Source organism: Mucor mucedo (assembly GCF_025094135.1).
Source record: "Mucor mucedo strain NRRL 3635 chromosome Unknown EV154scaffold_94, whole genome shotgun sequence".
NCBI lineage: Eukaryota > Fungi > Mucoromycota > Mucoromycetes > Mucorales > Mucoraceae > Mucor > Mucor mucedo.
In genome coordinates this window covers 48,731-110,203 of record NW_026252378.1, presented here as the reverse complement: position 1 = coordinate 110,203, position 61,473 = coordinate 48,731, and the positions used below count along the sequence as shown (strand labels likewise).

The following is a 61,473-nucleotide window of genomic DNA, read 5'->3' as shown; positions in this document are numbered from 1 at the left end:
GCTTATTTGTCTGAAGAATCCTCCTGATGATATTGAAATTATGTACTGATTTTTTAATTCAAGCGACCGAACAAGACAATAAGGTTGATTTACATATGGCTCATACTTTGACGCAGTTGTAAATATACATAAACGCCAACATGGTGTAATGAGTTACTAATATCATATATTTATTTAGACCACCTGCGTTTGTTGCTGGTTCTCATGATAGTTCGATCGAAGACTCTTATGCGTGCCATTATTTAGCACCCATACTTTAGTTAATTTATAGTACGGATAAAAAATTCACTGTTTAATGGTAAGTTGGCAGTTTTTGTGGAAATAGAAGACTAATCTACATGCATTTGATACATTTTCATAGGGCCAATGACGCCTCATATGAAGATCCAACATTTGAACCTGACTTTCAGGGCTTTAACCTTATCATTAATATTAGATGTATCGTTATTGTGGCAGAATTCAAACTCAAGTCTCGTAGAATCTGACTTGATCAAATTAGGAAAACAGATCTACAGTCCGCGGGCTTTTATGTCAAGGTAAAAAATTTAAACACACATGTATTGGATATGCCATCTCCTTACACATATCGAATGTAGAAACATTGAAGAATTACATTTGTCACCTGCCTTCATTTATAAGCTTATTCAAGTTAAAGTAAGTACATAGTGTTTGATTAAAACGTTTATATCTTGCTGACCTTAATTTCTTTTGTAAATAATACAAACAGAATATCACTCTTGAAAATGTAAAAAAGCAGAAGAGTGCATTATAACAGCAAACAGTTCAATGTATCGTCAACTATGCAGTTCTCCGGAATTGTGGCTTTCCTATAGTTCATGTTAATTATTAAGATCAAGCAAAAAGAGATAACCCAGTGACTAACCAACAGAATTTTTTAATCAATTATCAAATCAACTACAATAAACTGTAACTCGTTTTCATTATGATTAATGAATTATACGCTAATCATCAACTATTATCGTTATTGCAATATATATTTAAACTTCTTACATTGCCATATTAAGCATAATCGTCAATAGTCATTCCACATAAAAAAAAAACCAGCAAACTTGAATTTTTTTGTTTTATTTATATAATCAATCACATCCCAAGATCTTAAATAAAAAAAATCTGTTATTTTTCTATATATGTGTAAAAGTGCATGCGTATTTATTTAAAATAAAGACTTTGTAAAAATTGATGGCCTTGAAGTAGATGTGATGCATCGTACTAGCCATTCTACTGCATAATTCAAACATAATGTTCTGTATCACTGTAACAATCTCATACTTATTGATAGCTTTACTCTCTCAGTCGTTCCAAAAATAAGAAATATATTTGCTTAATCTTCTTTTATTTAAAAATAAAATGTTCTTGATGATATTTAATCTTCTTAGAACGAAGAAAAGGGAAAAAGGAGGGAGATGTCATTTGTATTATTTTTTATTCTCATGTCTAAATAACCAAAAATCCGCCCTTTGGCATTAGAACAACTGTACGCTTGATTGAATTTATTTTAGTTAACAATTACATTGATTTAATTAACTGGTTTTCAACTACCACTTTATTTTCTCTTTACGAGTTGACTAATTTGAGAATGATTTGTTTCCACAAAGACAGAGAAAATGTATCTTAGCATCTTTAATAGTTTCAACAACCCATCATTAAGGTACTTGTCATCGATAAGAAGTACTGCGTCCTTTCCAACTTTACTGAATCCTAGCTCCTTGACCTTGGAGTGTAAAAAGAATGTCTCCTCTGGAGCCCATATTTTTTTCTGGTCTCTTCTCTATAACTTCTAAGCTTCTACTTTGGTTTTTGAAAAGTGTCACTGCTACGCTAGTCTTCTTACCTAGTCGTGCTTGAATATGAATGTTTGTAAAAATTCAGTATATAAAACGCCATATGCCATGTGTAACAAATTTGGGTTGAATTTGTATAATAAAAAGGAACTTTAAAGAACTCGTTTTTTTTTCTTTTTTATTTTTTCAGTGTAAAAATCTACGTTTTTACCACAGGCACTTCGCCAATCTCTTTGTAGCTTCTCCACCAACGTTGAGCAGTTCGTTTTTTGACACCTAGTTCTCTCCCGACCACAGCGGCATACCTCTGTCCCATAGGTAATTCGATCATACGATCGATGAATGTTGTCCTCTGATTAATGCTATAGTCCACATTATTCCTCTTTGAGGCAAATTTCACTGGCTTTGAAGTAGTTGACTTTTTGTTTTCAGTCGGTTGTTTTTCCAATGGCTTATTCTTCATATAAGAAGAATGATTAACCAAAGTTTCAAGAACAATATTGGGATCGTCGATAGTTGACATGACATCCTCCATAGAAACATACCTTAATTGACCGTTTTCATTATAAATATTGTTTTGTCCATCTTCATAAAAAAAAAAGAGTTCTTCATCTCGTAAGGCTACAATAGAAATTATAAGAAAAAGGTATCAAAAGCTTTCTTAGAAAAACTAAGCGACATTTTATTCCTGTGGCAGCGAAAACTTATTTCTGATTGGACGACATTTTGTTCTTGTAGGAGCGAAATTTAATTCCGGTTGGGCCGACATTTTACTTCTAATTAAGCGACATTTTATTTCTGACTGGGCGACATTTTGTTCGGCCTGGACGACATAATTTATTGGATTAACTGTATTTTACATGATAAGAATTAAAAAAAGACATGCTTTTGCATTGAAGGGGAGGTTTGTCAGAAAACAGATTTTAACAAGTTGGACTCCTTGATTTTTTCTCACCCTTGCTTTTTGTTTTTGTTTTATTATGTAATTTTTATGTTACGATGAATGACGTGACTTTTAACAGCTTATGAATGTCCGATATGATAAAGAAAATTGCGTCGTGCCTGGCATAATAAGAACAAAAGGTTCTCCTTGCAACAAGAGCAAGAAAAAATAAAATTGACATTGATTGTTGTACAAGACAAAAAAGAGGGGGGGCAAAGCTCAAACTTTAGGGACACGAGGTGACTTTCTTTCACTGACCTGTATTACTTGCCAGAATAAGAGAGCACCCACAGACCTAAATATATGATAAAAAAAGAGTGTGTTATGGGATCTACCCAATCATGCTTTCATTGTGGAACCCAAGTGCTACAGCATAATGTGACTTTTTTAATATAAACTCCATTTGAAGATAACAGCTTACTTGAGGTTCCACCAAGTTTATGGTCTTTGTTTGCGTTGTACGTTTTGGGGAAGGGAGAGAGAGGGAAGAAACAAGGTGAAAAGGGGGAGGTGCTAAATTTAGATATGCAAGTCACAAAAAGACGTCACACAGAGTCGATTTCATTTAACATGTTTTGAGCTTAAGGAAAAGAGCATATTCCATAGAAAGGTACATTTTTTCCATGAGTGCTATATGTGTGTGGGGAATACTTTGGCTGGGTAAAAGAAATAGCTAAAACATTAAAAAAAAAAAAGCATTTTTAGTGTTTAGTGTTATTATTATTATTGGGACACGTGGGATAAATATTAACCACTGACGCTAAAATAGCTTATAAATTCCTTCTGAATAAAAAGAAGTCCAGGTTGCATGAAAAAAAAACCAGAGTGGGAATAGTGGGCTGATTTTTGGTTACTCTCTTTTTTTTTTTATGCTTTATGAAATTGATGAGAATAGAAAATAGAAGGCGTAGGGCGAAGGGCGAAGGGTGATTGGAACTGTGTTGAAAAATAGAGAATCCCTGCTTTATTAGAAAAACCGGTGTTATTGGTCAAAATAGTAAAAAATAAAAAGAGATTGGTACTCCCCCAAATAAGATGGCATTATAAACCTAAAAAAAAATTGGTATTTAATTCTCCCTTTTTTTCAGCTTTATTCTTTTCCTTCTTTTCCACTTTTTTTATACATTCAAAAAAAAACAATAAAAAAACAAAAAAAATCTCCCAAACATGAGTCCTGTAGTCCATAACAACAACAATAATTCCATTACATATTATAACAATATGCCTCATTATCATCACCAAGGTAAATAATGATATACATAACATGTAAAAAAATTCCCTAATAACTGACTCGTGTTTTTTTGTTTTGTAGTTGCATCACCTACTTCTGCTCCCTCCATCACAACGGCAGCAAGACTAGGTCAAATCCGGGCGCAGCTGGAACTTGCTCGAAATTTCTATGATGATTTTGAATTTTGTCCGGTGCAATGTTCTACGGAGGTGATGGAACATCGTGATCGTGTCCAACAAAGACTATCGCCCCAATCATCTCCAAATACCTCTCCCTCCATGTCCTATGCTAGCCGTAGTAGCACCAGTAGCATGAGTAGCATCAGTAGTCATAGCAATAGTAGCAGTAACAATAGCAGTGGTCATAACACACCCAAATCAAGACGGGCTATTCCCATCATCGATCCTTCGAATATGGCTCCTGTTTCTGTACCTACGCACCACTACATGATGAAATCTTCCGGTTCTCCTACTTTTACTCAACAACAACATCATCATCAACATCATCATCAACAACAACAGCAATTTTATAACTATAACGTCCTTGTTCAATAATTTCCCTCCATTTTTTGTTTTGTTATCTCTATTTGTTAAATACTACCACATATACCTTATATTGTTTGTTTTTCCCTTTTTTTCGCCCTATTTTTCCCTTTCCTGTTTCATTTAATTATTTCTCATACATATATATAAAAAGTGTACAGCAATAAAATAAAAAAATAAAATTCCTTTTTGTTTATCCAATACTTGTTTTCGTCGCACTAATGTCAATAAGGTTACGCCCTAAATAAAAAAAAAAGATCCTTTTTTGTGTCCATGGGCCTGTTGGGGAATTTGCCAAAAAATCGATTTATGTAGCACGATTGTTTGGGGGGTGAACACTCTCTTTGTCGGTCATTTAAAAAAAGGTAGTTGTTTCTCTGTTAATGATAAAACACTCTTTTTTATTAAAGGATGTTTAACCGTGCTATAGGTAAATAGTATTTTCTGATAACAATTCGGTCCTCTGTCCGAGTTTGTATCATTGTTTTTTTTATTATTATTATTTTTCGATTAATTAAACCATCCTGAACTCCCCCCGCAAGCTGTTTCTTGTTTATCACTTTGGATCGTATAAATAAAAAGACAGAACTTTCTCACCATGCTTTTGCCTTTTTCTCTCTTTTTTTTTTACACCATACAAAGCGTGTTTTCTTCTTTATACTAAACTCTTTTGTATGGGCACAGGATTCTCATCTACAGACTCCTCAGGACGATTGCCCAAATCGATGGCAAAAAGTAAGTCAACATTTGCATTATGTCACTTTTATCTATAGTATTTTGCATAGACCGAACCTCGGTTAAATGAAATGTATCGGTTGTGTATTTGATAATTTCGTCAAACACCTAAAGGTTCACGGATTGCTTCAATAAAAGAGCTTAAAAAAGGTATTTTCATTGTGGATCACACTAAAGTCTCGCACAGACACGGACGAACAATTGTCGGAGGAGAACAAGGTTAGATTAGGACGCTGGTCCCCCCCCCTCCCCTCAGAGTGTACAATCATGAATAACAACAACACGGACGATTAGCATCATTGTCAACGGGATTATTGTGGTCAAGAAAAAAATCAGCGGTTGCTATGTGGATTATCAACACCCCTGGAAACAGAGCCAAGACGGAGGACAGCCAGCAGTGAAATGGAGCATCTTGGCAAAGATGCAAAGACTTTGAGTTGAAAAAGCACGTAGTTATAGCCCCCACTTGAATATCTATAATAAAATACTGTACATCCATGGGTATTTGGGGGGAGGGTCCCCTCCAGACACTTGTCAGTGCAGCCTCCCTCGTATGCCATGCCGTCCATGTGACATCCTTATAAACACAGAATGCCAAATGGCGGAGTTTACGCCATTTTTGGCGGTTTGGTGATATCCAATCAGCTTGCTACATATACAAAATAACGTTTTTGTTTATTTTGTCCTACCTTCCTTTTGAAAAATGGGGGTAAGGTTTAGGTCATGCTCTCTCCTTTTTTTTTGACTAGACTTTATTTGGAAGGTTAGTCAAACATTTGGGATATTTTTTATTAAACGTTATCCGTTTTTGTTTCAATGATTTTGATATCACGTTTTAAATAAAAAGGCCTTTTTAGATCTATCGATCGTAAAAAAAGATAGTTTGTATAGGAGTGAAGAGTATTTTCCTCCTTTTAAAAAAAATAGTCTATTTTGAAGGGGGAGAGTATTAAGGAAACACTGAAAAATAGACATCGTACTCATTTTTAGGATACTATCAACATCAAATGGCCCAGAAAGCATTCATGTACACATTTTCATTACGGTTTTTAATGTATACATGTTTCCAAAAAAGAAAGTTGCCTGAATAGATAAATGTGGGAACATTTGCTTTTGTCGTATAAGAAATAGCATCCCTTTTTTTATTATATATAAAAAAAAGAACATGACATTCATATGCGAGTTTAGCCCCAGAATAAGTAGCATATAATGCATCCGTAGGTCTTCACCCTTAGGTCTAAACAACACTTGATAGCCCCCCTCGAACAATTAAAAGGAGCCGTGACATGTCAACTATGGAAGACTATTATTTATTTTTCTGTTTTAGTTTCGATGAAGCCCCATGATAACTATAATTATAACTTTTTTTTGTATTTTTTTATAAAAAATGTTCTCTTTTCTATAGTCACTCCTGACAAGTGTGTCAATAGTATCCGAGTTAAAGTTAAATCGTACTTGAATAATAGTTTCATATAATAATATTTAAAAAAAAGAAGCATACTCTTTATTTTGCTGGCTAACTGGAAATGTAATTTATCACAAGAGAAGCCCATAAACGGCGGGGGGGATCTTATCGACTTCAGTAAGACAAACATACATTGTGTTTTATATGCACTTGATTGAAAGTAGCCAAATATACACTACATGTAAACAAATACGTCGAAGATATAATTTATTGTTGATGTAGAAGTGGGGGTCCTTATTTGATAAAGTAAAAAAAGAAGAAACGCGCTGTTTTGGGATGCCGGGGCACTGTGTAATAGAAAAGTCGCCTTATAAGGTAATGTTGTTGCGTAACAAGAGTATAGAGCAATTTCATTTAGAAAATGTACTCAAATTACAGAAATTTGAGAATAATGGGTACAGACCCGTCTGTTAATTAAACATTGTATTATTACCTATAAATATAAGATATAAAAAAGAAAAAGGAAAATAAATCTTGTAACGTTTCGTTCTTTCTTTTGTTATTACCAAATGAAAAGTGTTTATCTATTATTGTTATGTTTTGGACTACCGTTTGTCCTAGCGAGTAGCTACTGTACTGGCAGTTTTAAACCCACAACATCGATCTGTAAAAAGTTCCAGTTTAATAAGCTCAAGAGTGCTGGTCACTGCACAGACAGTAAAAAGAAGACATCGGGTGCCTTTAAGGGTCTCAAACTTTCGAATTGTACAACGTAAGGTGAAAATATAAACAAACAAATAGAACTTCTCTAGACAATGACTCCATTTCTAGGTTTTATGATATCAGTAAACTTCCAAATCAAAGCATGGACGCTCATTCTACAAAAATGGCGGAATTGATCACGAATGTGTAAGTTGAAACAAACCCCAGTATTTTTTTTTGCAGCAGCAGCAGCATAAATTAAAATTCATTGAGAATAAGAAGGAGTTTATTTACTTTCTAAAACGCTTCTAGTTTCGAAAATGGCAATACGAAAATGGGTTATGCCGTAAGTGGTGAAAAAACATCTAATTGCATCCCCCACATGATTTACCCACATACCTTTTTTTTTTTAGGCCATTGAGAAATTGGGAGACTGTCGAGGCTACACCGGGTAACGCAAATAAATATTTAATCATTATATAAAAAAAAAGGCTAATTTCATCTGCCCTATTTTTTTATTAAAAAGTGGTTATATCGGGTTTACCACAGGTACAAATGACGCCTATGCTGTCGTGAAAGAATACGTAAAAAGAAGCCCTAAATCCAATCTCAAGAAATTCTTGCCGGAATTAAAACGACTCACGACTTTTTTATTTGGGGACCCAAAAAGGGACGACGTATCCCGTTTGGCCGGATTTCCCAAGGCCTGGAAATCGGCTACATGTAACGATCCTGTATTTATCCAAACTCAGCTGGATGTGGGTGAGGCAATGTACATGAAACCAGCATTGAAGTATGCTGCCAGTGTAGGGGTGAAATCAAATCTCGGAAAAGCCATCTTTTATGGTATGGTTTTACTATCAAAGTACTTTTATAATATTTATTTACGGGTTTTTCCTTTTCTTTAGATACCATTGTTCAACATGGCTGGCAGGTAATGCAAATCATTAAACATATTTACACACATCATTTCAGAAAAATAATAACTCTTTTTTTTTAAAAAAAAGTATGTAGAACCTAGTATCAACCTCCCCAGAATTCTTTTGCTGACAGGAAAGAGAAAGACAAATGAAAGCGAGAAATCTTATCTGACACGATTCCTGACAACCCGTCGACAACTGATGTGCTGTTATCCTGGCGATGTTTGGAATTCGTCAGCTGATCGTGTAGCCGATTTACAGTCACTTGTCAATCAATGGTCCAAGAACCAAAAATTGTCAAAGCCTGTCCAATTAAAGATTTACGGTGCCACCGTCACCGGCAAAGAAAACCTGCTTGTCGACAAACAAACATGTAAAAATGTCACCAGCAAGAAGGCTAAATCGATACCTTTACCTATTCCTAACACTTGTCCTAAAAAATAAATCTTCCTTTCCCCATCCTAAATTTACTCTGTATCAAAAAAGATATGCAATGTCAGATTGCATGACGAGAGACTGAGTTTGTGTATGGGTATTTTTTTTTATTGGGACTCAGGGTAGAAGCAGTGTTCCAAATCATAAGACAAGCCTTGTTTTATCTTTCATATCGATTTACTTTGGTAAATAAAACACACGCCAACATCTTTTTCGATGCTTCTTTTCAATAACGCAAAATTTAGTTTCTGAAAAAAAAAGACGCGCAAACTATATTTCATATGCGGTGCGATATGACAATGTTACCCTTTACAGAATAAGGCACGCTCGCTTAGCGTAAGCACCTATTATGTTCCACCAAAGTCGACTGTATCTGTTTTTAATAGGGTAGACACTCAACAAATACCATGACGTTTAGAGTAAATACTATCCTGCTTCCCCTTGTTTAGGGCGTCTTTCTTTCCCCCTTGCAAAGTGATGCCTCTGCTGTCCACAAGGATTCTTCTTTATAATATGAACAGATTCAATTTACAAGTCAGGGATGAAATATCACCATAATTGCTAATATCAATGTGAAGGGAAACCCATTAGGTAATAGGAAATACACAAAAAGATGATAAATGTAACATCACGTCCGTCTGCTTCATACAGCACGCTTGGGGTTAAAGGTAGGCAAAAAAATAGGGTTAGCAACCTTACATTGATCAGCCTACTTGTTTTTCAGATGAATGTACTAGAAGTATGCCTTTTATACTTTGATCGTATGAGAGAAATACACATGCCCAAGTAATTCAAACACATACATTCCCAAGGAAACAAAATGAGCCTTTTATCCGCAGTGTGTACTGGATACACTTGCCTGTCATTCTATCCAAAGCAACACGCTATCCTCCTGTCAAACAAAAAGGAGAGTTTTAGACTACCTAACAGCTACAAAGGGAAAAAGAATCAGTCTGTGAGCGACTGGAGAAACCAACTTTTCTCGGAATTCCTCACTTGTCATTCAAGACACAAGGGTAAACATAATGCCATGTATAAAGCGTTACTGGATACACAAAAAAAAAAGTTTGAATTTTGTTCTTTTTTTTTTTGTTCATTCAAATATACATTTATAAAATGGAGACCATGGAATATCGATATCTTGGAAATTCTGGCTTAAAAGTGAGTGTACTCTCTTTAGGCTCTTGGATTACTTTTGGTAAGCCCTTTGATAAGGAGGAGCATAATCTTTATATCCAGTCATTCTAAATTTCAACATGTTTTTTTCGAAATGTAGGTGGACAAATTTCCCCTGGTAATAATATAATCCATGCTACATTAAAACACACGTTCGACTCATGCCTCATCTTCTTTTTTCTCCTACCCTTCAGAACAAACCTCGGAAATCGTTAAAACAGCTCTTGATTTAGGGGTTAATCATTTCGACGTAGCCGAGAGTCATGCCGGTAAATATAGCATTTAGCTTATTTCCTTTTTTTTTTTAGCTTGGAACCTGACACCTCTTTTTTTTTTTGTAAACCTAAAAGGCGGACAAGCAGAGATCGACCTAGGTTTAGCCCTTAGAAACCAAAAGGGTCTAAGACGATCCGATTTTGTTATTTCCACCAAAGTCTTTTGGGGCGGTAAAGGACCTAACGACCGAGGATTATCTCGAAAGCACGTATTTGAAGGCACGGTGGCGTGCTTACAGCGACTTCAGTTGGATTATGTCGATATTCTATACGCACAAAGACCTGGTAAAAAAAAAAAAAACCTATATAGATCGAATACCTGAAGAACCCCGATACTGAACATCTCTCTTTTTTTTAAAAAAAGACCCGGATACACCAATGGAAGAGATTGTGAGAGCATTTAATTGGTGTATTGATAAGGGTATGGCGTTATATTGGGGAACCAGTGAATGGCCATCCTTTTTAATCACAGAGGCCATGAACGTGGCTAGCCGGTTACAGCTGATTGCACCCATCACCGAATCACCTCAATACAACATGTTGAATCGCGAACGCGTGGAGAAAGAGTATTTACCAATGTATCAAAAATATAATCTAGGCACATGTATATGGTCTCCTTTAGCATCGGGTTTATTAAGTGGAAAATACAACGAGGGTAATATCCCTCCTTTTACGCGTTTAGCGATCCAGGATCACCCCGTGATCAATCGATTAAGATCAGGCTTCTTTAGTGAGGAAGGCAGAAGAAAGTTGGAAAAGATCAAAATGATGTGTGTAAGGCCCAGAATCAAAAAAAAAAAAAAGTGTGCATTGTGTATGTAACCCCGCCTCTCTTGTATATATATAAATTTTTCAGGGAATTGCAGCACGTATTGGTTGCACGCCATCCCAACTCGGTATTGCTTGGTGTCTGAAAAACCCACATGTTACATCGGTCATTATCGGTGCATCCACACCTTCACAAGCAAAAGAAAATATCCAGTCACTTGGAATTAGAAAACTATTGACAGAGGACATTATGAATGATTTAGATAGGGTAAATTTACATCTTTTGATTTTATTAGCACATTGTTTTGTTTACTTGTCTATCTTAGGTACTTGTGAATAAGCCAGAGGTGGTCTTTGATTTCAGGAAATCATAATATTTTCTTTTTTTTTAAAAAAACACACTTGTATCATTTTAATCTGTTGTACCCCCCAATCATAATTACATGTTTGGTCATCCCCCCCGCGCGTTATTATTATTATTATAGTATAATTAACCTTGTGTGTCAATACACATGTAAATCAATGATTTTTTTTTTAATTTATTTATACTACAATATGTCTTTTTTTTTTGTGTGAGTGAGTGAGTGAGTGTAAGTGAGTATGTATGTGGGTTCATATGTATGTGAAGGGAGAGTTTTTGTTTTTTGTTGTTTTTTTGTTAAAGAGGAATGAGGTTAATTATAATGATGCATCATATTGGGTGGAGTAGTTTGGGACTGCTGACTATTTGAAGGATATCCATACATCGGCATTTGAGGTTGTACTGGTATCATGGATGGGACAGGAGGAGCCGACGGTAACTGATAATTATTGGGTGCATATGCCAAACTATCATTACTACTATTGTTTGGACATAATGTAGAAAAGCTGTTTGTTTGCATATAATTTTCATTGGTGTTATTAGACAAGATATTCACATGGCTGTCATTGGTAGTCGATGAATTAGAAGGAGAGGCCCGCACCTGCTGTTGCTGTGGTTGCTGTTGTTGTGTGCCAAATGCGTCTTGTGACTGGAGATAAATTGGGTGATTGGGAATGTAGTAATTATGAGACGTCAATTGATTAGAGTAGAAATACATGGCAGGATCATCCACAAACAAGGGATGTAAATGGTCTGCTATATTAAACTGGATAGCTAATGCTTTGGCTCTTGCAAATGTGACCCTAAATAAAAGAAGCAGTTTTTTTCTACAGGTTAGCTAAAAAACGAATGTTTCAATTTATAAATAATCACTTTACCATACGCCTTTTAAATGCATGGCGCCGACTTTTACAACAACACGTCCCTTTTCGTTCTTGAGAATACCATCACGTTTACCACGAGACATACCAGTAACATTTAAAAGTTTCGTGCCATTCACCATGTCATTATCTACACATGAAAAAAAGAAGGCCAAGTTAGAATCATAACAATTAAAAAAAAAATGCCTATTACTATTTCTTTTTTTACCTTGGCGTCGTGCCACACATATACCACGCACATCTACTTGATAGCAAACAGTGCCTTCGTCATCCCATAGAGAAGTGGTAATACGTAGTCTTTGTGTTCCTGAGGGGGAGTTGCTGGAGGAGGGAATAGGAGGAACAGACGGTAGTGATTGAAGAGATGAACGCTGAGATGGAGTGGAACTTGTGATATTGTTATTTGGAATAGGAGAGGAAAATGGAGAACTATAATGATCGTAGGATGATGAATGATCTACCACGGGTTGTGATTGATTTCTGATATCAGGATAAAAGGTTGGGTTATGCAGTTGTTGTTGTTGTTGTTGATGATGATGCTGTTGTTGTTGCTGTTGCTGAGAAGGAGTGGGATCCTGCCAACGCTGTGGCTGTGCTTGTCGTGGTTGTGATGAAGGAGTAGACATGTCGTATGAGGAAGACATTGGTTGTTGATAGTAAAGCATATCGTTATAAGGATATAAAGGTCCGTTGCTTGATGGATATGAGTTTGGATCTAACGTGGATTGACGTGGATGTTGATGATGTTGTAAGTCTTCAAACTTTAATTCCTTTGTTGGACTATTGGTAGTCTGAAAAACAGAGTCGGTATAAGAAAACATGTAAAAAGTGTGTAAAATTTTTTTTTTTTTTTTTTTGTTGAAATATATAAAAAAAAAAAAAAGTTAGGTACAAAGAAAAAGAGGCGGAGGTGATATGTGTAGGACGATCAAAAGATTAAAAAGATGTCGATATAAAAGTAATTTTTTAATTTTAGAAAGAAAAAAAAAAAATTGAGAAAAAAAAAAGAGTATTTCAACAGAGGAAAAAGAGGATGCTTTAAATAACCCTAAATATTTATATCAAACAAGAGTCACCCGAAAAAAAAAGACCCCAGAAGACAGTAACATGGTAGGATCTCAAATTACAAAAGGGTTCAGCAGCAGATAGGATAGCGGATAAAAAGAAATTTATTTTGATCTCCTCTTGTAATAAAATTTTAAAGATCGTTTTTTTTTCTTGTGCGAATAAAAAAAAAGATATTTTTAATTTGAAGTCAAACAGCATAATAAACCAATCCCTGAGAGATTTCCTGTATTAAACTCTGACCTGTTTCATTTCGTCCCATCATTGCTAGGGAATTTCTTCAGAAAAGAGCTGCTATTCATGCCGTACTTTTCAAACTACAAGTGTAACCACAAAGCACAAAAAATTTCTACTGAATTTAACCAACTTTTATGGAAAAAAAAAAAAGGGGGGGGGGGTTACATTTTTTACTGATCCTCAAGGTTTTAGATCAGTTCCAACTCAGAAACATTGTGCCCCTTCAGCAAAGTGTCCAATGATATTTTTAAAAACTATTGGAAATACAACTGAATTCAACATATTTCACTTTCAAACACATGTCTAATCATTTACGTAGCCTTAACCTATGAATCCAGAATTACTCCAATAACAAACCTTTAAGATCTTTCCCCCTTTGATTAAGATTCTCTTGGCCATTTTTTTTTGGGGAGCTTTTTTTTTTTTTTTTTTTTTTTTTTTTTGCGGATAGACACGTTAATATTTTCTACTTTTACCAATGGCAATTTCAAAAGCAGGAAGAAATACTGTATATAGTAAATTTTTTTTTGATATAGTTAAAAATAACAAGATTTAGTTCACAGGCCTTTTGGGTAATTCGCATAAAATTCCCTATTCTCGACTTTAAATGAATCCATTCTGCCACGGGTAAATGCGAGCCTTCTTTTAGTATTCCGACTTGTCAGAAATATTTTTTTAATTAATACATTCCTTTTTTTCAATAGGAGGGAAGACCCCAAATCACGTCAAAAAATCAAAAAAGGGGGATGTGTCACTCCCCTTCCCAACGAATAAAAAAAAAGAATGTCATATCCCGCATCATATCTACACTTAGTTTAAACCAATGATAACCTGTCCCCCAATAAAGTTGATACGATAACGCTTGTCAAAGAACTTGTCCACTTGAAAGGGTCACGAAGGAACGTGTAGATGCTGGTTATCATTGTCTGTGTTTCACATATTAGCATTTCAATCATTTTTAATTTCATTTTATTAAATATGGACACAGCAACAAATTTGTTATATTAAATAACAGTAATTGATCATACATGAGTGCTACATTGGTTTTTCTATATGACTTTTTTATTAATACAGAAACTATATACATACAAAAGAGAATTATGCTTTGTAAAATAGCAGAATGGATCCGGATCTTAGCATAAAACACGCTGGTTACATGGAAAAAAGATTGTTGTACAAAAACTGGTTGAGAAAGGAGTGTGCACCGTTGAAGAAATTGGACATTAGTCTTCTTAAAGATAGGTTTAAAAAAAGAATTCGTTTGGCTATTGGGCAAATTATCAGAAGAATGGAATTCTTATACGACAAAAAAGGGTATTAACGTTTTTTTTCTTTTTTTAAATGTTCTTTGAGTATATTTGGAAAATAAGCTGTTGCTATGATCCCATTTTCAATGATCGAACCGAATAAACGTTAAAAACGGGAAATAGCGTGCTTATTTTTTTTTTTAAAAAAAAATTAAATAAAAAATAAGCTACACATGCAAAAAAAAACTTTATTCGCCCAATACGTTACTCATTTTAATTTACGTTACATGATTCTATATTCTTTTTATTTATTCCCTGGAACTTTCTCTTGCTTACAATCCATCACGTGTGTGTTTAAGCTTGCTTGTTTTAAATACACGATTATTAAGCAATGAAACTTCATCATTTTCAGCCCGCACTCTTTTTATTTTCTTCCAGAAAATTTGATCAACTTATAGAGGCTGTCTTCTTAATCGCAAAATCGGGAACAATCTATTTTAAAAGAATTGAGGTACATTAGCTGTAAGTCATACGTTCATTGGGTGGGAGGGAAATATTTTATATATAGTTAAACTCTCCTTTGTTTGAATACAAAAAAATATACACATCATTTATATTTATAAACGCTTATCAATATGTTTGTATAAATTATCAACAACTATGAAATTTGTTTTCACAAACGATTGGCCAAGTGTCGTATTACAAGTGTGAAAAAAAAGTCAGCTAATGCACCTTCGAAACCAAACGGACTTTTGTAAAAAAATAGCAAGTACGTGATCCTCTCAGGTCCCCCCGTCCTCTCCAGCGTCATCAGCATCATCATCAGCATCTATTTTTTAAAATAGTTTGAACGAACGCTCATTAAGGCATGCATAGTCTTTTTCTCTTGGAAAATTAAAATAATAAATAATTCATTCACCTTTCTCTTTTTGTTTCCTTTTCTCTTAAACAGTTAAAGAACACCTATCTAGAAGTAAAATCGTTTGTATTTAATACCGTAATATAGACACATGACGGAATAACAACCGGCGAGCTGGGACCAGTGGTCTGGAAGTTTATAATAGCCAACCGAACCTTTTAATTTTATAAACACGGTAACCCCTTTAAAGTTTGATCATCGTAGAAGCAACTATAACAATACATCCTCTTTTAAAAACTTAGAGAGCAACTTTAACAATGTATTTCAACTTCAAAAGTCGTAGTCAATACTACGTTTATCCTAGGCAACGGTAACTAGGTAGCGGTAACTAGTCAACCTTTTTATTTATTTATTTTTTTTTTAAAAAAAAAACAAAAACAAAATAAAAAAGGAGAAAGGAATTAGATATTACAACTTCTCTACTATGTGATTAAATAAAAAGAAAAGGTAAGCTTTACATCAAGTGTTAACAGAAAAAAACTAGACTTTGATCGCTTCTAATCCAAACAAGCATTAGAAATTTTTTAAAAATAACTCTTCAAAAAAAAAAAAAAAAAAAAAAAAAAAAACCAGTTGTTGATTCTTGTACGCCTTCGAGTTTACGTTCTTTCCCGCAACCATACTTCAGCCCGCGTTTATTATTGCACATGTATTTGTCTATAGATCAACACATCCATATACAGAGCATCGAATCATTTATTACAAACAGGATGAATAGGAAGTTGGTTTGAAAGTAAACTATGATCCAGCACGAGCTAGATTATCCTAGATAGAAGACGCCTTTTTTCTAACTCGTTTCATTTTACTAAACCATACTCATGGTTTGGATCTCCTAGATACGATGGAAGGGTACGGTATTCCTTAAGATGTCCTCAATATATTATCCATGTGGATATTAAATCACCCGTTTTCGTTTGACGATTTTAAAACATCTTGTAAAAGGCGGTACGCGATAAGGAAGCGGATCTATGAATACCATGTGTTTGGCAATATATTGTAGATCAGTTTGAGGTATCTACTCTTTGTACAATTTTTTAAAAACAAAGGATTGATCTTGGATCTGTGTCATCGTACCTCTCCTCCAGCATCTTAATTTCGCCAAGGTTCAATAAACTATCTCAGCCGATCACTGAAGTGGCACCAAAAAAAAAAAAAACCTTCTATTTACGCATTGAGACACTAACTGTAAGATACGGGATAGTAAGTATATTGAGCAGATGAAGCTGAAATTATAGCTATTCACAAACGGAGAAATTACAACCGATATCCCTACCCAAAAAAAAAAAAAAAAAAAAAAAAAAAAAAAAAAACGTGTCCAATAGGACATAGTCCATAAATACTATTTCTAGCCTTTCAAGTATATGTCTACTTTTTTTTTTTTTTTTTTTGTGAAAAAAAAAAAATGGCACGCGTTGGGTGTAACACGTATACAGAAAACCCAACTGAAATTCTGTGGTACAATTGCATCATTGTTGTAATTAAGCTTCAATTCCATCTCTGAAAGGCAACATCCATCGTTAGAAGAGAAGAGAGGGGGGTAGACTTTAGAATGGAACAAAAAACGTGTGTATCAATAAGGCCTAGCACGATATCAGTACACGTAAAAATGTGTGTGGTACCATTGATGTCCACGCCCTCCCCCCAAAAAAGGGTGTGGTTGCGGGGAAGAAAATTTTATTTTGTTAACACCGCACTCAATCAACCCAGGTCAGGATCAAATCCAATCAGATTATATACACTCCCATTATCAAAATCAAAAAAAAAACTTTGTGAGATTAACATCCTGATCACACGAGATGTCTTATTTTTAAAACCATTGAAACTAGGGTGAGAGATTTTATTTAGAGGAACAATCTCACGCAATTTCAACATACGCAGGTATCTTAAGCAAAATAAGCTCTTTCGACCTTGTAATCTTCAGTCACAAACACATTTAATCGATCCGGTCTGTAATCTCTGGTTTGGATAGCGCCTGGAGGTAAAATGCGGTGACCAGCAGGAAGGTCACGTGCCCAAAAAACCTTCCTTTTCACATCAGATAAAATAGCATAGTACAAAACGTTTTTCTTCTTACCTCTTCTGCGCCTAAAGTTGTTTCGGTATCATCCAACAACAATGTTTTTCCTTTAAGTTTATTCTCCCACTCCTCACTATCTTGTTGTCGCGACATGGTGTTTCAATTAAGAGAGATGAAAAGAAGAAGAAAAAATGAAACCCGGAACCTGTACCGATAAAAAAAAATGCTATTTTTTGTAACTCAGTACGTGAGCTTTTACATGATACACCTCCTGAAGAGTAGAAATCCAAACAACAGCAAATTGAAAATTCAAATACCGATAAATTAAAAATCTCAGGAGAGAGAGAGGGAGAGAGAATACGAATGCATTTGAAAAAAGTTTTGTTGGTACAGATTGCACTTGTTGCTAACCAACGCCTCACTTATGAGATTTAACAAGTCTAACAAAAGAAACGTGTCCAGCTTACTGAAGGGTTTCCTTAAGTCAGAAAAGGTGGGACGAGCAACACGTGGCGATTTAAAAAAACTCAAGAGAGATTTGGAAGAGAGTCATGGACAATCAGAATTAAGTAACTGTTGTAAGACTAAAGGTGTCATATCCGAGGTAAGCTACGAATTGAATTATTTTTGCGCTGCTGTTTGTTGAAATAAAAAGTTACCAAAGGACAATGACACCCCAAGATTAAGTGATTGGAGTACAACCAGGCTGTCTGAATCTCAGGTCTCTTATGCTGCTTCTGATGTTAATGCTTCTTTAGAAATATTCAATATTCTGCAACATGTTACAGCAGACGGTACCCAAATTTTTGAAAATCCAAACGGATTTGTATCAATTCATGTCAAAGGAAGCAAGCAAGCCTGCGCTTTAGGTTACACAATCTCATCTACCAGTAAAGCAGTAAATATGAAGAACAAAGCGGCTTTCAAAATTACAAAAGTGTCCATTCCTGGTATAACAGTAATAGATTCCTTTGAAAAATCTCTGGTGGATTTTAGCGATACACCCTTTGAAGCGGTTATTGATTTAGACCATCATCCACTGGGGGTACACCAAAATATAATCCGCAAATTTGCCTCGTTTAATGCTGGTCCAGCATTAACTGATTGTGCGTTGGCGGACTACCGTCTTCGACACAACATGACCGTAAGTTATATTGAATGATGTTTGTGTCTGATTATCATAAAAAAAAAACGACACCGCTAACACTTTTTTCAGGTCGGTTCCAAGAATAGATATGGTGTTGCCCATAAGACTCATTTCTCACCTCGGATTAACCAGGCCATTAACTTTCTTAGAGCTGAACTTGGCCAAAAAATCCTCCATTCGTATTGCGATCCTTTGGGCAATTCTTTTTTGCTTGTCTCTTCATCAGAAACGTTCGGTATATGCCGTATTCCAGAACCGCTCCTTGAAGCTTACGATATGAAAAACAATACGAGAGAATTTGACAATGGAAATCTTCATAGAAGTCTCTCTGTCAAAGAAAAAATAGTTTTATGCGTAAGTGCTACGACACAATGCACAAATAAGAGCAAATCAATTTTTGGTGGCCTACAACATCAATACCTATGTTATATACAAGGCACTTCTTATGCAGTTACACCAATCCATACAGATGAGGAAGTGCATTTATATGAAAAACAATCCGTCTCCCGCTAGTCAAGCCACACCCAAACAATCTTGGCAGAATTTCACTATTTTATGGTCTCGAAAATGTAACAATGGTATTGCTAGGAACATCTTTAACAAATGTCTGGAACATTTACGTCAATACTTTAAGCAAAGAGAAGATCAGAGTAAATATCTTAACTCTGTTCTTCTAAACAAAAAGAAAGTAGATACAGTAACAGATCTAATTCAAAGATCCCATAAAAAAAATCGCTGAAAAAAGCGAACCATTTTTACAGCTTATAATAAACAACCATTTAAATACTTTATTAGACTGTTAGATGCTCTTCCGGAAAAAGTGTATATTAATTGACTTATTCAGTCCCGTGTTAACATAGTCATCGTGTATCAGATTCATCAATGAACTTAAACATCTACCTCTATAAAAAAAATAGAAAATTACGTAAAGGACTTTCCCAAGAACACGAAAATATTTTTGTTAACTTACTTTCAGCCCAATACTTGATCTTGAGGTAGAATAAAAACTCGCATGCATGAATATGCACTCCCTAATGTAATTCCATAAAATCATATTGTCGGCCAATCATATTCGATCTTGTTACTTCATATCAAATGGCCTTTCGAGCTTTACTTTTTTATTCTAAAACAAACATGGAGTCTAAAATGTCATTATCACCCGATGACGACAGACTGTTATTAACTAAACCAAGATCATCAAACAAAGAGAATGAATTAGAAGCAGCGATCAAGGATTCGACTTCTGATCTACCTTTAGGAAAGTCTTTGTACCTACTTGTGCATGTACATGGCCACGTTTTCGATAAGGCCATGACGACCATTCGACAAGCTACTCCCGCTGAATTGACTGTACACAGCATCGAATGTAAGATTTCTTTAACAATACAGCACTGCCTCTACCATGTACTAATTGAAAAGAATTAGCTCCTACCGTTCGAGCCATTCTTTCCATTGAAAACTATTTGACATCTGGCAAGGACACTAGTCAATCCTTTAAGCATGTATACGATTCCTTGAAAGAAAAGGTGAATCTACAATCAACTTTTTTTTTTGCTTCATAAGATCTAATAATAATGCCTCAAGTTTATCAAACGTAGTAAAAATAACGCAGTCAACGAACAAGCGATGCGCATCATTGGATACCTTGTTCTGTACTCCAAACATCAAGAAGCTGGTCAACAATATATTTGCAATGAGTTATCTAGCTCTGATAAACGTTGTCAATTGGCTGCTGTGATTTTGATTCAATTCCTGCTTTCACATTACATGTCATCCGAGGATAGTTATAACGATTTAGTGTCACTATTCATTCCACTACTTGTTGATATATCCGAAAAATACGGGTACGATTTAACAAGAAAATACTCAGGGGGATCAATTTCTCTAATGTGCTTAATCATAGTGATACCACTACATTACTAGCTTGTTCATCTTGCGATTTAGCACTTCAATTGTCGCGCTACATTGCCCTTCACCTCAATTCTATTGCAGAACCAACCTCAAAAATCATAGAGATACATGAAACGAGCAATGACACTATATCAATCCACCAAATTCAAAAAGCCTGGGAACATGCCGATATTATGTTATACCGATTAGAAAAGGTACAAGAAATATTTCGCACAAACCTCTGCTGCATATACTCAGAACCTGCCCTCCTTTTTCTTTACCACATCTAGTGGAGCAAATCGACAGGAAAGCTTGAAACTGCATCGTTTAAAGAACTTCATTCATTTCTACGCTACGCCAATGAAAATATAAAGCAAAAAGGTAACACATACTACCTGGGTAATCAAATACAACTGGCTTATTTTCCGTAATACCTATTTGGAAAAAATTAGATAAACAAGCGGAAATCATCACAGCCTGGGATTTAATCAGCACTTGGTTAACTCCAAAAACAATTGTATCAGAGAAACCATTGACCGTGAAAAAACAGAAATCTGTCCTATCGTTTGAATCTGCCCAACCTATGCCGTTACTCTCCAGCATCAAAATCTTAATTTTAGTGATACTTCAAAGGGGCCGTCTTGTCGAATTATATGGACCAGATCGATCCTCCATTGTATTTACAACAGAGGAAGAAGAGACCAAAGATCTGATCCAGAAAGAATATAAAACAATGGTACAGAAAAGCAAAAAGTTAGTACTCCATAATAACTAATTGGTCTCTCTTTTAGCTTCAATGGTATCCTTTAGGAAATATAGGAAATCATATCATAGTCCAACTTGTCACTCAATTACCATTTTTATGTACGACAGACGACATTCAATCTACAGACCTGATTCAGCAAATCTTAAACAACGTCGAATACAAAAAAGAGACATCGGCATGGTTAATACCCTTATTAATGAAAAAACCAGAATCATCCATCTGTAATTTATTATGGAATATCCTTGAACAGAACGATAAATCCACCTCGTCTTTTGAGCTTTTGAAAAGTATCATTTCCCAAGGTTCTCCTGACATCATGTAAAATCAGACCCTCACACCTTTTTTTTTTTTACATTTCGGCTAAACATGATACATCTGTAGTGACCTAGTGGAAACTAATCTCTTATCAGTGATTAAAAACAGCGATAAAGCTTGTGAATTACTCATACAATGCATGGATTATCTTCGTAAGTCTGAATACACACACATACAAAAAATAGTTGTCAGTTTTTAAAACTTGCTTTATATGCTTGTAGATTTACCATCCTTGATTCAAAAATTAATGCCTAGAATTGTGACCGAAGATCAACGAGAAAAAATGGTGTATATAGCTCTGATTTCTAAAGCTCTTCTTCATCCTTCATGGAATAGTAATAGTATTTTGTTTCATATCGACTTAGTGAGGTAAAAAAAAAATTCTTTGACTGTTTATCTACACTAACAGTAACACAAACTGACATGTTATCAATTAGAGAGTTTCAATTATTAAAACACTTTACAAAACCCAATAAGCCAGATTTCTTGAATCTAACACCTCATAATATTACAACACGCAAGCATAATCTGGTTGAATCGGATATCGTATACTCTGATGAAGGTTTGTGTAATTTGTTTTATTCTATGATTGACAAAGACAATAACAAATTATGTATCTATTTCTTGTTTAGAAATCAAAAACATCTCGACTTACTTAATAGCACCAATTCAGCTTTGGTCTACCAAGGTATATATGTCTGATAGAATATAACTTGAGTACTTTTTATCACTAAAATTTTTCCCTTTTTTATATGTATACTTACACTAGGTGGATGAAAACCTGCTCAAAAGTGCATTAATTCAACTTGTCCGTAAATCTTATGGACTGCCTGGTGACCATGTTTGCATTGATGCCTGGAGGAATCTGTCCCATGCCTTCTCAAACAATCATGATTTGATTTGGGGCGTGATGCAAGAATGCATCGCTATCATGCAATCGCATACAATGTAAAGTATCTTCTTGACTATGCAGAATGATTTGGTAGACTTAACTAATTATGCATTTAGATCTCACACATTAGCTGATGATATAATGAAGGTCACTCCAATGCTTATTCTACAAGTAAGTAGTTTTTTTAATTTATCGAATTGTGCGAGTTATTTATAAATATATACCCAGACAATACCCGAGCAATCATTTGATATGGTTAGTCTGCCAAAAAGCTATGTGAATCTCTTATCCAAGAAATTTGAAATGTTGGGCATTGATTCACAGACTATTAAACTCTCCAGTAACAACAGTAATACGGGGATCAGTATTCAATTAATGGATGAACTACTTATCAGGTAATACAAAAAAATAAGGTGTACGGAATAAAACATAAAAAACAGAAATGAGAAACTTACATGTTTTATCAGATGCTTTCATGAAGACTGGAAACCACTTGCACAATTTGCAACAACTTTAATTTCAAAAATATTTTGCAATTAAGCAAAGATAAAACAACACATTTGCACACTGCCCTGAATTCCCTAAAACTCAAATATTATGGAACATGTGGTGGTTCAGTTTTTTAATGAATACAAATGCTTTTATTCTTATAACTCTGGCTCTAAATCTATTATTACGTACCTAGAAAGGTCTACAGCATGCATTTTACTATGGATTTAACGATATTATTTGATATTTTCACTGCCCAAGATTTCGAAAAAGAAAACTTGCTGCCCCCCTATGATCTCTGTTAATCTTGCGCTTTTTTAAACATTTGTCTCCCATGTAATCTGTATCATCTTTAGAGCATTCTTCTTTCAAGCGATTCTTTTTGTGGATTAATTTCTTCAAACACTGCAAAAGTAGTATTGTGAGTACATCGCCAATCATGTCAAAATCAAAATCAGAGTCGTCGAATAAGCCGAACATTCTTTAATTTATCAGTATGATAAGATGATAACTAACAAAAAAAGATGCTGCTACACCACATTAAAGGTATTTTCGTTTATAAGTAATTAGCTGAGAAAAACTAAATAGTCCCTTACGATAAGGGTGTACATCTATAATTTATGATAGTTTATTTTATTTTTATTAAATATGTATTTCTTTACTACATGTCAGATTCGTACATAAACATGCTATCAGGGGCATCTATCTGCTGAACAGTTCTACAGTATAATGTATAAGCTGCTAATCCTTGTAAAGCACAGTATGTCAACACGGCATCAGGCAACTTCTCACGATCCCAACAGGTACTTGAGAATTTTTTGGCGATAATAGCATCATAATCTGCTTTAGCATCATCAAATTGTTTTTTGTCTGGCCAATCTTGCAAGAAATAATCTACAGCGCCGATGAAACTAAAGTAATGGGGATGTTCACGATTGAAGTTTGCTCTGTTCATAAGATCGATGCAAGGGCCAATCGTAAAACCAAGTAACTGATTCATTTCTTCTTCGATGAAGGAGGGACACCAACATACTCTTTTGATCGAAGGATCCGTCAAGAGCTGAGCGAATTTTGTATGTTTAAATGTTCCTGGTTTCTTCATCATAAAAGTCTTTTCAACCATGGCAGTGTAAGAATCGCCAGTGCTGAGGTATATTTGGATAGCCTTTATAATTCGTTGGTTATTCGATGAAATAAAGTGATAGCAGATAGTAGCTGTAAAGTCTTGATCCTTAGGAGGCATATGAATCATATCCAATTCTTCGGGTTTTGTCATGATATACATAGATAATTCAGCATCGCCATCTTCACTATACAAAAAAATGCCATCTACAAATGTAGGTAATGGTTTTCCAGTGTCGATTTTTTTGGTTTGTGATTTATCCTGAATTGCCATATTCATTTTTAAGATGGGAAAACCTGCATCGAAATTGTCGTGATCAATATAAGCGTCGTCGTCATCATCATCATCATCATCATCGTTGTCGTCGTTAGGATTGGTTACTTTAGGGCCACTGAAGGTGGTACGTATAGGTATTTGATTCATTGGCATCTGCATGGTATCTGGACGCTCATCATCTTGAGCCCAGTTATCCATCTCATTCATTTTACCTGTACTACTATCACCAATGTTTCCTCCGCGTGGGTAGTTACTTTGGACAGTTGTATTGAATGGGATCGGTTCTGGGATTGGTGACGTTTCGTTTTTACCAACGGTTTGAATAGCTCCCAACGATGCATCTTTTCCTTCACCCCAATCCTTGATGGATGTACTGGCAAAGGATTTCCACGAAGCAGAGCTCATCTCGTTCTTATTCGAGGGAGACCATGTTGTAAATGATCCAGTTTGACTACCCACATTGATTCGGTTCTTGAGATCGTTGGTATACTTATTCTTATCAGGTTTGCAGGAGGCGTATTGGTTTTGAGGTGAACGATCGGACATAGCAGGTGATTTTCTCGTGCTGGATCGACTGGCAGAAGGTGATGCGAGTAATTTTTCAGGAACTCTGGGAGAAAGGTTGGATGGTTTAGGGGATTTATAACCTACATTTATAAGTCTGGGGGAAATAATCAAACTTTTTTTTTTTTTTTTTTTTTCTTTATAAAAAAAAAAAAATATTCTTTGTTGATAATTTACCTGTATTCCTTGATCGGCTTTGTTCATTGCTCCATTGGTTCGACGATCCCACATTACCCCATTGATTGTTTCCAGTATTTTCATCCCATTTATTTGATTGTTCTACGTTTTTATTCCATTGGTTGCTATAATTGTTCTTCACATCAGGACTCTCTTGATCATCCAGGTTCCAGTTGTGTTTGGGTGTGGCTTTTGTATTCCATTGACCTTTGGCAGAATTCTCTAATTTTCGTCCTTTATTTGGGGATGCAGCTACAGGAGCAGCAGTAGTTGTAGTAGTAGCAGAAGAAGAAGCAGCAGGAGGCACAGGTGAATAATTACCCCATTGAGACGTCTCGACGGGTGCACTCTCAACCTTCCATTGATGTTTAGCGTTAGACTCTGATACAGGTACGGGTACAGACTCCATCTGCCATTGTTTATTGGCTACATCAGTTGCTCTTGATGTTGATGGTGGCGGTATTGGGGAAGTATTATACGATTTCGGTACGGTGGCAGAAGCTTGGGGTCGTTTTAGAATTGTAATTGGCTTTTCTGATGAAATAGCGACAGGACTGTTAGCAGAAAAAGTAGGGACCTTGTCAGTTTCAGTAGCCGTAGTCGCAGCATTGGCGGCAGCGACATCATCTGGTGATTTTATCGTTTTATTTTTAAAAGCACTGCCAAAGAAAGGCTGATCGTCTAATGATTCTGTACCCCAAGTACTCTCCACAATTTCTGGTATAGTGGATTCTTCTACTGGTGGTGGGTCTGAGAAATGCAAATCATTTTTATTTCGGTTGTAAGGGTTTTCCTCCAATTCTTGAGAAATTTCGCTGTAATTTAATTCCGTCAGTGAATCTGATGAGATTACACGATCAGTACTGGATTCACCTCTTTTATTGCGTGGTAAATTATCCTTGACAGATCGCTCGAGAGCTACTTGGATCGCTCGCTTAAATCGTTCATCATCGTCATTGTAACCGTCGTCAGTGATAACAGAAGTAGATAATGCCGGTTCTTTGCCATGACTAACTTTGGTGGATTTGGAATTGACGACATTTACCACATTTGAATTGTTGATGCCTTTCGCGCGCTGCATGTGCCATTTATCAATTGATTTCTGCGTAGATGTTGAAGTGACGGTAAATGGCCAGTAGTGATTTTCGTTGGAAGGATAATCCAAGGTGTGTTCATAGAGTGCAACTACACTCAATACATCAAATACGGAATAAACCAATGCTTTAGGAGGCAAAGGGTCTCGAAGCCAGATACATTCTTTTCCGGTAAAGATAAATTGATTGCCATATTGTTTGTCCTTTTGAAACTCCTCATTACCGACCCATTCTGCGGCATACTTGTTCAAGGCATTCCCCAGGTTGAGGTTTTCCATAGCCACAGGGAGTAATTTGGCTTGCAGGTCAAGCACAGGCGCAAGCTCAATACCGTTGATATAGGATTCAATAGCCAGCGCGTCACCTCGAAATGCCCACCCCACAATATTCAGATTTTGATCTTCGAGGATGGGTTTTAATTTATCTGCAATAACCTGAGGGCCAATCATATCCACTTGAATGGCATAACCCTTTTCCTTTGAAACACCAATTTGAAGTAATTTGAGTTCAGGCAAAGTTTTTTTCTGTCCCAAAAACTCACAGTCCACAGCCACACATGAAGCAGCATAAATGTCGCGGATGACTTGATCTAATTGTTGTTCCGTGCTAACAGCAATTGCCAGCGCCTTTACTCCTCCATTCAAAGTCACCTCAATGGTGTGTTGGTCAATTTGTTGCCAATTAGGTTCCAAGTCATAACTGATGGGTGCAGCATAAAATTGCTTTTTGTAAGATTTGCTAGTGGAAGAAGGTGTTGACAGCTTGGTAGAATTATACGATTTCACGCCTTCGTAGGTTTTACCATGAGTAATTAGTTTCCGCATAGCAGTAATCGTATCGTCAACAAGTTCGTAATCTTTGCCTTCGTACGTGAGGAGCCAACAATACGCGGCCTCCACCGTACGAATCGTGTTCCTCCAAATCTCGTCTGTTGTCAATGTGAATTCACTATCCATATTTTTTGATTCACAAACAGATATAAATATAAAAAAAGAAAAGAAAAGGTGATTAAATACATTTCCAGAAACACAGGTTAAGAAAAAAAAAAGCAGTACGAACATGACGTGGTATCACTAACTAAAGGCAGAAATCAATTTTTTTAAAACTTTAACTTCAAATGAGAGATAGATTTGAATAATTGCTGAGGTTATCAATCACCATAAATCAATGTCAGAGGTTTATCATTTCGGGCAACAAAAGCATATCATCAGTTTTACGTGAACAATTACTACAGTAGCAAAAAGAGTTGTTTTTAATTTTTTCTGTCATGTAAATTTTCCAATGATCGTTACTGTTGTAAGTGATGGTTAACATGGCTTTTACTTACCAGAAATTATGTTGTAATTGAATTAAATCAGAGTATTTTTTTGTTTAAAGATATGCTTAGCTTTTGCAATTTTACATACCATACTATACCTTCTCTTATTGATCGGTTAACGATGGCCATATGTCTGAACAATTTGATATAGACGAAAGGATTATTTCATACTGTCATTCGCATGTAATTAGAAATCGATATCTTGTACCTACTACCGAGATCCAGTTGGTTATCATGAATAGCGCTAAGCAAGTTTTTTTTAAAAACCTAATATCGGCATGAGTCTAGAATCAGAATAGATATGTTGTTATCTGTGCAGATGATAAAAACATAGCAAGAGACCGAGGTTTTGTATGAAGAATAAGTGATTAGATTTTTTTTGCTTAAAATTAAAGTGGCTAAAATTTCTAAATAAGTTATATGAAGTTGAGGTTCTCAAAGTCTGGTTGCTGTTTTTCTCCACTCTTTCGTTTTCTTTTCTTAACCACACAATGTTCAACAATGGCATTGTAACAAAAAACGCTCACTAATTAGATTTCGTTTAAACGAATTCCGTGTGTTTACTTGGCTGTAATGTCGATCGGCGGTGATCCATTACTACTATTAAATGGACCTATGGGAAGGGAGTAGACTATGTATAGGGGGCGCGTATAATTGTCTCCAACTCCCCTAGGCGTGTATCGACTGCATTAGGTGCGAAGTAAGTAAGCTTATTTTTTAAAGTTAAAAAAAAGCTTTTCTACTTGTCTACAAAGAAATGCGTTCTTTGTTAGGAGGTACACGTAGAGGCAGTGTTGTTGGCCGGCATTGTGAATCGCGCTACACATTGCCTGCAAATTTTTTTTTTCATTGAAATTGCCTACCGTGGTAGCTTATGGTGAATACAACTTGTGATTACTCCTCGTAGATATGCTTTCAATTCAAGAAGGAAGGAACTTCAGCGTTAGCAAGTACTTGTCTGCAGTGTCTGGCAGTGGTTATTTTGCTTCTTTGGGCCACCATCCTCCTTTTTATATTACTGCCGAAGAAGATAAGCAAAACATAGATCTCAACATCTTGAATTTTACCTTGTGTTTTGACTTATTTAGATGGTTACAATTTTGAAAATACTAGTCATACTGACATGGGCTGTAGCGTATACTTCTATTACAGTTATATTACTTTAAATTCAGACAAATGCAAATCATTTTTCAGACAGACCTATGATTGTTTTCAGACAAACTGAAATATACTTCGGACAGTCATAAAAATATTTTCAGACAATTGTAAAAGATAATCAGACAGCAATGGTTAATTTAACTGAATAAATCCGTTGTAGACCAAGAGCTCAGCCTTCCTTTAGTATTCTACTTTTCATAAATCCCATTCATAACGGCGAGGAACCAAAAGCGAGAAGTAATTTGCGACAGTTATATTAACAAAGGCTGGATGTTATCAAGGCTGATAACAGGTATTTTGATCGAATAAATGTCTGGATAAAACTAAATCATACTTGCTGCTTCGAGGGAAGGATAATCGGCTGATGTTGACCCGTTACTTTTACGTTAATTAAAATATTGCCTTTTATGTAATATCGATATGATTAGACCATGATATGCACCTATTGGTTTTTTGTCATTCTGTATACTATTAGGTATTATTTCACTTGTTAATATTTGCTTTCATGCGTGGCGGCAAATGTATCCTACGTAGCAACCAGGAATTTTTAATAAAAAACTTGAGTTCTGTTGCCTTGTATTTCTCGGTAGTTTTACCCCATAATTTTTTTTTCTCGTCTCGTATGTATCATGGTTAAAGTATAGCAAGTGTTTCTTCTCTTGAAATCATCACGAAAGAATTGAGTTTGGAGGTCTGATAAATTATTTCCCAGTTACTTTTTTCGCGTTATGTATTGGTGCGGTTTATAAAAAAGCAGCTGGGATTACACCAAAATAAAAAAAACACGACCTTACAGGTGGGTGCCATACATATTTTTTTGTTTTTTCTAGAATAAAAAATGACAAGACCATTAGTATATACACGAGAAGTACCACTAGAGAGTATCTTTGAGTCGATAAAAGAGCAAGTAGGGGGGTCTTGTTTTATGAATGAACGAAAACAAAATGTTAATGAAGAGCTCATGCATAATAATTAATTATAGATTCAGCAACTAGGTCCGGATACAAACTGGAAGATTTATGTAGCGCCTTTATCTCGTGAGGAAGCAGGAGAGGAAAGAGAGAAAGCTTCGGGCTCCAATAGTAATCCTACACCATACCCTGTAAGATTTTTTTTTGTACACTGTTGTATAACACTATCAACTAAACAAAAATTCGTAGTGGGGAAAGGAATCTATATCAGAATTCTTCAAATATCACTTGAATTTAGAAGAACAGGTAAATACAAGATACGTGTCTTTTGAGTCACACACACTGAAAGGAGGGACATTTTAGTTATCACAATCGTATCAAACAATCAGTCAATGTGAGAAACAAATTTCGCGGCAAAGCAACAAACTTCATAAAGCAGAAATGGAGTCTGTACGTACTCACCTGGCCATGAAAAACATTTACATTATAAAACACGACGAGGAAAAGTTACACCATTTGAATCAGATACGTAGTCATGAGCTTCGAATCGAACAATTAAATCAAAACCTGAAGAATTTATTAGCTGTAGTCAAATCCCTTGATCAAGTCCAGTTATCACCCAACGTAACTGTTTATTTTAACTTTGTTTATTGAGCATAAATTGCATGTACTAACCGAAAAAAAAAAGGATCTAGAGTTGAGCAGGGATAAGTTACTAAAGGATCGACTTTGTTTGCTAAAAAAGTTAAAGGTAACTGAACTTCGTCTAGAAATGAGAGATGTTGAGTTACAAGCCATACGTCATAATGGGCACGGAAAGTACGGTTCAATAAAGAGACCCTCCTCCATGCATCATATTGCCCCCAATCGTTGTATGATGGATAAGAGCGTATTAAAGAAGGTACCTTTGCTCAGTCTTGGGTCATTAGCCGACAGTTTATTAAAATCCTCACAACCACAAAACGAAGTAAAACGCAGCCATGTGCGTACGTTTGAGCCTCAAGAGACTCGAGTGCATGAGAAACGTCGTGTGATAGAAGGTAAACTTGGAGACAGATCAAGAGAAATATGATCTAACGAACGACTGATTAGATAATAAACGACCAAAAGCAATCAAATTGACTTACAAAGATCAATGGACAGCCATTGAAGATGATGCATTATTTAAGAAGGTAGACTCTTATGGAGAGAATGAATGGGAAAAAGTATCAAAAGCATTACCTTATCGATCCAGTGCTGAATGCTATCGACGTTATCACCAACTGACAAGCTAAAAAATGCTCCGCCGAAAAAAAAAAAAAAAAAAAAAAACGTGACTATTTGTTCGCTATTTAATATCCCCACCACTATCGCGTTTTTTTTTCTTCTTCTTTTGTTTCCACTCTCACTGAAATAAATAAAAAATTACAACGTCATGAAGAAGAAGTATAAGACAAAGTTTCCCGTTGTAAATATGATACCCAATAGACTTTATACAGCCACCACGGGTTATACCAGTTACTGAAAAATTAAGAATTCAATAGGCTCGAATCAAAAAGATTATGCAGTTGGATGAAGATGTTGGAAAAGTAGCCCAAGCAACACCCATTTTAATTTGTAAAACAAAACAAAACAAAACATGAACTCAATGCTTATGCCCTGGTTGTTAATCTTTTTTATACTGTAGCAAAAGCGTTAGAATTATTTATGCAATCCTTAATAGATCAAGCATGTCAAGAATCTCGTACTCGTAATGCCAAGCGTTTATCAGTAGCTCACTTGTAATGCACACAATACAAACAGTGAGAAAAGAAGCTAACTTTAAACTTGTAGGAAAAAAACCATCGAAACAGTTGATCAGTTTGATTTCTTAAAAGACATTGTGTCAAGTATTCCAGATCCCTTAGAATCACATCCTTCCGATGACCCTCCCAAACCAGTACGAGCAAGCAGAAAACCAAGAACAGTGAAAGAAGAATAAATAATTCTCCTTTTCTGCAGAATCACATCCATGTTGAAATTATAATAATAAAAAAAAAATCACATACACACAGAGATACACACACACACGCACACACGCACGCACGCACACAATCGGCATATTATTAACCGGATGAAGTTTCGTTTTCCAGTTAAAAAACCACTTAAAAGAAATGCCTCGTCATGATCACAGGAGTACAGTGCGACTGGTAAATTTTGTCCGTTTAAAAAAACAAGTGGCAGTTATCTAAAAATAATTGGCGCTAATTGGAAATTGATTGGCTGTTTCTTAGCAAATGATTCTCGTTTTAGAAATCTTGCTTTGTTGTTTTAGCTAACTCAATTTGCCGTTACTGAGAGTTATGTACGCTCGGCAATGATATAAAGGCTTAAATTCGTTCTTTTCGCTCTTATATTAACTATTATGATGAAGAACACATTTTTTATGAAGATGGAGAAACAGTTTTCGCTCTGTTGGAAGGTGTGTTGACAGAAGTCAGTGATCTAAACGTAGTTCTCGAAACCATTACGAGCCAAAAGTCTTACTGACTCTTTGACATCACAGTTTAAGAATTTTAAGATCTCGAAGTCCCAAATGAACCACCACTTGAGAAACTACATGCTCATTACCATCAAGAAGCCAACTTTCGACCCTAAGACAAGAAACTCTAAAAATATTCTGCAGACAAGATACGGGTAGAGAGACTCAGTTCTGGATTACACTAAGAACTGCGTCTTTATTGATAAGGCCGGATTTAACATCAACATGAGAAGTAATTAGGCTAGGTTAACTGTTGGAACACCTGCCCAAGTAGAGATTGAAAAGATCCGTTCTCCCTCCCACACCATCTTCGGTGCTATTCACTGTACTAGCGTTATTCATGTTGTTATGAAAATACCACCACCTAAAAAGCAAAGAGACCCGAAAACTCAAGCATCGAAGACGGCCAAACCTAAAAAAAAAGAAAGCTTGCAGGAGACAAAGACCAAAGGGAAGGTGATATTATAATCGAAGAGCCTACCATAGAGTACGTCGATGTTGAAGAGAGGACCACAATCGAAAACATTAAGCCAATAGCAAAGGGTACAACTACTGCCCATTTTGTGAAATTAATGAATGAGCTTCTCGATATCATGAACATGGATGAGAGTCTTCTAGGTAGTTATCTTGCAATGAATAACTGTACTATTCATAAGTCTCATTCAATGATAAGAAAAATTGAGAGTAGAGGTTATAGAGTAATGTACTTACCTCCTTACTCGCCAGAGCTTAACCCAATTGAACAATTTTACGCTCTTGTAAAAGGAAAAATGAAGCAACACAGGCTGACGAATGAAGAGAATCTATCCCAAAGAATTGTCGAAGCATGTAATAATGTACGCCTCAGCGATTTCCAGGAATTTTGTGAGCACTCTAAGCGCCAAATTATCAACTGCTACAACAAGGCAAACTTCTAGTAAGCTGCTTACTTTAATAAATATTTCAATTATACGCATAAGACAATTATACAATTTAAACCGACAACTTCAAATTAATAATTAATAAGACTAGGCATTATATATGAAACAAATGGCTATTATCAATGAATAAAAACACCCTTCTTATCAATGTAGACTTTGAAAGGACTTTCTTGATTTTTTAATTTCTGGAATAAAAAGAATCTTGTAAATCCTTTCTAAAAACTGAATTTACCACAAGGATTAACAAGAGTGAGAGAGATAATTTATCAAGATGAAAGGCCAAAATAAATTATAGTTAGAGAGAATATGTGATACGCAAGATTATAAAAGGGATCATTTTTCATTTGCCAACCACACGGTTTCTTCGATCAAAAATTGGAAATGTCTAGAACTCCGTATTTTTTAGAATCACGTGATGGTCTACACGTCGATTGACATGCCATATCATCTAAACTTTATAGGATGATTGGTTTCTGTTTTCCATAAAATCTGCTTCACTGTCATAACAAGCTACTACTGGATCGCAGATAAACAATTACCAAGATCTGACTTGCTTGGGAGGTTTTTGCAAGTGTTTCTATTTTAAGTAAAGGCCCAGACATTATGAAAGATGAAACAAGCAATTAAATCATTCTGACATAAGCTTGTTTATCAGCCTATAAATAAATCTGGTTCACACACTTTGTTCTTCTCTTTTTCTTTTCCCTTAACATACTTCTTTTATCGTATGAAAGTAACCGATCACGTAAAAAGGTTAGTTAGTATTGACTCTTATTTCTTTGGAAAGAAGCTAAATTGAAAAAGATATATTGTGATATTGCAGCTGCGGCTAGTCTTTGCTATAGGAGGGCGACCTCCTAAGCAGGGTTCTTGAGTTTTTGGAACTCATGAACCGTGAATAGCTGGGATTGGACAGTAATTATGTGCAATCATACTGGTCTGCTGGTATTCTGGCCGGATTTTCTGTAAGTGGTATAAAAAAAATACGTTTATAAAAAATACGGAGGTCTAGACATTTCCCAAAAATTTGGCTGACCGTATGTTTTTCGGCCAGGATTTCAGAGTGATACGCCCTAGTCTTGTGGATGATTCTACATCCAATTTCTGAAGCAAGAAATAAATACTTGTAACTGAAAAAAACACGTATCTAACAGCACCACGTGCTTTTAGAAAAACCTCAGATTGCGTGATTTGTAAAAATCACTTCAATTATATCTGGTTTTTCAGTGTACGATGATTTGATCTTGTGCATTGGTGACTCTGCCGAAGATTTTGCAAGATAGAAATCGTAATGATAAAGGGATACTTTAATGTAACAGCAAAACCTACATTTCCGGACTTCGTATCACGCAAGTATAATGCCATCCAACACGCGTCCATTTCATTGCAAAGTGATAATGCCTTGGATTTGCATTCATATTGGGTTAGGCAATACAATGAAGTGATCAGAAGAGAAAGAGTTGGTCAGAAGTTCCAAGTCGCGTAAGTTTTCTTTTTTATTATGAATCTTCTCTTATTTACTAGGATTTACGTTATTTAGCCCAAAATCCGTAAGCCTGCGGTTTAAGAGAATCTTTGAAATTGTCAAAGAGCAAGTAAGTTTTTTTTTCTTCTCTTTTCTTTTCTTTCCTTTTCCTTATCTTTTTCTTTTTCTTTTTCTTTTTCCTTTTTCTTTTCCTTTTCCTTTTCCTTTTCCTTTTCCTTTTCCTTTTCCTTTTCCTTTTCCTTTTCCTTTTCCTTTTCCTTTTCCTTTTCCTTTTCCTTTTCCTTTTCCTTTTTTTTTTGTTAAGTAACTATGATTTATTAGATGAACACTGCCCATGAGTTTGAATTGGCGTCACTTCGTGTGACGAGAGAAGCATTAAAGGACGTGGCATCCGTTACTCAGGGTGAAGGTGGTCATGATACAGAAGTATTTCAAGCAGGTCATCAGACAGAAGAAGTTCAAGATGGCCTTCACACAGAAGTAGTTCAAGCTGGTCTTTACACAGAAGAAGTTCAAGCTGGTCATAATACACATGCTGTCAGGAATATACCGCGAGATCTCTCAATGGATTCTCCTTTACCAAGTGATTGGCTGCTACCACCTGGACCTCCAAATCATATTTTAAACCTCTACAAAATCAAGCATTGGCCAATGGTTGTAGAGAAGATGGTCAAGATAAGGTGGATGCAACAAGACATGTATTTGTTAAACAAGTGTGATACAACATTTGATATAAGAATTATAATGGTGACAAGGGTGTGGTTGACGGAAAGTCCAGGAATTCTCTGGTGACTATGAGTTCCATGGATCTTTTTTGCCGGTGTCTATGAAATGCCTGAAAGAATCTTTCTGGTAACTATGGAGAACAGAAAGAAAAACTTATTATTAGGTGAGTAAATAGAATAGACATGTAACAGCCGGACTTTGCCGATGCTTTGCTGTGCTACCGTACCGAAACTAAAGCTTATGTAAACTTGTAGTACACGCCATTCTAAAAAAGTAAGGTGAATTACTTTAATAGATGCTTCCCATTAGAAGTCAAGGAAAGAATGAAACGCATTGTAGTCTAATGCTCAGGTGTCAAGTCGGTATGAGCCAAAGGAACCCATTAACAAGTCTCTCCTACTGGTCGCTTAGATGGGTCCCTTAAAATATTAGGTAGGTAACTATAACAAAAAAATAAAATAAAAAAAATAGGGCTCCTTATTTTAATTGTCTAGACACTTTTTATCACAGATGTATTTCAAGAAGCAGGAGCAAAATCGAATCCATATATCAACGTGTTTACGCCAGTAGAACAAACTGAATTTGAAAAATTAAATAATTCAAATTGTTTAAATTTTATCAGCCACTCTTTCCACACATATTATAAACATACCATGTCTGCCATCGATCATTCGGAAATCCTTGAGAGGTCTAGTGAGCTAAGGGAAGAATTTGATAAGTAAAAAAATACATGGTCCCTGATGCAAGTATGGTGGATATGCTTGGTGATGAGAAAATGCTCGGTGGTGCTGGTGCTGGTGCTGGTGCTTGAGGGCGGCGAGGTAAGAGTGTGGGGTGCTGCAAGTTTTGTTCTTTTTACCGAGTTTGATATACCTGTTTGGGCGAGAGAGCGCAAGTTCTGTGAAGCCACCTTCGTCCGCAAATTCCAAGAAATATTGGATATTTTGTTCAAAAACACAAAGATCTTTGCCAAAGATGGTGAATCATCTAGTGAAGCTGCAAAGTCCAATCAAATCACAAGTGAAGATGCCACTCAATATGGGAGAAAGTTGGATGTGTTAGTTTCAAGTGAACAAAATGCTCATGATGATATAAAAGTCTGCTCAAATGAATTTAAAAAACCGGATGCTACATTGACCATGAAATGCTACCAACAAAGTAAAAACCTCCGATTGAATGCTTGTATCTGGAAAAAATTGTTTGATATTTCTGAGAAAAAAAACCTCACCGTGGACTACTTTGATTTTATTGGCAGACGAGGGGTCTTATCACAACTGTTTTTTTATAAAAACAATTTCGTTGGTCATGCATTGTGTCAGGTTGTGATTGTGAACAGTTTGGTGGAGTTAGAGATTCTGCACGAATCAATACTCAATTTGTACAAATGGAGAAGAACTGTAAAAAAAAACCAGTCATTTTATTTCAATCGCCATTGCACAAGTCAAAAAATACACGCTTGCGGACATATATGATGTTACCGAATCAAATTCGGCAGCTTCCAGACCAACAACCTTGCCAAATATATGTTCAACTCCCCCTAGGCCAACAACACCAGCGAAGAGAAAATTTAAGTAAACTATACTTTTTGACGTGATCGAGGCTATATACTTAATATATGACTCTATCTACACCTCTTAAATCTTCCATTGATGATACTATATATTAAATATTGATACTTTATATCAAATATTGATATTATACAAATATTGGGTTTATTACATAAATTATATATATATACACACACACACAGATAGAGAGAGAGAGAGAGAGAGAATTTCTTTTAATGTCCCTTTAAGAAATGATCGACGGATTCAATGGTATCACTTCTTCCGATACTTGCCTGCACCATATGCTCCAAGGCAAGTTGAATACTAAAATTAGGGCTTACAAACTTCTCCAGCAGATGCAACAACTTCTTCATGGTTCGTTGTTGACAGTAGCCTATAGGATATCTGGTAAAGAATGTAGCAAACACCTGACAAAAAATTTGCTGGTCTGTCAATGGACCAATCAGCTTCACATGTCTCCCGTTGTGTGGAATCACAACATGATTTATCGATTCAAACTGTGCCAGTTTCTCCTTGCTAAGTTCATTACCTGAACGAAACGCCTCATCGAAAAACAAGAGTAAGATAGCCTCCCAGAGCGAACTTCGTGCCAAAGGATCAAAATCAAAAACAGGCGCAATTAAATCGTATGATTTCCTCGAACTTTGAGCCAGTCGAAGCACATGTTTATAGTTGCTATTCTTTCCAGTTAAAGGAGCAGGGAAAAATCCCTGTTCTTGAATAAGTGCTTGACAAGAGCTTTCATGTTCCAAAAACTCTACCAAGTCATTCCCAAAGATGTCAATCTTACCATACGATTTGAAGCCATAGTTTATTAAGGAGGCGTAGCCATCAAAGGGGAGTTGTTGCATAGCCTTGGGAAAAATCAGATGAAGGTCCACGGTATCGAAGGAAGAGCGTCTTTGACGAGTTTCTGATTGCTTGATTAAAGAATCTAAGGGCTTACCATAGACCTGTATCAGCACCTGGATCAAGTAACGTGGAATAAAGGCGCCGGAGTAGATCAAGTATTGCACAAATTGGCTGTTACATTGCGACGGGAAAGACAATAAGGCATAATAGATGGCAAATCTGGGACCATAACGCGTCACTACCCATGCAGCATTGCTGCGTTTATCCAAGGCAACTGCACGAAATGCTTTGCATGTGCGAGAAAAAGCAATTTGACAATCGGCAGTTTCAAGCTGTTGATAAATACAGCAAATTAGTTCTTTCGGCAGGTTGGATATCTTATTTAGCAGTGGTTTTTTTATTTTCTTCTGATGCAGACGAGTTTTAAGCGAAGAAAGTATAGACATTTTTTTTAAAAAGAGGAAGAGATAAAGAAAAGAATGGTAACCCACTCTTTTTTTCCCCCATCCCTTTATTCGAATGTTTATTACACACACAAAAAAGTTATCATAATTTGATCCTCTACAAATATCACGTTTACTGACATGCTTATTTCTATTGGTCAGAAAAATTTACATGAAAATTGTTTCTTTTCTTTCTTTTTTGTGATATTTTTTAAAATAATGTACTATCATGTGTGCTCAACCAATTGTTTCAAAAGAGGCCATACTTGCTTACGAGACATTTTGATATTTCCTTGCTCATAGAAACGACTGTCGAAAGGCATAGGTTTCAACTGTAAATCCTTGTTCGTTTCCAAACTTTCTTTGACACCCATCAACTCTGGGTTGACCACAAATACTGCCAATTCACGTCTATAGTCACCCCCTTTTCCTTCGCGGTCATGATCAAAAGCGGTAAAGATCACCTCCATATCCAACTCACGCTCTTTAGCATACTCCAATGCTGCCTGCGAGATGGCTTCCGCACCTCCTTCTCGTTCTACCCAAGCGCGAAAATGCCACGTCACTGCACTCGTTCCAATCTTGTATCCATTTACATTAGGAAATTCTTTATAATCTCTACGCAGAATATCATAATTATTCATTGAATCTACTTGAGATTTCACCTTCTCAATCGATTTGAAAAAGGCCTCGGGGACCAACTCTAGCTTGTGCTGCAAAATGCCAAATACCTGCACATCGGATTCCGTAGTTCTGCCTAAATCCCATTTCAGATTCACCGTATCAACAAGTAAAGGCGCTACTGCTAAATGGGCCATCTCTTGTGTCAGCCATGGAGAGGTTGGCTTGACCTGGAAATGTTGTAAGACCAATGTTACACAAGACCCCACCATCTGGATCACTCTGAATGGAGCATCCGTATACAGCCCTTCATCTACATGGTGATCCAACACACCTACCACATGCTCAGACCATGACTCTGTAGCAAAAGGTGCAGTCAATTGATTGTGGTCAATTAACACAATATCTGTGGGTTCGCTTATAATTTCGCTGACCATGTCTATTGTAACCAACTTTCGGTAATCAAGTCCAACTTGTGTCAAGACAAACTTTAGTTCCGGTCGAAGCTCCAAGTCTCCCTTGGGTACTTTGACAATGGGAATATACAATGTGTTTGATTCTTGTGTAGTGTGGCTTAAGTAAGCGAAAAGAAGGGAAGAGATAATGGAATCCAAGTCTACCCAAAAGTGTTACTGAAAAAAAGACGCCATGCGCATCCTAATTGAAAATAGCTATCTTCTCTCTACTTATTTTACCTGCCGAATCGTTTCCAGAAACAAGGACTTTCTTTATATTCTTGTTTGAAAGTTCACGATGAACATGTCCCAGATATTCGTCAATTGAAAGCATGGCACACTCAATAGCAGCAAAACAGGCCTATTTTTTTTTTAAAAAAATAATCAACCGTGGAGTTTCAAAAAGAGATAAATCGGTGATTATCTGCTAGCGCATGTGGGGGGTGGGAGAGGTTGTTATGTTACCATGCAAAGTAAAATTAATAATATTCGTATAGACTCTGGTGTCATCTTTTTTTGAAATATATAAGAGAATATGTTTGTCTGGGTTGATTGCAATACAGACAGTTTCTTTTAGGATGTGAGAAATGTAAGCACAGAAATGGGCACCCTTTAAGAGAGAGCAGTCACGAAAAAAAAAGAATTATTTTTTTTATAATGTTGACAGGGAGTCTTGTGGACCTTTTTTTTAATATTGTTGCACCTTTATCATTAAACATGTTAAGTCGTTTTGCTCAACAAACTGGACGTATTGGTAATTAGTAAAGAAGGGACAACATAAGTCAAAACCCGACTTACAAATTATTTTATAATGACAGGTACCAGCCCCAGTCTTCTTAAGCAAGAGTTCCATGGGTCTGCCATTCGCATGGCCAAGAAACATCCCAAGCAAATCAAGAAGGAGAATCTTGCCAAGCGTGCTGCCAAAGTAGCCGAATTCGAACGCACCAAACCTTCCTTCATTGTCTCGAGACCTGCACCTTTTTTCAACACATTGCATACACCTGCCAGTGCCTATCAACAGGTCGACCAACAATCAGGATACCAACATTTTATGACCGAACAAGACAAGGATTTCTTGTTTGAAGAGACACCCAAAAAATCAGTAGAGTCTAGTCATATGGCTGCTATCGATGGCATTGAAGAAGCTCTCAAAAACGAGAAGCTTAAAGTCGACACAATCCAAAAAATCGTTGGCCTTCAAAATGCTAACGCCAAAGCTGTTCAAATCTGGAATGTCCACCAAGCTATTGACTGGTTCAAGTTAAAGGAAGGCGACACCGGAAGTCCTGAAGTACAAGGTAAGATAAAGATAAAATTGACTTGGATAAAGATCACTTACATCTCCTCCTTTGTTAAGCCGCTATTTTAACTGTCCGCATACATAACCTCAACTCTCACTTGAATCAACATCGCAAAGATAAGCACAACTATAAGCAATTGCGTACCATGGTTCATCAACGCGCAAAGCTTTTAAAGTACCTCAAATCAAAGGATGCTCAAAGATATTATAAATGTTTAGATGGTTTAGGTTTAGAACCTAGAGCTGTCGAAGGTGAAATCACTCTGTAATTAATTAATAAAAAAACATGTCCAGACAAACATCGTAGAAATATCGCAGGATTCCTTTTTATTTAGTCGATTACTACAGCACAATGATCACATACCTGAAAGTTTTTCTTGGAAGCTTCATAAAGTTTTATGAGATGAATGTACCTTAAAGATGATGTCTCGGGGATTGATCATATAAGCTTTGATGTCATCCATTGTTTGAATCCATACAACAGAAAAATCAGCCGATTATGAAAAGGACACCGTTAAAAAAAGTTTAGTTTCGTGGTACTTGCCCTACATGTTTAAGGGCGCAACTGTAATGACGTGTAAAGGTTAAGATAGTTAAATATGTAGTTGGGGAGATAGACAGCGTGCTTTCAATCTCTTGTGTGACACAGCTAAACGTCATTTTTTTTCATGCCAATCAAGAACCCCATAAATCCGCAGTAATTTTGGATTATAGACATGAAATATCAATGGTTGTGTTATATATTTTATCATAATGCTTCAAGCCTGAACTTACATCAATATAAACACTACATTTTCTTTCTCAATCAAAGAAATAAACTTTGCTATGGAAAGTATGTCTGTATTTCTAGCATGAAGCAGCGTTGTTTTATCATTATTGATTATCATTTCACTCTTTAATTGGAAGACTCCTTTTTTTACTCGGCACTTTAAAAAAAAAGTATAAATATGGCTTTCCCCCACCCCCAGCTTTTCTGGTTTATCATTTTATTTTGACATAAATTTATTTTTATAATGGAGGGTATTGTATTTATTGACGGACAAGCTTATGAACAAACCAAGGAAGAGAGAGAAATGGAATTCATCATCTCTGAAGGTTTGCGCATGATGGAAGAAGATGAACGTGAGCAAGAAGAATTTGATTTAATGTATGGTGATGATCAAGAAGAGGATCAAAACGACGTACAAGATGATACTGACTACTCACAGGAAGATTCCGCGCAAGACAATGGTTACTATGACAACGGTTCTCAAGATGATTACCATGACGATGTCTACGCCCAAGATGCATATAATGATGAGGATGATTACTAAGATGCCTCTTTTTTTTACATAAATAAATAAATAATTAAATCACATACACACACACGCACACGCACACATAATCTATTTCACTACTTTATTAAAGTGTTATTGCTATTTCAACGGTCTGTCAATACGATACAGATCAGGGAGAAGATAAGGCTCATGTGATACAATCATATCATGCCTCCCCTCACTATTCCTACTCTTGACAGCACAGTTCCGACAGTACGGGAAGGCCTCGCATTTGAAACACCAGCTGTTTAGAACATTGGTCCCGAGCTCTTTTGTGAATTAAAATCAATCATTATTAGGTGAGGCAATGTACATGATATACATAAAGGATTCTTTTATATTGTTTCCCATGGATTTGTTTTTGTTTGGAATCCTTTGTTATTGTTGCAGCCAATCTAAATTTGACTTGGTGTCACACAAGTTATCTTCCTTCACAAGAATTGTCGCGAAAATTGTCCAATCTATTGTGTTGTTAATCTCTTATTTTACACGAGGAAAATAAGAGGTAGTCCCATCTATTTTGTAATGGTACTTGATAGGTTATCATAGGCGATATCTTTGAGTAATACATGTCTTGTCTTTGACCATTTCTAGCGCCCCATGCAACTCCTGTTCTATGTATTAGTTGTGTACCCATTACAGCTTCGATCTCTTTTAGACCTTGTCTATCATTGACTACATATGATATTGGTCAACAAGCATCATTGTGATGACGATTTATATTTCCAAAATTTTCGTATCCCGGACCACAAACAAAAAAACCACTTAATTAGCTTAATATTTATCTACATCTACATTTCTTGTTATGATTATTTAACATAAAATTGACGTTTTATGCGTAATAAAACATGAATCGTTTTCTCGCGATGGTATTTGTCTGGCGCGAAAACGTTACAATAGAATATTGTAATTCGTCAATGAAAAACTCCTGCGAATCACAAGTCTTCATCATAGGAGCTGAGGCCTAACATTCAAGCAAAACAAATTCATTCTTGACCTTTACGTCTTTCATGGCCTGATTGGGAAAGTTTGTATAATTTTCTCCAAGTCTATCAAAACAAATTTTTGAAACAAAGTATAAAATGTCTGCAACACGAAAAAATGCATGAGAACCAGTCTTAACACTAGGTGTGTTTGGCCAACCCTAAAGCTGAAAAGTGTGAGCTATTATTGTAGCTTCGAGAAAAATAAGGGAATCTATTATCAACTGACCTTGGCGTGGGCACTTGACATTTTATTAATGATCTGTTTAAGAAGAGAAAAAGAGAAAGTGAATGTGCCAGTTTTATTTATAATAAGAATGTGAACCTTTTTATGTCAGGATGAGATAATCAATTGGCTATAGAGCCTTACAGTCAAAAAAATTATATGTTTATGTGATGTAAAATGTTAGTCAGGGAACAGAAACGACAATGAAGTTTCTTTTGTTTTGTGTTTTGTCCAAAAAAGGTAAATTAACATCTAAAAAGCCCAGTTCGTTCAAGTTTTGATCAAAGATCTCCCAAATGACGATGGAAGCACTGTTTGAAAAGCATTGCTAAAAAGAACCCTAACTCCGGCGGAAGTATGGACATTATATACTAGACTTTTTGATTATTATGCCCTGCTGAAGCAACTTGCTCAAGAAGAACGATGAGGCCACACAAAAGCGTGTGAAACCCATACATATCGTTGGCGTAAAGCCTAAATTGCGGGGAGTCAAGAATTTCATTGGACCTTGATTCTGGCATGATGCTTAGCTTCAAACAACATTTTTTTACTTGATGTTATTCTAACTAAAGACAGAAAATAACGCGAGCTCTTTACTCTTGTGTAATTGAGCACAGCATACACCTTTGTGTACACTACTCGCATTCTTTTTTTACATGTCAGGAGGGCAATCTGATGGTAATGGTCAAACAGGAAATAAGAAAGAGAGGCATTGCATTCCGAGATGTCCGAATCCTGTTTAAGGCTTTGCTAAAAACATTGTCACCATCGTATTATTATTTCACCAAGGAGATTGAGATGCCAAATTATTCAGAGTTAATAGAAGTCATATTCTCCATGTCACGGTTTGTAGTGTCCCGTGCAACTTGTAAATACAACGATAAAGCCTTTTTATTTATTTGCACTCGATACTCTATTATAAAAATAACCCAATTACTATTCTAGTCCATGTGATGAATAATAAAGTTGTGATGTTTGTCATGTTACTGTCGAGGGCCAACATGTGATACAATAATGGTAAAAGACATAGAACCTTCTAACCTGCTTTGACACAGAATAACAGACTATCGGATGCTGACTTGAGCAAGATTACACACACAAAATAAATTGTCGGCCAAGACATTTTTTTTATATAAGGGGTTAAGGTTTTCATGCAAAAAAAAAAAAAAAAACTAATGACAGCTGCGCGATTTGACTTTATAGTGCCGCACTATTGCTTTTTTCTTACAGAAATAGATTCTCGAGATTAAATTACAAGACACTCCGACAAAGGATCTTCCAAGTGAGCAAAAACAACATTGAGTTTAAGGAAAAACCAAAGATTTATAATAAATGATTAGATATGAAAAAGAGACAATGAATACCCGACCACAAGTCAAATTAATTATAGCTTGAAGGAATTACAGTTGTTTATCAATGACGACTTTAAAGTGACACGTAGACACTTCTGATTCAAAAATATAAAAGCACAGAAAAATAGATTTACCATATTTGTAAGAATAAGGTGCATGTCAAAGCCTTGAAACAATGAAAATAAGCGAGAACAAGACAATCAAGATCATTCTTTTACGGACAAACTGTTTGCATTATATTTGGGAGTAATAGGGAATTGGCCTTATTCGGTGTAACAGCAGGCTTTTTATTATTGGCTATGGTAATACCCAACCCCATTTGTATTAAATAATCAAAGGGAAAAAAGTCTCCTCACCGTCATGTGTGTGATTTACACTTTTTTTTTTTAAAAAAAAACTCTCCTTGAGTATGTATAGTAGATTTTCATACTATGAAATACTTGGATAAGGGTCTCTGCCCTTTGTAAAAAAAATACACATCTACTGGAATAATTAATAGGAGTGTGAGAGGAGTTTCAAGGAACCAAAAAAACACGCACAACAATAGTCAAGGCGTACAAGGATTCTTGGAAGTTCCGATGATCCCCAAAATATAAGGAGTTGTAATTCACCTTTTTATGTTTTTTTCTTCCCTTTTTCTTACTTTTTTTTTTTTTTTTTTTTTTTTTAATATATACCTACCTTTTTCCTTTATTTATCCCCATCAAATTTTATAATATAATATGGGTGGAAATATTTCACGCGATCCACCTACTGGAAGTAGAAAGAAATCGGGATTTCGAAATAATTCGACAACAGCCTCTACGACAACCACCGCCGTAACAACCGCCTCCGCCAACACCGAAGAAAAAAAAGTAATGATACAAAAGCCAACAAAGAGAACGATTTATGGAAGGGCTTATCACGCTAACGAGGATAGTACGTATATGCTGCCGAGAGACGACAGAGAGATTGATAGATTACATGAGGAGCACTTTATTACAAAGGAACTACTGGGATTGTATGTTGTAATTAATAGTGATTACTTTATTCAGAAAAAAATTTATTCTCAACCATATTTTATATATTTTAAATAACAGTAATATCATGTCAGAAGCATTGAAAGTCATTGATTTTCAAACAGGTGGGCTGGACATATTAGACGTCTGTTGTGGTCCTGCAACATGGCTATGTGAAACTAGTTTGGAATATCCTAATTGTCATTTTGCCGGCATCGATATGTGTAGTCTTTGGCCACAAGTCATTCGGCCTGTAAATCTTAGTTTTACTGAAGCGGATGTATTACAAGGATTGCCTTATCCCGATAAAAGCTTTGGTACAATATATAAATATATATATCTAATCAATTGTAACAATAACTAATTTTTCTGTGTGTGATTTTATATAGATTTTATTCAAATGAGGTAATTTTTTTTGGAGCACTATTTTCAACTCGTGTATATTAACGAATTGTCAATTTGTATAGGTTCGTGGTGCTTGCTTTTAAATCTAATGAATGGCCATTTATTATATCTGAAATTAAACGTGTTTTAAAAGATGGCGGTTGTTTCCAATGTATTGAATTAGATATGCGGGTAAGACAAAGGGCAACACTAAAAAAACTGCTTGATTCCTGATATTAACGGTATCATTCTTAGATTACCACGTCGGATACAGTGGTGAAGAGTTATACAGAAGCTTGTAAGTGTCACTTTCTCGTCCTATAATTTTCTAAACTAACCACAAAAAAAAAGTCGAATCTTTTTGTGCTTCATTTGGCCTAGATGCTTCAATAGGTGCCAAACTAGATTTATTACTGACGAACGATGATGGAGGAGGCGGAACAGAAAATGAATTGAGAATTTTACAAAGCGAATACCGAGAAATACCACTTGGATGGGGTGGTCCTATTGGTGATGCCTATATTCAAACGTTCCAAGGTGCTCTTGATGGGTTATCGCCTTGGCTGAAACAATCACTGAATATCACAGACCACCAAGATTATGAATCCTTAATGAAAAAAACAACTCAAGCCTTAATTCAATCAAAGTCCTTTATGGGTTTATATGCTTTCTTGTTACAGAAACCATTAAACTAATATCTACTCCCTTTACTCTATTTATTCCCTGTAATTTATTTCTTTTTTCTTAAAAAATCAAACCTATTCCAAAAAACATCACAAGCATAACTTTTGTACAATGGTAACATTGTAACCTTATACAGACCGGAGTTCTCTGCTCGATTTCATGTTTCATTACGACAATAATTGTCGATTCCAGAAGTCTCAAGGGACTCTTACTTTTATGAAATAGCTAAAAAAATAGATAGTCAGTCTAAGCACGAATTGACACTAAAAAACAATTGATTATGTATTTATTCTCAGCTACAATCACGCATGTAAAGAGTGAGAGATCTGATATGAACATTACATATCTGTTTAGAGATACGATGACGTACATGAAACCTTCTTTTTTATAAAACTTCTTGATTCACACCAATACGTATTTATAATCTTTTTTTGTTCATTGTTGCACTTTTTTTTTTCTCTTGTCTTTACATAAACATTGATGACTTCCAAGTATCGAATTTTAAACGGGGTTACCTTATATAGAGTGGGTACTGTACTGTACGCTGTCGCTCGAAATTACAGTGTGCGCACTTTTAATTAAGGCAACATGTAAAGTGTTCAGACCGGGAAATATACTAAACTGACCATTCACGATTCTATACATAATCAATGGAATTGTGACAGTTACAAAATAAGCTTAAATATGTAGGCTTTGCCCTTTATCCATATGCACCTCTTTTGTAATCACTTGAATTTCTCATATCATCGTCAACATTCAATGTAGAAGATGCTAACTAACCCATTTTCTCAAATGGCACAAAAGATTCTGTAAAGTTTAGATCATGGATACTTTTTATTTTGCTTTATGTTGTATTCAAGTAGCGTATTCAAGTAGCGTATAATGATTTTAATTAAAACCTTCACTGTCTTTTTTTACTCCTGCCAATTTTTATTGTTGGATCGAAGGGTGATGATGGCTAGTATCTTTTACGACTTGTAAACTGCCATCAGAATAGGCATGTGCTATTTATCTTGGATGATTAGAGGAACCAAGTCATCTTTCAGCACAACCTCCATAATGATTTTAACTATTTTGAGGAAGGTTTTTAAGTATGTTCCACAAAAAAAAAAGTGTCAGTGTAAGTCATTCTTAAGCAATAAACGAATGCGTATGTATTTCATCATCAAAGATATGACTTTAGTAGCATGATATTTCGAATTCCAAAAACAGCACATACAAGGTCAATAAATGGGATGAGGATCTCTTTAACATCGAGCTGACAATTAGCCATCAATAATTTTTGTTTAGCAACCTGTCAGCTTTAACCTCCCAAATTGGCAATCAAAAAATCTCAATTAGGTTGTTTAAGTACGCATCATATCAAAGTAAGGTCTTACGATAAGCAACAACTTCTCACTTAAATTGGACGCCTTTAATTTTTTATTTTTATTTTTAACTATTGTGTCATTTTGCCTGTCTTTTAAAAAGAGAGCAGCCCTCAGACCAACTGTTGCAGTGTCGGCAAATGTGAAATTCATGTTTACAACTTTCTGGTCTTTTTTCATGAGCCCCACCTTTTTTAAATGTTTGAATATTATTCTGGACTCAGTGTGTAAGAATGAAGATGTGACTATAGAAAGAGAAAAATGAGATCAATATAATAAAGAATGATAAGAATTGGTTATAGCTCGAGCACTGTCTACGCTTATTTCGACAGAAAATCACTTTGAGCACAATATATAGTTTTACAGAAGCATACCGTCGAGCTTTCATTTTTGATCTATTTCATAGAAATAATACAAAAAAGTATTAATTGTGAAAATAAAAAAATTAAAAAGTAACCAATATTATTTATCAAGAAAATAGATCGTGAAACCCGAACTAGTTTTATTGTTTAAAAAAGCTAGCGAGACACGAGCTTGATTTATTTACATAAGCGAAAAAACCTTAAAGTTCTAGACTATTCGCAGTAAATGAGAACAACCAATTTACGTAAGAATACAATAACTGATTGCTTAACTATGTATTCAGCTCAATGAATAAAAGGAATAACATAAAGTGCTGTGCTTAAATAGCATCTTTCGGGTAAGACTCTGGTCGTTGGGAAATCTACATGTTGTAACTCGAGAGTTTATATCGCCATTTTGGTCTGCAAAGGATATTTGTCAATCTTATTAATATTCCCGTTCGGGACTTACAGTCTCCCTCTACCAAGTGTACATAAAATCATTAAATGCTAACAAAGTGTGTGTGTTTTTTTTGCCGTTCAGGACTCACAGCCCCTCTCTAACCAATTTATAAAACTTCATTTATCAATTTTTATTGGGACTGTGAGCCTTAAAATGATGACACTTTCAAGCACTGTTTTTCGATCACACACCCTTTCTACTACTTACCCTTTCTAACTCCGTAAACTACGTGAAGAACGTCAAAAAGTGTGGATTTAAAAGACAAGTTTAAAACAAGAAAAAGAGCAACAGTCACTTGCGTGTCACTTTTTTAAATTCTTTTTTTCTGGAATTAGACGTGTTTGGTCGTGTTTCTTCCTCCCCTTTATTTTGGCAGGACGTGAGGTTTAAAAAAGAATGTCATTCGAAAACAAAAACGACATTATCGAACAAGACGACATTGACTCTGATTTCGAGGGCGAAGTTATGCCTACTTCAGGCAGTCCTGGAAGCGATATTGATGATATATTAACAGACGACTTATTGGCCTCTTCTGAAGAAGAAATCAAGAATAAAAAGAGACAATCCAAAAAAACCTTAACTAAGAAAAAGACACCTGTGAAACGTGCAAGAAAAACAACACAAACAAAGTTAAAATTGCCACAGGTACAGAAAAAAAAAAAGAAGAATTAAGTATGTGAGCCTTTGTTCAACCTAACTTTTCCTTGTCTTTGTAAGGGCCCGGAAACTTGGAACCCAACAGAAGTAAAAGAGCTCTCAGAAAAGTACCCAGATAAATACTGGAAACATCATGCTGACTCAGGCTCAAACATGATTCAAATGATTAACAAGGATCACCAATTAGAAACGCTTCCAACTGATATGAGTGATCAGTCTGCCATTGCCAGCATGACACTTTCAGAAGACGGTGGTCTTTTAGCGACATTTTCTAGCATTGGCAGTGTAAAAATTTTCGAAATTGGAGACAACGTCGATGAACTTCGCAAGATTCGCGATGAGGATGAACCTCAGATCGATGAATTCTTTTGTGGAACTTTTACTCCCAATGGTTTATTGGCTGTGGGTGGAAAAATAAAGGATCGTCAACGCTGGTCTACAGAAGATAACGACAATCATATTATGCCATGCGACATTAAAATTTTCGATATGGTCGCTTCCAAGGTCCTCGCACGATTAGTTGGACACGCTGAGGAAGTACTCACCATCAAGGCAATCCAGTTCAAGGAAAATAATTATTTGATCTCAACCAGCCAAGATGGAAGTATATTGAAGTGGCACATGGCAGACGATTGGTCAACACTTATTAGTAAAACAAAAATGGAGGACAACTTCACTTGCATGGCCTTCACCGTCTCATTTTTACCCAATACCGGAAATAAGTATTTCTTGGCAGCTACAGATGAACATGTTCGATTATTTGACTTTGAAACTGGAAAGGTGCGTTACCTAAATCAAAATGACATTTTGAGTAACTAAACACAAAAGATAGTTATTACAAACATTTAGGGATCTTTATACTTCTTATTGTGATTGTGTCAAATTCGTGAAATGGGTGGATGAAGCTGCCTACTTTAAAAATAACGGAATGGACATCAATCACAAACCAGAAGATGGATATGCATGGTTCATCACAAGAGGAACAGAGTTATGTGATGTGAGCGAATTTATCTGTAAGACTTAACTAGTCATATATTTTATGTACATACTGACATTTTTAAACTCGCCTTCAAGCATCAAAACCAAATGTCTGTACTTTGCATAAATTAACTTACCCCACCAAGAAGAACGGAGAATTTAAGGTCGAAGAAATCATGAAATATACACATCCTGAGTAAGGGCTTTGATAAAGTGTATATGAGCGATTCAACTAACAAAAGACAGGTATCGTGCAAATTCATGGTCTGTTAAAATTTCATCCAATGGCAGATATATCTTGGCCCCTACCATCTACGGTCAAGTCTACGTTTTTAACATGTTGACTGGAAAAGTAGCAGCTATTATTAAAGAACATGGAGGTAAGAACAAAGTAAATTATATTCAAACATGCTGGTTGACGTTTTTCTTATAATAGATATTGAAGTCCGTGATGTGATTTTCCATCCTTCAAAACCATTGTTATTCTCATGCAGTGATGGTAGGTCTACAAAAGGATTTTGCAAGGAATTTTTTAAGGCTAATTTTCCCTTAATTAGATGGTTATGTCAAAGTTTACACTTATAAACCGACAGTGAAAGTGGATATTGAGCAAGATCTTGATATTGGTACGGTAGAAAGTGCCACTATCACTAACGAAGAAGCAATGGATGTCGAGGTTGTCATTGACGCCACTGATATTTAGACCCTTTTTTTCATTCCATACACGTACAACACAACGAGATAAAAACCAACAATTGCATCATAATAATAATAATAATAACAATAAAAAAAGTTCCCCGCCTCCACCATTTATTCTATTAATCATCTCTCCAAGCAATATGAACTTCGTCAGTTCTAAAGCGCTGAGTAATTGTACTTTCCTCTAATGGAGTAGTAAATCCTGTTTTGTATGCTAACAATCCGGCATGAGCAATCATAATTCCATTATCAATACAGAATCTCTCGTCTGTTGCACACACAGTTCCGTTTCTTTGAGCTGCCATTTGCTCCATCATTTCTTGTAACCTGACATTGCAACCCACACCACCTACTAACAGCACTTGATTTGATTCTACGTGAGCCATAGCACGTTCTGTGATCTCAACCAACATGGCAAACAAGGTCTCTTGAAGTGAATAACACAGATCCTCAGCAGTAACTTCTCCTTTTGGTAACTCTTCCTTGGCTAATTTTTCAATATGATGCAAGATACCGGAAAATGACACATCCATGCCTTTGACAGAATAAGGTAACTGAATGAATTTTTTTCCGCGCTTTGCATATTGTTCAATGTTGTATCCAGGACTAGGTGCATTCGACAAGTTCAATAATCGGGCAAATCGATCGAGACAATTACCAATGGCAATGTCTAGAGTCTCGCCAAAAATGCGGTAACATTGCTGAGAGTAGGCAATGACTTGGGTATTTCCTCCACTGACATAAAGCACAACTGGGTTATCTGCTTTCGTGACCTCTCTGCCCATTTCGATATCTATGACACAATGACAATTCAATTAAAGGTAATCGCGAGGGGAGTAAGTCTACTTACGTCCGACACAGTGGTTGACACCTACAAGAGGTTTGTCCCATAATAATGAAAGTGTACGTGCAACAATGGCAACAGAAACCAAAGGCGCACCCATACCAGGACCTATAAAGAAAGTATTAAGACACGACGGACTGATACGGTTAATTTTTTTTTTTCATTTTCTACCTTTGGTATAACAGATAACGTCAATGTCTTTTGGTGTCAAATTGGCGTCCTTCAAAGCTTCTCTTGTTACTCTTAAAACACATTCACGGTGATGCACAGCGGTATCGCGAGGAGAGAAACCTTCGCCTGGTGGTGTAATGAACGTATCTCTCACATTGGCCAAAATATCCACTTGGTCATTTTCATGTCGAATAATACCAACACCGAGCTTATTAGCAGATCCTTCGAAACCAATGGCAACAACCATTCTGTTAAATAATAAAAAAACAAAAAAAATGTAGGTGAAAGAGAAAGGTAAGAGAGTCACACAGTGGATCACCCTTTTGTAATCATTTTTTTTTTGTTTTCCCCTGGGAAATACTTAGTTTGACAAGTCAAAAGATTCCTTTTTATTTTTTTAAAATGTAAATTTGTTTTGAAGGGTGTATGTATTTGTGTGTGAATATGTTGTTACAATAGAAGTAAAGAAAAGATAAAAAAAACGAGGCGCGTGAATAAGTTTTTACTCGACAACCTTGGCAAGGATTTCAGAGTCACGGAACAAAAGGTATTCCTACGTAAACAAGTTAATACTTGTATTTCACTATCCCATTATATACGTTTATACCTCTTGCAAAACCTTAACAGGAGTTCCACCATAAGGAGGAAGCAAAATTTTGTCACCAACAGCAACTTGGAGAGGAATATGCTTACCTTCCTTGGTGAGAGCACCCTTACCAACAGCAACAATAACACCTTCGTTTAAAGCTTCTTGTGCCTTCTCGGGAATGAAAATACCAGAGGCAGTTTTCTATAGTACCATGTTAGTCACCAATCCCCCCCACTTATATCATTCGCCATTATTCTTCTATTCTTACTTGTTGAGGCTTGATACGTTGGACCAAGACACGGTCAAGGAGAGGAACAATGTTCTTGAGTTTAGCAGCAGCAGACTATACATATCCCCCATGATTATATTAGTTTTCTTTTTCTTTTTTTTCGTATGTGCGTATATCTTACCATTTTGTAAGTTTGGATGATGTAAAGAGAGGAAAAACAAAATTTCCCCACCCTTGCCCCTCATATATTATGTCAATCTCGGGGAAAAAAAAGACAGTCCCCTCATGGAAAATCGTAGAATTTATTCCATCCTTTCGTATCGAGTCGTGGGAAATTTCAAATCAAGTACTTCTAGTTGTTTCTATTTTCATCTGAAATCCATATAGTAATTTCAGTTCTATAGTTTGGTTTATTCATATACGTAATTCTGTCCTATTTGATGGATTTTATACGAGTGGTCCGGGTTAATAATAATAAAAAAATGTCGGAATCAGTTAGATCTATGTGCATATTACTTGTTGGTTTTAGCATTCTGTTAAAAATCGGTCGCCACGGTGACCATTGATACACTAAGTAGCATGATGCTTGTGTTTCCTATATATAAATCGCACAATCTGTCCATATCAGATACTTTTAATGATTTAGCAATCTGAAGAGATTGTAATCTAGACTTGCCAGTGGGCAATCATCTTTTGATCATGTTAACTATGTGTGGGTTTAAAAAGATCGATTTGGCGATATACACCATGAGATATAACATTTAGTAAGTATACGTGTATTATTCCCATAGAATGTATCATGCTAAATATACGTCAAAAGGCAGTAAATTAGTTTAGTGAACAAGAGATCACTGTGGAATATTAACATGTTCTAACATAGTTTAAGCGCTAAAACTAACAGATACATACATCGGGAGGAACCAAAACGATTAATAGTCATATTGTTGGCGATTAAATAGCCAAAGTTATCCTTAGAACTCTTTATCGAGCAACGCGATGTAGAATGAGGATCATAGGGTTAATTTGCTTGTTAACAGAAAAATGCCTTCTCTTTCAAAACATATTTTGCCTTTAAACATTAACAGGTACCTCGTATGCTTTAAATGTAAATTTTCCAACTTTAGCCGTTACCCTTTAAAACGTTACATAACACCACCTTACAGTGGGATCGAAGTCCATGTAAGCATTCAGCATCAATCTTCCAACGCTGTGACGTGAGGAATAATTCTCTTGGGATGAATTTGGTACGAAAGTTTTTTTTAATAGCCTGATAGTATGGCCTGATATTTATCTATGTGTTTTTTTATTTAAAATGATTTATTTACTCTTCGTCCTCTTCCTCTTCCTCCTCTTCCTCATCATCTTCCTCTTGGGAATCTTCTTCATCTAATTGCATATCATCTTCCTCCTCCTCCTCCTCCTCATCATCATCTTCCTCATCGTTTTCCTTCTCCTCCTTGTCGTCATGCTTCTTTTTAAGGGACTCCTTGGCAGCCTTCTTCTTTTCGACGTTTTGTTCTTGGTGCTCCTTACGAGCAGCCTTTTCTTCAAGAGTCTTTTGTCTCTTACGCTCACTTGCCATGACATCCTTTTGAGATTTGGTGACTAATCATAAAATAAATTAACTATATGATACATAACCGATAAAAAAAAAAAAAAAAAAACTTACTGTAACGATGATAAAGAACTTCACCACCACACATGCCATTCTCAACCTTTGTCAATTCAAGAGTCATACGAGGACCAAGTTCATGAAGTCTAACGGCTCTTTGCTCATTTCTACGGTTGTTACGTCCAGGGTAATCTTGTGATAAAGTCACGGTAGATTCGGGTCCATCCTCAACATCACTTTCAGAGATAATGGCTTCCTTCAAAATGTAGTCTGAAATATCCTCATAATCACCCAAGTTGGGCAAGTTTGTATTGATTACACGCTTGATTGATTTAGAAACACCTGTTGTCTTTACGCCAATACTATAATGTCTCATATCGATCATGCCGGTATCTTCGTTATAGTTGAATAATAATACACGCCTTGCTTCAGATAATTGCATCTATTGGAATATGTAAGTCTTAATTGCCTTAATTTTACTTTTACACACACTTACAGTTTGCACATCGACAGAGGGGAACATATTTTGTAACATCACAGTCATCACCTTGAATTCCTTACCATTTTGTTGAAAGTTGTTCAAGACCAATAAAGGACTGCTTTGATATTCAACATCGGAAGTCTTGGGGTTCTTTTGAAGTGCTAAACAATCTTTAGCTAAAGCGTATTCAGCTACACGGAAAGTAAGTGTGGGTCCACGAGGAACACGAGAAATACGAAGATTGACATTCTTTTCAGTACGACTAAAAATCAAGAAATGGGTGACACCTAATTGACCGGCAACAGAGACAAAATCCTTGAGACGATTAGATCTACGTTCCTATAAATTAAGAGATGGTTTTAATATTTTCGATTGGACAGATTAATAAGAAATATTTACTCTCAAGTGACTAGCTGTATTGGGTGCTAAAACACGACGCACATCTCGGACCAATGCTGTGACCGATGTACCCACTATACCAGATCGCATGACAAAACTCTTGGGGATCTTGTTAATTTCTTCCTCGGAGGGAGCAATGTGGGTTCTGGTCTTTCTCTATATTATATTTGGGGAAGACTTATTTTAGTATGTTATGTAAAACACAAGTCGTTTCGTATCTATGCTAACCTTTCTCTTGGCCATTTTTAAATTTTTCTTGTATTTAAAAAAAGGATCTAGTTTATAAAGAAAAAAAAAGTTTTTGAGTGTCAAACTGCCTTTATGGAAATGGAAAAAATGCTAAAAATGAAAGAAAGGCCGTCACTTAAAACGCGTCACACCAACTTTTGCTAAGTCTACTTTGCGTTGTTTCCTGACTTTACATCTCTTTGTCTAAATGGTTCTTTTTATGTTTATATACTTGATAAGGTACTAAGTATTATGCATACTTTGTTTAAACTTAAATAATTTGAAGATGATATTCTCGAGATATCCTTGCTTCTTATAAACGATATAATCACCCTTTATACAGAGTGGTCTGTATCAGAAATTATGCATAATAAAGTACTTCAGTTCTTGACACATCAAGTGCATCATCATTCAGATCAGTGAAACATGGAGACCGAGAGAACATTGCGCTTGCCAAGAGTCATATAATGTCTACTTTTATATATGCATCGCGTTTAAGTTTTACTTGTATTTACAATTGATATGCTATCTTCTGGCTATTCTTTACAGGTAAGAAAGGATTTAGATGATCCAAGTTCGTCTCACTGCATAGGTTTTATAAAAAGGGAGGGAGGGAGTTTCTTCCTCCGCCTAGAATTTTCTATAACCTTCGAGGCCTTTGCCTGGACGGTCCCCAACCCAATTGCAACTCCACCCGTCCCGCCTTCTAAAAAGTCACGTAAGCAGTTTCTTCCATTTTCTTCTTTTTTTTCTTTATTTTTTTAGATTACAACGTCGATTCCGTAGAGAAAAATGGTCAAGTGTACACACAAGGGTTGCGAAAAGGAATTCAAGGAAGAAGAGAACGTAGACAATGGTACACGAAGTTTTTATTCTTTAAGTATTCAGCAATTAATATATTTTTGTAGCTTGTCAATATCATGCCGGTGCTCCCGTTTTCCATGAAGGTAAATTGAATGCACCTCTTTTATTTCGAAAGGAAACAAGTTGCTGATAAAAAAAAATGTAGGTTTAAAGGGCTGGTCTTGTTGTAAGAAGAGAGTTGACGATTTTGATGAGTTCCTCGCTATTCCTGGCTGTACACATGGTCGTCATTCCACCGAAGTAGCTGCTTCTGCTGCCCCTGCTCCTAAGGCTGCTGCTACAGAAGTGAAATCCGCTCCTACTGCTAGTCATGTCACCAAAGAAGGTGTTGAGGTTTATGGAAAAGCACCTGCACCACCTGTTGCTGTTGCTGCACCTGCTAAGGTTGAAGAAGCCAAACCTGAAGTGATTGAAGAGGACGATGAGACTGTTCCTGTACCTGCTGGTACTACTTGTAAGAGAAGAGGTTGTGGTCGTGTTTGGAAAGATCAAGCTACTTCTCGTGGAAATGGCGAAGAGGCTACATGTACTTTCCACCCTGGAGCTCCCATTTTCCATGAAGGTTCAAAGGGCTGGAGCTGTTGTCCCCGTAAAGTTTTAGACTTTGATGAATTTTTAAAGATTGAGGGTTGTAAAAAAGGAAAGCATTTGTTTGTTGGTTCTTCAAGTGAGGTAAGTCTTCAACTCTTCAAAAACTAAAGCTATGTTTCTAATATGCACGGCAATAGAGCGAGGAATTAGTCGATTGCCGTACGGATTGGTACCAAACTCAGACCAACGTCATTTTGAGTATTTTCGCAAAGAACAAGGAGGATACCAAGGTTACATTCGGTAAACAATCCGTCGATGTCGACATTAAAATGAAGGGTAACAAGCGTTTTAAGAAGACATTCCCTCTCTTTACCGTAAGTCTCCCCTCGAAGAACGCACCTATGTGTTTTGTATTAATGTTTTTTTTTTCGATCTTAGACAATTGATGTCGAAAACTCGAAATTCACAGTTCTTTCAACAAAGATCGAGATCAATTTAAAGAAGGATAGTGGGATTTCTTGGGCATCCCTCGAGCCCAGTGATGATATTAAGACTTGGACAACATTTGGTGTTCTTGGTACTGGAGGAACTGTTGGATCCAAGGAGATGTATTATAACGCCGATTCTCCATTAAACTTTGTAAAGAAGTAATTTAATTTTTATAAAAAGCATTGTTTATTTTTCTTCTTTTTTTTTCTTTTTTCTTTTATTTATTCATCATCTTCATCTTCGTCTACGGCTTCAACGACCAAGGTAGCACTTGGCCATAAGCTCTTGATATCGCATAAATGGGTTTGGGTGTCCGGCTCATATTCCATTCGAGGATAAGGACTATGGATTGTAAATTTATATTGATGAACATAATCACTAGGTGGAACATCGACATGTTTAACATTTTCTTGCTGTAATAAAGGAAACACCTCAACAAATCGGTACAGAGTATCGACTGTATCATCGTGTTTAAATTTACGTATAATTCTATCGCCACCAGCTAAACGGAAACTCAATTTAGCGATCCTGCCTTCGGTTGGCTCTTCAGGTAAATTGGCATATAAATACTGAATGTATTGAGTTCGCTTTTCCTTGTATAATTCAATCTGCCTTAATTCGTCCTGTGCCTGTTCTTCTATTCTAGCTAATGCCTCCTTTTCCTCCTGTGCTAATCTAGCCTGTATGATTATGTTTAGTCATAATCGTCCGAAATGCACTTAAAAAAAAATTACCTTTTCTTGATCAGCTCTGAGACTTTGATGGTACGCAGCATCTTGATCTTTAAGCAATTGGCGTTCCATATCACGTTGACTTCTCTCATTTTTCAATCTATTAACTACTGCCCCTTGACGATCAATAGCAATTTCTATTTGACTGATAAACTCTGCGGGATGAGATGGACCCTCAATACGTTCGATCACAGTCATTTTTGGTGTGGCGTTTCCAAGTGATGTTTGTAAAGCAATGAGTGCAATAAAAGGATATGTTGTTGCTTGCAGCGCATAACTCACTAATTAACGCACATTAGCATTTGGACTATATCCTTATTTTGTTGTTATTACCTTTGTGTGCTTCCGATTCACGAACATTACCTCCCCACACAAGAATATTCTTTTCCTTTATAAAATCAATGACTTGAGGAGAAGTAAGTGTTTCTCTGCTGAATTCCTGTGTATCATCGTGATCATCGCTTTGAAGTATAACCAACATAAACCTCAACTCTTTTCTTGCCTTTTCTAATGCCTGAGAATAGCCACCTTTAAAGAATTCCACATGATTTTCACCGTATTTTGTTTCAAATGACTCGATAAATTCAAATGCCAACACACGTGGGTCTCTTGGCTTATTTGTAATCGTAGGTCGATAAATAATGCGTGCTAAAATAAGGCATAAGTTTCAAAAACTAAAGATAATAAAGAGAAATAAAACTTTACATGCAAGTGATAGAATAGACCAAGTTATATTCCAAGCTATTCCGAACGGCCAAAACAAGATTGAGAGAAAGTTAAATCGTGATTGTCTTGCTTGGTGACTACTACGAAATGTATTGTGTACAGTGGTTGCGGGATAGGTAGGTGTTATGCCTCTGGTCGCTGTACTGCTAGCGACTTCCTCCTCCAGTTCTTCGCGTGTGTCTTTAGGGTTATTTTCATACACATTTTGAATGGCTTTCTATTGTGTGCATAAAATTGAGTTCATGCGAGAATATAATACAAAGGGGCCATGGCACTTACTTCTAAATTCCAATCATGTTCAATAAGTTGTCCAAGTGCTTCGTCTAAATCTTTAGTTTGAGTAATGGACTACAAAGATAAGCTGGTTAATGTACTATATGCTTTTCAACGTTTGCTCTTATTTACTTGGTATTGAGACAAAACATCTCTCTTTTCTTCATCTAACGCAGATAAAGATACCATGGTTATTTACTACAAAAGAGAGGAGAAAGAAAAAAGAAAAAGATTGCCATAATGCCACGCACACATTTTAAACCTAAATTTCCGCTTTGGGATTTAGCGTCACCACATGCACTTACATTCCACCGTATCATAAATCTTAAAGTATTCATAAATAAGAGCACTATTGGTCATCAGTCGCATAGATTACTGTAGGTCTAGCTTATGATTACGTTTTAGCCCATTTACATTGCGGTTATAAAGTTAATGTGATCATCTCTTTTACCCCTTATATTTTTCGCAAATTAATGTTTACCATTTTAAGAATTTGGCGTGTTCCAAAAAGTGATTCAGAATTTGCGCTATGACATATCATAGATTGTACATAATCAAAGCAGTATGGTTTTAAAATGATATATAACCTTCCTCATTAGTTTATTGTGAACAATATTTTATATCGGTAATGGTATGTATACATGTATCCTCACATCCAAACTATCTCTCGTAATTGAATATAATTGTGTAAACCTTGCGGTTTACTCATGTCTGACATGAAATAATATGTCTTATTCTAGCTCTCGATTAATAGGACCACAGAGAGGTTATTGCTTCAACCAATCTATGGATCCTCAAAGAGCAAATAAGCCATCCCAAACACAATTATAGTCCACGTACAATCCTATTCACTGCTATTGCTTCATAACGTATTCTTTTTATATATATATTGAAAAACACACACACACACACACGCACACAGGTTGCTAGTTGGGTTGTGTATTGCTACCTGTTGCTATCTAAACGTCTAGTTTCTTGAAGGAGGGGAGACCTATTAAAAAAGAGAATTAGTTCTATCACACCAATATTTGTGCTAGTTATTACCAAGATTACACCATCACCACGAACAAACAACATTTCAAAAGATCTCTTGACAGTCTAATTCAAGATAAGAAAAAGTTAATTGCGATATCAATGGCTACAAAAATTGATCACATACCCTAATAACCTCTTCCAGGGTCTCTTCGTTGACATCGACAATAGTGATGGTTTCTTCGACTTCACCTAAAACCATATTCAAATGGCCGTCATAAGCCTAAAAGAAAACAAAGCAGTGAGTAATCGACAATCAACAAAAAGTGAGGACAGCTTGCACTTACGTGTAAAACACCGCGTAATTCACGATCACCTCTTAATTTAACATAGATACGTTCATCCAAAGAAAGTCTAACTAAATCAAGGGGTTCTTCAACAGCGCCAATATCGGCAAGAGGTGCACTCACTTCGGTCATGTTGTAATAGTTTGTGAAAAGAGAAAAAAAGAGTCTTTAACAAAACTTGGCCCCGAAAATTTTGTTAAATAGAAACGTGATTGGACCAATAAAACTCTGCAGTTGAAATCTAACACTACTAGGTCAACTACTATGTGTTAAGTGAATTATGTAATTATTATATTTGTCTATATTCCGAATTCCCTCACAAAGTTCTTTTTTCTAACATTTTAAAAAACAACAGAGTTTCATTTAGACCCCATAGCTGTACCTGGGCAAGTACGCAATCCACAGCTTTTACATGCTACTCCCCATGCTTTGTTTGATATAATTGGAGGAGTAACCAGACTATGTGAATCATACAAATCGTATGGCAGAGAAGCGAAAGGTTCTCAGAATGTTGAGCCGTATGGGCAAGTTAATCTGCTAATAGGTATTCTAAAATTAAAAGTAATGTTCTGTGTTTGGTGGGGGGAAGTGACAGGCGAGGTGCTGCTATAGGCAAGAGCTGCTGCAAAATCCCATGTAAATGGTGCGTGCAAGCATGACTTTAGTAGAAGTAAAATCCGAGCCAGGTGCTCTAATAACTACGTTCAAGTCGTTGCTGACAAGTGGAGAAGCCTGGAGCTGTTGTGCCACACTTGTAATGCGTTCAAGGAGCGCATTTGCCCAAGTTGAAGGTTACCGTTCTTCATCCATGTAAATAAGTATGCCACGGGGGTGTAAAGCCTAAGATAGTGGTATAAGAATCGAATGACAAGAAGATAAAGATT

At 36.0% G+C, this 61,473-nt stretch overlaps 26 protein-coding genes across 26 annotated transcripts; 15 read left to right on the top strand and 11 right to left on the bottom strand.

Annotated features, from left to right (window-relative positions):
* Positions 1–2,107: 2,107 nt before the first annotated feature.
* EV154DRAFT_519219 (uncharacterized protein) lies at positions 2,108–2,421 on the bottom strand (the record flags this gene model as incomplete). The annotated part of the gene is made up of 1 exon (XM_051602712.1): positions 2,108–2,421. A coding segment is annotated over one exon (314 nt), but the record flags the coding sequence as incomplete, so codon positions are not given.
* Positions 2,422–3,873: 1,452 nt separating this feature from the next.
* EV154DRAFT_519217 (uncharacterized protein) lies at positions 3,874–4,719 on the top strand. Its single transcript, XM_051602711.1, has 2 exons — positions 3,874–3,986; positions 4,056–4,719. Exons 1-2 carry the CDS (start codon positions 3,913–3,915, stop codon positions 4,528–4,530), a joined length of 549 nt encoding a protein of 182 aa, XP_051454393.1. The 5' UTR covers positions 3,874–3,912; the 3' UTR covers positions 4,531–4,719.
* Positions 4,720–7,137: 2,418 nt separating this feature from the next.
* Positions 7,138–8,742, top strand: EV154DRAFT_519214 (lysozyme-like domain-containing protein). Its single transcript, XM_051602710.1, has 7 exons — positions 7,138–7,430; positions 7,490–7,567; positions 7,673–7,706; positions 7,774–7,811; positions 7,887–8,206; positions 8,269–8,294; positions 8,368–8,742. The coding sequence occupies exons 1-7, from the start codon at positions 7,228–7,230 to the stop codon at positions 8,722–8,724; spliced, it is 1,056 nt and encodes a 351-aa protein (XP_051454392.1). The 5' UTR covers positions 7,138–7,227; the 3' UTR covers positions 8,725–8,742.
* Positions 8,743–9,840: 1,098 nt separating this feature from the next.
* Positions 9,841–11,245, top strand: EV154DRAFT_594862 (NADP-dependent oxidoreductase domain-containing protein; the record flags this gene model as incomplete). The annotated part of the gene is made up of 4 exons (XM_051606983.1): positions 9,841–9,913; positions 10,086–10,160; positions 10,242–10,451; positions 10,531–11,245. 4 exons carry the CDS (start codon positions 9,841–9,843, stop codon positions 10,986–10,988), a joined length of 816 nt encoding a protein of 271 aa, XP_051454391.1. The 3' UTR covers positions 10,989–11,245.
* Positions 11,246–12,001: 756 nt separating this feature from the next.
* EV154DRAFT_399200 (transcription regulator HTH, apses-type DNA-binding domain-containing protein) lies at positions 12,002–12,529 on the bottom strand (the record flags this gene model as incomplete). The annotated part of the gene is made up of 3 exons (XM_051595249.1): positions 12,002–12,098; positions 12,174–12,306; positions 12,385–12,529. Coding segments are annotated over 3 exons (375 nt in total), but the record flags the coding sequence as incomplete, so codon positions are not given.
* A 4,972-nt stretch (positions 12,530–17,501) lies between these two features.
* EV154DRAFT_325255 (uncharacterized protein) lies at positions 17,502–17,949 on the bottom strand. The gene is made up of 2 exons (XM_051594969.1): positions 17,719–17,949; positions 17,502–17,665 (listed from the first exon to the last, which is right to left on the bottom strand). Exons 1-2 carry the CDS (start codon positions 17,812–17,814, stop codon positions 17,528–17,530), a joined length of 234 nt encoding a protein of 77 aa, XP_051454389.1. The 5' UTR covers positions 17,815–17,949; the 3' UTR covers positions 17,502–17,527.
* Positions 17,781–19,581, top strand: EV154DRAFT_325273 (uncharacterized protein). Its single transcript, XM_051594970.1, has 3 exons — positions 17,781–18,265; positions 18,326–18,805; positions 18,878–19,581. The coding sequence occupies exons 1-3, from the start codon at positions 18,086–18,088 to the stop codon at positions 19,319–19,321; spliced, it is 1,104 nt and encodes a 367-aa protein (XP_051454388.1). The 5' UTR covers positions 17,781–18,085; the 3' UTR covers positions 19,322–19,581.
* A 242-nt stretch (positions 19,582–19,823) lies between these two features.
* On the top strand, positions 19,824–23,699 carry EV154DRAFT_519171 (uncharacterized protein). The gene is made up of 15 exons (XM_051602709.1): positions 19,824–20,174; positions 20,234–20,334; positions 20,393–20,652; positions 20,712–20,913; positions 20,989–21,079; positions 21,151–21,434; positions 21,490–21,782; positions 21,846–21,931; positions 22,001–22,148; positions 22,217–22,341; positions 22,412–22,467; positions 22,549–22,727; positions 22,788–22,842; positions 22,900–23,066; positions 23,139–23,699. The coding sequence occupies exons 1-15, from the start codon at positions 19,904–19,906 to the stop codon at positions 23,209–23,211; spliced, it is 2,391 nt and encodes a 796-aa protein (XP_051454387.1). The 5' UTR covers positions 19,824–19,903; the 3' UTR covers positions 23,212–23,699.
* Positions 23,700–23,760: 61 nt separating this feature from the next.
* Positions 23,761–27,387, bottom strand: EV154DRAFT_469667 (uncharacterized protein). Its single transcript, XM_051597831.1, has 4 exons — positions 27,180–27,387; positions 25,856–27,020; positions 24,580–25,206; positions 23,761–24,489 (listed from the first exon to the last, which is right to left on the bottom strand). The coding sequence occupies exons 1-4, from the start codon at positions 27,348–27,350 to the stop codon at positions 23,822–23,824; spliced, it is 2,631 nt and encodes an 876-aa protein (XP_051454386.1). The 5' UTR covers positions 27,351–27,387; the 3' UTR covers positions 23,761–23,821.
* A 2,249-nt stretch (positions 27,388–29,636) lies between these two features.
* Positions 29,637–31,092, top strand: EV154DRAFT_519164 (uncharacterized protein). The gene is made up of 6 exons (XM_051602708.1): positions 29,637–29,777; positions 29,853–29,972; positions 30,031–30,087; positions 30,145–30,405; positions 30,470–30,821; positions 30,874–31,092. Exons 1-6 carry the CDS (start codon positions 29,709–29,711, stop codon positions 31,053–31,055), a joined length of 1,041 nt encoding a protein of 346 aa, XP_051454385.1. The 5' UTR covers positions 29,637–29,708; the 3' UTR covers positions 31,056–31,092.
* Positions 31,093–31,322: 230 nt separating this feature from the next.
* Positions 31,323–31,741, top strand: EV154DRAFT_426511 (uncharacterized protein; the record flags this gene model as incomplete). The annotated part of the gene is made up of 3 exons (XM_051596308.1): positions 31,323–31,377; positions 31,484–31,541; positions 31,594–31,741. The coding sequence occupies 3 exons, from the start codon at positions 31,323–31,325 to the stop codon at positions 31,739–31,741; spliced, it is 261 nt and encodes an 86-aa protein (XP_051454384.1).
* A 1,004-nt stretch (positions 31,742–32,745) lies between these two features.
* Positions 32,746–32,940, top strand: EV154DRAFT_395056 (uncharacterized protein; the record flags this gene model as incomplete). The annotated part of the gene is made up of 1 exon (XM_051595172.1): positions 32,746–32,940. A coding segment is annotated over one exon (195 nt), but the record flags the coding sequence as incomplete, so codon positions are not given.
* A 1,252-nt stretch (positions 32,941–34,192) lies between these two features.
* On the top strand, positions 34,193–35,831 carry EV154DRAFT_325095 (uncharacterized protein). Its single transcript, XM_051594967.1, has 4 exons — positions 34,193–34,683; positions 34,742–34,796; positions 35,009–35,576; positions 35,668–35,831. The coding sequence occupies exons 1-3, from the start codon at positions 34,493–34,495 to the stop codon at positions 35,477–35,479; spliced, it is 717 nt and encodes a 238-aa protein (XP_051454382.1). The 5' UTR covers positions 34,193–34,492; the 3' UTR covers positions 35,480–35,576; positions 35,668–35,831.
* Positions 35,832–37,047, top strand: EV154DRAFT_325096 (uncharacterized protein). Its single transcript, XM_051594968.1, has 2 exons — positions 35,832–35,845; positions 35,908–37,047. The coding sequence occupies exon 2, from the start codon at positions 36,154–36,156 to the stop codon at positions 36,883–36,885; it is 732 nt and encodes a 243-aa protein (XP_051454381.1). The 5' UTR covers positions 35,832–35,845; positions 35,908–36,153; the 3' UTR covers positions 36,886–37,047.
* A 42-nt stretch (positions 37,048–37,089) lies between these two features.
* EV154DRAFT_519147 (uncharacterized protein) lies at positions 37,090–38,315 on the bottom strand. Its single transcript, XM_051602707.1, has one exon. The coding sequence runs from the start codon at positions 38,277–38,279 to the stop codon at positions 37,194–37,196; it is 1,086 nt and encodes a 361-aa protein (XP_051454380.1). The 5' UTR covers positions 38,280–38,315; the 3' UTR covers positions 37,090–37,193.
* Positions 38,316–39,795, bottom strand: EV154DRAFT_519145 (uncharacterized protein). The gene is made up of 2 exons (XM_051602706.1): positions 39,593–39,795; positions 38,316–39,513 (listed from the first exon to the last, which is right to left on the bottom strand). Exons 1-2 carry the CDS (start codon positions 39,684–39,686, stop codon positions 38,504–38,506), a joined length of 1,104 nt encoding a protein of 367 aa, XP_051454379.1. The 5' UTR covers positions 39,687–39,795; the 3' UTR covers positions 38,316–38,503.
* Positions 39,796–40,021: 226 nt separating this feature from the next.
* EV154DRAFT_469653 (uncharacterized protein) lies at positions 40,022–40,962 on the top strand. Its single transcript, XM_051597830.1, has 3 exons — positions 40,022–40,106; positions 40,171–40,653; positions 40,713–40,962. Exons 1-3 carry the CDS (start codon positions 40,070–40,072, stop codon positions 40,922–40,924), a joined length of 732 nt encoding a protein of 243 aa, XP_051454378.1. The 5' UTR covers positions 40,022–40,069; the 3' UTR covers positions 40,925–40,962.
* Positions 40,963–41,668: 706 nt separating this feature from the next.
* EV154DRAFT_566867 (uncharacterized protein) lies at positions 41,669–41,968 on the top strand (the record flags this gene model as incomplete). Its single annotated transcript, XM_051605982.1, has 1 exon — positions 41,669–41,968. The coding sequence occupies one exon, from the start codon at positions 41,669–41,671 to the stop codon at positions 41,966–41,968; it is 300 nt and encodes a 99-aa protein (XP_051454377.1).
* Positions 41,969–45,086: 3,118 nt separating this feature from the next.
* EV154DRAFT_519140 (S-adenosyl-L-methionine-dependent methyltransferase) lies at positions 45,087–47,006 on the top strand (the record flags this gene model as incomplete). The annotated part of the gene is made up of 6 exons (XM_051602705.1): positions 45,087–45,532; positions 45,612–45,847; positions 45,920–45,935; positions 45,998–46,106; positions 46,170–46,212; positions 46,266–47,006. Coding segments are annotated over exons 1-6 (1,021 nt in total), but the record flags the coding sequence as incomplete, so codon positions are not given.
* Positions 47,007–49,131: 2,125 nt separating this feature from the next.
* Positions 49,132–51,168, top strand: EV154DRAFT_519137 (WD40-repeat-containing domain protein). The gene is made up of 7 exons (XM_051602704.1): positions 49,132–49,414; positions 49,487–50,206; positions 50,259–50,439; positions 50,501–50,600; positions 50,651–50,784; positions 50,841–50,903; positions 50,962–51,168. Exons 1-7 carry the CDS (start codon positions 49,166–49,168, stop codon positions 51,105–51,107), a joined length of 1,593 nt encoding a protein of 530 aa, XP_051454375.1. The 5' UTR covers positions 49,132–49,165; the 3' UTR covers positions 51,108–51,168.
* Positions 51,169–52,400, bottom strand: EV154DRAFT_448613 (Gcp-like domain-containing protein). Its single transcript, XM_051597162.1, has 3 exons — positions 52,119–52,400; positions 51,954–52,055; positions 51,169–51,896 (listed from the first exon to the last, which is right to left on the bottom strand). The coding sequence occupies exons 1-3, from the start codon at positions 52,363–52,365 to the stop codon at positions 51,223–51,225; spliced, it is 1,023 nt and encodes a 340-aa protein (XP_051454374.1). The 5' UTR covers positions 52,366–52,400; the 3' UTR covers positions 51,169–51,222.
* An 83-nt stretch (positions 52,401–52,483) lies between these two features.
* Positions 52,484–53,136, bottom strand: EV154DRAFT_469645 (chaperonin GroS). Its single transcript, XM_051597829.1, has 4 exons — positions 53,118–53,136; positions 52,976–53,050; positions 52,726–52,908; positions 52,484–52,671 (listed from the first exon to the last, which is right to left on the bottom strand). Exons 1-4 carry the CDS (start codon positions 53,118–53,120, stop codon positions 52,621–52,623), a joined length of 312 nt encoding a protein of 103 aa, XP_051454373.1. The 5' UTR covers positions 53,121–53,136; the 3' UTR covers positions 52,484–52,620.
* Positions 53,137–54,561: 1,425 nt separating this feature from the next.
* On the bottom strand, positions 54,562–55,518 carry EV154DRAFT_426516 (Brix domain-containing protein; the record flags this gene model as incomplete). The annotated part of the gene is made up of 3 exons (XM_051596309.1): positions 54,562–54,990; positions 55,045–55,368; positions 55,429–55,518. The coding sequence occupies 3 exons, from the start codon at positions 55,516–55,518 to the stop codon at positions 54,562–54,564; spliced, it is 843 nt and encodes a 280-aa protein (XP_051454372.1).
* Positions 55,519–56,448: 930 nt separating this feature from the next.
* On the top strand, positions 56,449–57,702 carry EV154DRAFT_484536 (HSP20-like chaperone; the record flags this gene model as incomplete). The annotated part of the gene is made up of 5 exons (XM_051598660.1): positions 56,449–56,512; positions 56,565–56,603; positions 56,666–57,192; positions 57,249–57,425; positions 57,490–57,702. 5 exons carry the CDS (start codon positions 56,449–56,451, stop codon positions 57,700–57,702), a joined length of 1,020 nt encoding a protein of 339 aa, XP_051454371.1.
* A 59-nt stretch (positions 57,703–57,761) lies between these two features.
* EV154DRAFT_426536 (uncharacterized protein) lies at positions 57,762–58,752 on the bottom strand (the record flags this gene model as incomplete). The annotated part of the gene is made up of 3 exons (XM_051596311.1): positions 57,762–58,220; positions 58,275–58,552; positions 58,605–58,752. 3 exons carry the CDS (start codon positions 58,750–58,752, stop codon positions 57,762–57,764), a joined length of 885 nt encoding a protein of 294 aa, XP_051454370.1.
* Positions 58,753–60,192: 1,440 nt separating this feature from the next.
* On the bottom strand, positions 60,193–60,749 carry EV154DRAFT_519129 (uncharacterized protein). The gene is made up of 4 exons (XM_051602703.1): positions 60,590–60,749; positions 60,430–60,525; positions 60,315–60,368; positions 60,193–60,261 (listed from the first exon to the last, which is right to left on the bottom strand). The coding sequence occupies exons 1-4, from the start codon at positions 60,719–60,721 to the stop codon at positions 60,238–60,240; spliced, it is 306 nt and encodes a 101-aa protein (XP_051454369.1). The 5' UTR covers positions 60,722–60,749; the 3' UTR covers positions 60,193–60,237.
* Between the last annotated feature and the right edge of the window lie 724 nt (positions 60,750–61,473).

What these genes read in the sequence shown, in the direction of transcription:
- EV154DRAFT_469653 (XM_051597830.1), top strand. Translation starts at nt 40,070, where the DNA reads ATGTTAAGTCGTTTTGCTCAACAAACTGGACGTATTG. An exon ending in TCAACAAACTGGACGTATTG is followed by an intron (nt 40,107 to 40,170) that starts GTAATTAGTAAA and finishes TTATAATGACAG; the next exon opens with GTACCAGCCCCAGTCTTCTT. An exon ending in CGGAAGTCCTGAAGTACAAG is followed by an intron (nt 40,654 to 40,712) that starts GTAAGATAAAGA and finishes TCCTTTGTTAAG; the next exon opens with CCGCTATTTTAACTGTCCGC.
- EV154DRAFT_325273 (XM_051594970.1), top strand. Translation starts at nt 18,086, where the DNA reads ATGAGATTTAACAAGTCTAACAAAAGAAACGTGTCCAGCTTACTGAAG. An exon ending in CTAAAGGTGTCATATCCGAG is followed by an intron (nt 18,266 to 18,325) that starts GTAAGCTACGAA and finishes AAGTTACCAAAG; the next exon opens with GACAATGACACCCCAAGATT. An exon ending in GTCTTCGACACAACATGACC is followed by an intron (nt 18,806 to 18,877) that starts GTAAGTTATATT and finishes CACTTTTTTCAG; the next exon opens with GTCGGTTCCAAGAATAGATA.
- EV154DRAFT_519145 (XM_051602706.1), bottom strand. Translation starts at nt 39,686, where the DNA reads ATGCTTTCAATTGACGAATATCTGGGACATGTTCATCGTGAACTTTCA. An exon ending in TTCTGGAAACGATTCGGCAG is followed by an intron (nt 39,514 to 39,592) that starts GTAAAATAAGTA and finishes ACTTTTGGGTAG; the next exon opens with ACTTGGATTCCATTATCTCT.
- EV154DRAFT_325255 (XM_051594969.1), bottom strand. Translation starts at nt 17,814, where the DNA reads ATGTCGCGACAACAAGATAGTGAGGAGTGGGAGAATAAACTTAAAGGA. An exon ending in CAACTTTAGGCGCAGAAGAG is followed by an intron (nt 17,666 to 17,718) that starts GTAAGAAGAAAA and finishes GTGAAAAGGAAG; the next exon opens with GTTTTTTGGGCACGTGACCT.
- EV154DRAFT_519129 (XM_051602703.1), bottom strand. Translation starts at nt 60,721, where the DNA reads ATGACCGAAGTGAGTGCACCTCTTGCCGATATTGGCGCTGTTGAAGAA. An exon ending in AATTACGCGGTGTTTTACAC is followed by an intron (nt 60,526 to 60,589) that starts GTAAGTGCAAGC and finishes GTTTTCTTTTAG; the next exon opens with GCTTATGACGGCCATTTGAA. An exon ending in CCCTGGAAGAGGTTATTAGG is followed by an intron (nt 60,369 to 60,429) that starts GTATGTGATCAA and finishes ATCTTGAATTAG; the next exon opens with ACTGTCAAGAGATCTTTTGA.
- EV154DRAFT_469645 (XM_051597829.1), bottom strand. An exon ending in AACGTATCAAGCCTCAACAA is followed by an intron (nt 52,909 to 52,975) that starts GTAAGAATAGAA and finishes ATGGTACTATAG; the next exon opens with AAAACTGCCTCTGGTATTTT. An exon ending in CTGTTAAGGTTTTGCAAGAG is followed by an intron (nt 52,672 to 52,725) that starts GTATAAACGTAT and finishes TTGTTTACGTAG; the next exon opens with GAATACCTTTTGTTCCGTGA.
- EV154DRAFT_519147 (XM_051602707.1), bottom strand. Translation starts at nt 38,279, where the DNA reads ATGTCTATACTTTCTTCGCTTAAAACTCGTCTGCATCAGAAGAAAATA.
- EV154DRAFT_519164 (XM_051602708.1), top strand. Translation starts at nt 29,709, where the DNA reads ATGACAAGACCATTAGTATATACACGAGAAGTACCACTAGAGAGTATC. An exon ending in TTGAGTCGATAAAAGAGCAA is followed by an intron (nt 29,778 to 29,852) that starts GTAGGGGGGTCT and finishes AATTAATTATAG; the next exon opens with ATTCAGCAACTAGGTCCGGA. An exon ending in AAGTCCAGTTATCACCCAAC is followed by an intron (nt 30,406 to 30,469) that starts GTAACTGTTTAT and finishes GAAAAAAAAAAG; the next exon opens with GATCTAGAGTTGAGCAGGGA.
- EV154DRAFT_325096 (XM_051594968.1), top strand. Translation starts at nt 36,154, where the DNA reads ATGCAAGTATGGTGGATATGCTTGGTGATGAGAAAATGCTCGGTGGTG.
- EV154DRAFT_325095 (XM_051594967.1), top strand. Translation starts at nt 34,493, where the DNA reads ATGATAAAGGGATACTTTAATGTAACAGCAAAACCTACATTTCCGGAC. An exon ending in GGTCAGAAGTTCCAAGTCGC is followed by an intron (nt 34,684 to 34,741) that starts GTAAGTTTTCTT and finishes TACGTTATTTAG; the next exon opens with CCCAAAATCCGTAAGCCTGC. An exon ending in TTGAAATTGTCAAAGAGCAA is followed by an intron (nt 34,797 to 35,008) that starts GTAAGTTTTTTT and finishes ATGATTTATTAG; the next exon opens with ATGAACACTGCCCATGAGTT.
- EV154DRAFT_448613 (XM_051597162.1), bottom strand. Translation starts at nt 52,365, where the DNA reads ATGGTTGTTGCCATTGGTTTCGAAGGATCTGCTAATAAGCTCGGTGTT. An exon ending in CGTTATCTGTTATACCAAAG is followed by an intron (nt 52,056 to 52,118) that starts GTAGAAAATGAA and finishes CTTTCTTTATAG; the next exon opens with GTCCTGGTATGGGTGCGCCT. An exon ending in TGTCAACCACTGTGTCGGAC is followed by an intron (nt 51,897 to 51,953) that starts GTAAGTAGACTT and finishes ATTGTGTCATAG; the next exon opens with ATATCGAAATGGGCAGAGAG.
- EV154DRAFT_469667 (XM_051597831.1), bottom strand. Translation starts at nt 27,350, where the DNA reads ATGGATAGTGAATTCACATTGACAACAGACGAGATTTGGAGGAACACG. An exon ending in ATGGTAAAACCTACGAAGGC is followed by an intron (nt 27,021 to 27,179) that starts GTGAAATCGTAT and finishes GGAGGAGTAAAG; the next exon opens with GCGCTGGCAATTGCTGTTAG. An exon ending in CCCTACTTTTTCTGCTAACA is followed by an intron (nt 25,207 to 25,855) that starts GTCCTGTCGCTA and finishes TTATAAATGTAG; the next exon opens with GTTATAAATCCCCTAAACCA.
- EV154DRAFT_519217 (XM_051602711.1), top strand. Translation starts at nt 3,913, where the DNA reads ATGAGTCCTGTAGTCCATAACAACAACAATAATTCCATTACATATTAT. An exon ending in ATGCCTCATTATCATCACCA is followed by an intron (nt 3,987 to 4,055) that starts AGGTAAATAATG and finishes TTTTTGTTTTGT; the next exon opens with AGTTGCATCACCTACTTCTG.
- EV154DRAFT_519214 (XM_051602710.1), top strand. Translation starts at nt 7,228, where the DNA reads ATGAAAAGTGTTTATCTATTATTGTTATGTTTTGGACTACCGTTTGTC. An exon ending in ATACGAAAATGGGTTATGCC is followed by an intron (nt 7,707 to 7,773) that starts GTAAGTGGTGAA and finishes TTTTTTTTTTAG; the next exon opens with GCCATTGAGAAATTGGGAGA. An exon ending in GACTGTCGAGGCTACACCGG is followed by an intron (nt 7,812 to 7,886) that starts GTAACGCAAATA and finishes TTTATTAAAAAG; the next exon opens with TGGTTATATCGGGTTTACCA.
- EV154DRAFT_519171 (XM_051602709.1), top strand. Translation starts at nt 19,904, where the DNA reads ATGGCCTTTCGAGCTTTACTTTTTTATTCTAAAACAAACATGGAGTCT. An exon ending in CAAGGTTCTCCTGACATCAT is followed by an intron (nt 21,783 to 21,845) that starts GTAAAATCAGAC and finishes ATACATCTGTAG; the next exon opens with TGACCTAGTGGAAACTAATC. An exon ending in TATCGTATACTCTGATGAAG is followed by an intron (nt 22,342 to 22,411) that starts GTTTGTGTAATT and finishes TTTCTTGTTTAG; the next exon opens with AAATCAAAAACATCTCGACT.
- EV154DRAFT_519137 (XM_051602704.1), top strand. Translation starts at nt 49,166, where the DNA reads ATGTCATTCGAAAACAAAAACGACATTATCGAACAAGACGACATTGAC. An exon ending in TTGACTTTGAAACTGGAAAG is followed by an intron (nt 50,207 to 50,258) that starts GTGCGTTACCTA and finishes CACAAAAGATAG; the next exon opens with TTATTACAAACATTTAGGGA. An exon ending in ATGAAATATACACATCCTGA is followed by an intron (nt 50,601 to 50,650) that starts GTAAGGGCTTTG and finishes AACAAAAGACAG; the next exon opens with GTATCGTGCAAATTCATGGT.